Source organism: Cavia porcellus, unplaced genomic scaffold, assembly GCF_034190915.1.
Source record: "Cavia porcellus strain 051 isolate PalLab524CR breed Dunkin Hartley unplaced genomic scaffold, mCavPor4.1 scaffold_18, whole genome shotgun sequence".
In the NCBI taxonomy this organism is placed as follows: Eukaryota; Metazoa; Chordata; class Mammalia; order Rodentia; family Caviidae; genus Cavia; species Cavia porcellus.
The window spans coordinates 47,082,297-47,153,562 of NW_026947501.1; the positions used below are offsets into that span (position 1 = coordinate 47,082,297).

Below are 71,266 nucleotides of genomic sequence, written 5' to 3' on the forward strand. Positions count from 1 at the left end.
CTTAGGAAGGGGAGGCTGCAGAGAGAGAGAAGGCCGAGCCTGGGGCTGCATAGGCCTCTGCTCAGGGGCCCGAGGCCACTGGGTGAAAAGAGGGCAGAACCACAGTGCTGCTTGGCTGAAGGCGCGCTGAGGGCAGGGGGAGCTGGGCCTGCCTGGCTGCCTTAGGAGACCTGGAGCAGCTCCTGGTGTGACCCAGTGGCGGTGTGTCCCAGAGCTCTGTGATCAGGAGCCTGGGGTAGGAAAACAAATTCAGGTGGGTTATGCTCATTGAGCTGGAGAGGGTGCTGCATGCCTGTGATCCCAGCCATCTCGAGGCTGAGGCAGGAGGACTATTGTGAGTTCAAGGCCAACCCAATCTATACAGCAAACCTGGTCTCAAAAAGAAATGCTGTGTCCATGTACTCACTTGTCACAATAGTGTGACCATTGGGGACTGTAACACATACTCACAATAGAAAAAATAAAGAGCCTTCAAGGTATTTTTAGAAAGGGGAGTAGAAAAGCAGGCTGGCACATTGTTCAGTTGGTGTGCACACATGCTTAGCTACAGGAGGCTCTGAGGCTCAGGCCCATGACAGAAACCCAAAACCCTGGTACCTTCCCCAGAGCCTCAGAATGGAAACCCAAAAGGGAACAGGAGGTGACTGGGGACTGGTGTGGCTTCATGGCTGGACACACCTGTGCTGTCTGGCAAGCGGCACACCTGGGCACCCCTGGGCACACCTGGGCATTGTGCATGGACAAGGAAGAGACAGCACCATGCCGAGCTCACCCCTCATAGTGGGCACTGTTTGTACCCAGGATGCTGAGGCCTCCATGTGTCTCAAGAAGGTGGCACTGAGGAACAGTTTTCTTTCATTTGCCTTTTAAAGCAGCGTCTTGCTTGTAGCGCTGAGCAGTGCCTTTCCAGCTGGGACGCACAGGGGAGGAAAGACTTAGTGAATGACAGAGACTCCAACAGCCGGGCTTCTCTGAGGCTGGGGAGCAGACATCACTGGACAAGGGAGCTGGACGCAGGAAGAAGGCAGGATGCTGTAGAGGGTGGGCGCTGGCCTGGCCACAGTGGATGTGGACCCTGCACAAGGGAAGCCAGGCATCTGGCTGGGGTTTTCTGTGGTTTTGCACCAGGTGAGCTGTGTTTTAAAGTGAGACTCTTCTTTTTTTTGGTAATGGGAATCAAACTCAGAATCTTGCACTTGCCAGGCAGGCACTTGTGCCACTGAGCTATATCCTTGGCTTTTTCTTTTTCTTTTAAAATTACATTTATTGGAAACTTTGGACCACACATAATGATCATATTCATTGCAGGGAATTTATACCCGTACATGATATATGTTAATTCCTCTTTCCCCCAACCCCATCTCCTCCCTTTCACCCCTCTACCCCTCCCTATTTACAAAGCTTTGCTTCCATGTTATTCTTTTTCTTTAAATCGGTTTTTCTGCCCTTTTGCATTTTTTCCTTCCCCCTCCCTAGTTCTTCTTTCCTTTTGAACAATTTCTTCCCATTTCACAGTATCTGTTATAGATTTTGGTCCTTTATGTGCTTGTTCCATTTCTCACACCAGAGAGACAATGTGACATTTACACACGTGAGTCTGATTTATTTTACTTAAGGGTATGGTCTCAAGGTCCCTCCATCAAGCCAGAAAGGTCTCCAGGTTATCTTTCTTTATGTCTGAATAATGCTCCATTGAATAAAAGAAAATCTCCTCCTCATCCTCCTCCTCCTTCTGCTTCTTTATCCATTCCTGAGTTGATGCGCATCTGGGTTGTTTCCATGATTTAGCCGTTACAAACTGTGCCACCATAAGCATCGGTGCATGTGCATCTCTGTGGTATGACATTGTAATTCTTCTGGGAGGATACCCAGGAGGGGAATAGCTGGGTCGGGTGTAACCTCCAATCTAGTTTTTGAGGAACCTCCATGCTGATCTCTGCAGTGGTTGCTCCAGCCTACACTCCCACCAGCAGTGGAGAAGGGCTCTTTTCTTTCCCACAGCCCCTCAGCATTTTTTACTGGTTGATTTCTTGATAGTAGCCATTCTTTCTGGAATGAGAGGATATCTTGGTGTTGTTTTAACTTGCATCTCTCGAATGACCAATGATGCTGAATATTTTTTTGGGTCTTTATGTGTTGTTTCTACTTTTTTCTCAGAGGGGTACGTGTTCATCTCAGCAACTTATTTTTGCATTGGGTCTTTGAATTTGAGGGGTTCTGATTTTGTCCCGTTCTTCATGTGTTCTGGACAGAAGTCCTTCATCTGAGGGACAGTTGTAGTGAGAGGCAGCGCTGGGACCCACCTCCCAGCTGAGCGCCCCTTCCCACCATTTCCTGTGCCAGCTCCATGCTGGGCCTGGACCATGGTCTCTGCAGCCTTGTCCGCAGTCCTGGTCTCGAGTTCCATTCCCTGGAGGCTCCTGGACCTCTGACCCTGGAGGATAGGCGGTGCTGGAAGCTCAATCCTGGTGGTGGCAAAGGGAACTCCGAATACTGGCAGTGATGGGCTCTGTGCTCAGAAAATTATCCTGTTGGGTTTTATTTGTTCTTAAACTTTGGGTTGGACTTCTGTCCCGTGGGAAATTATTGTACGGAAAACTGCTTTTGCTGGCAGAGGAGCAGATCTGCGTTCAGCCATGAGCCTGAAGCTGCAGGAATGGCTGTGTGACACCATGTGGACGCCAAGAGCTGGTCACAGCAGATGCATCACATTGCCTCAGCCTCAGCCTCACCTGTGCTTAGCTGAGCAGGGTCACCCGGAGATCCGCCTGTGCAGAGGAGGAGCTGGGCTGATGGAGGGAAGGACCCTGCCTTGGGTTGGCCAGCTCACTGGGCTGGGCTGGGCAGTCCCAGAGCCCACACTGGGGACAACTGGGTCCTTCCGGTGACCTTGGAGCACCTGGCTGTAGTCTGCGGTGGACAGGATGGAGCTCAGGACTGGCCGGGACCTCACAGTGTCCCAGTATGGGATCCTAGTAGCGCCAAGGCCTGGCTGGGTGATGGCAGTGACCCACATCTCAGTGCCCTGGGGCTCAGAAGGCTAAGATCCACCTGTGTTGGGGCTACTTCTGTCATCCTGGGCCTTGGTGTGGTCACCTGGACTTCCCCTCATCTCCCGAGGGTCAGTAGGTGGCCTGCACTTGGTGCCCTAGTGTAGACTTCAGCCACCTAGGCATCTGTCTGTATGTCCCAGCAGGATCCCAAGGTAACGTTGAGGACAAACCGATTTCTTCACAGCCCCGTTGCCAGGGTACAGAGTACAGGGCCCCCCGGATGAGCCAGAGTTGGGGCACAGCCCAGATGCCCCAGTCTTTAGAAGAGCAGTAGCTGCACCAAGGTGCGATCCTCAGAGAGCCCCGGGACTTGGTGTGAGCTGCAGGACAGCGTGGGCTTCGGGCTTGGCAGACTTTGCTCTGCTCCTCCTGCCCCAAGACACTGCACGTTCAAAGGTCTCCAGAGTGGGGTGATGTGGTCCACCCCCTCATGTGTTGGTGAGGATTGAAAGAGTAATGAAAATTCCTCTGGCACACAGGGACACTCGGAAAGACTCATTTCTCGGCCTCTGCACCCTTAGTTGTTGGGCGAATTCCTCCCAAATAGGGACACCCCAATGCGGAACCCTGAGGGTCTCTGTGGGTAGAGGGATGTCCAGGGTGTTGTGAAATCCTTTGTTTGCTTTGCTAAGTTGACTTTGCACTTTCAAAGGGAGAAAGTGCACCTTGAAAGAGCCTTTTCAACATCTGCACTGGACATCGATCTCAAAGAATCCTTATTAATGTTCTTTCTTACCAGTGGAGCACATCAAACATTTATTAGTCAGCAGTTGTTGGAGAAGCCAGCCCAGGAGTCAGCAGGCCTGGGGACATTTCCCACGCGTGCCATGGGATGACCTAGCCAGGAGAGACCCTGTAATTCTGTGACATGGTTTGAGGGTTCCAGCATGAGCTGCTGCTGGCATGATTTCTCCTGGCTCTGGGTTTGTTCTGGAACCTGTCAGGACTCCCACGTAGCTGGTCCTCACAGGCGACTCTCTTTGAAGTCCACAGGATCCCTTTGAATGGAAAACACACACAACGGGGGTGTGGATGCAAATCAGGAGCAGGCCTATGCCTGAGGGAAGCAAGGTGCTGCTCACCCCAAATATTAGCTCTTCAGCCCAGAAACTATGGTTTGATCATGAAATAAAAGAGCCCTCTTTTCCCCTCCAAAAAAGCCACAGCCCACCACCAAAGCACCACCACACATACACTTCGGAGATGATAAACCTGCTAATTACTGGCGAGTTTTAATTAAGCCACAAGATATAGACATACAGGGCTCTGTTTGTGCTTTAAACATATCAACAGAATAAACATCCTCAACTCCAGGACAGCTTGCTAAATGCAAAAAAAAAAAAAATTCTCTTTTGAAATATCACTCATCGAGTGCGATAATTTAGAAAAATATCTCTATTAGAGATAGTTAGAGATTTTTTTTTCCCCGTTTGGTTAAAAATGCAATCGCCAGTAGAGTGCAAAGCCGCAGTCTGTAGACAGGTTAAGTAAATTAAATCACTCACTGTCTTTTTTTTTTCCAATGGCTTTAAAAGTTAAAGGTAATTTGCAAAGAAAATGCTCAGTTTGAATTGGTTTGTAATATCTGTTAATGATCTTTTAAAAAATCCACTTATTCACAGTTCTGTCCCTGAGGGAATTCCAGTGTGCTATCCGAAAAAATTTCTAAAGTCTGAAATGTCATTAGCTAGTGATTTCTTTGAAGTAAAAAGCCCCGAAAAAAATAAATTATAGAAGGTATACAAGAGCACAGGACAATCACTTTGATGAGTAATATCTGTATTTTTCTTAATGTTTCATACCTAAAAACGCAGCAATTGAAATCCAAGCGGCTAAATTACAGAGCCGCCTTTTGAGTTCTGGAGTGCGGGCACCTCCTGTTTGTTTCCCACATGTATGGAGTTCTTCCCTATATTTATAGATTGTTGATGTAGAAACAGTGCTGTGAGGAACGATTTTGATTGTATTCATTGTATTTACCTTTTGGAAACACAAGGTGTTGCTTAAATACAGGCTGTGGCTGCCGCCCCAGAGGGTGCACTGTGGCCCTGCGCAGAGACGCATGTCCCTAGAGCCAGGTGTGGGGCCGCAGGTGCCAGGTGAGGCAGCGTGGAGGGGACCACGGTGCTGGGTGATGGCGGCCATGAAACCTACACCAAAGGGAAAGCTTTCTTCCTGACCCCAGCGGGCTGTTAGCCTTCGCTTGGAAGCGGGCAGTCTTTGTAACTCAGTCCTGGCCAGGGTCTGCAAGGCCTCTGCTTGCCATGGTAGTGCTCTCTCCGTCTCCCTCTGTGTCTGGGTCTCTGTCCATCTCACTTTGTCTCTGTTTCTGTCTCTGTCCATCTCACTGTCTCTGTCTGTCTCTGTCTTTCTCTGCCTCTCTCTCTGGAGGGAGGAACTGGAGTTTAGTAACCACTGGCTATAGGTTAATTATATGTTTCATAAGAAAGCATTTTTTGTAGTTAACCTAGATTTGTTACCATTGAATTCCATTTTGTGTAATAAGGCTGGAAATGCTCAAGCCTCCAGCAGCCCCTTTATTATCCTGTTCTGTACATAGGGCTGTTGGTGCTCTGTCTGTCTGTCTGTCTACCCATTTCTGTCCTCAAGCACTGCTTACATGGGTGTGCAATGTCGTTTTGTCTTTCTCATGGGACGGGGTCCTTGTCTGCCTAGCCGGCCAGCCTAAACCCGTTTGGTCTTCCCATTTTGTGCCCTAGATCTCACATGGCGGTACAAGGCATGCAGGTCAGAGCAAGCTCGGTCATCCAAGCACGCTTGATTGGATGTAATACAGACATTTGGCTGGGGCTTCGGGGATGGCTTAGAGTGCCCCCAGGGGCTCCCCGGCTAGCAGGGTAGGCTGCAAATTGGGAGCTGGTGGACCCTCTACAGGGGGTCTGATCAGGAGGGGGCAGTGTTCTCAGAAGGCAAGGGGGCACTGCTGGTTCCTTGGAGATGAACCCTTAGGAAGGTGGAGGCCAGCCCCTCCCCAGAGCTGTGGAACTGCACGTGCTCTGCACTGCTTCCCAGCTTGGGACACCTCATGGTGGCTGTGGAAAAGGAACTGACACACAGCTGGTGAGACTTTCTACCTCAGTCCTTTAGTTAGGTAGCCAGACAGAATGGGAAGCATTACCTGGAGCTCCGCTGGGACTGCACAGGTGACTGGAAGCTTTGGGTTAGAGCCAGGCATCTCAGCTTCCCCAGCTCGGGGACAGCTGCACACTCCCACTGCACCCCGACGGACTTCCTGCTTCCAGACTTGGGCTACCGTGGACTGGTTTTGCTGTTTGCACAAAGCTTCATGCAATGGAATCATCAGTGTGTATTCTTCACAGGGAAGAATATTACTTGTTGTGGTAGAGAGAGTGCTTGGCACTGGTAGGTGTGCTTCTGTGTTCGGCTTCATCCTCAGCATTAGGTGGACAAACCACAGCTATCTTGTTGGGTGTCACTATAGCACATTCCCCAGTTCCCAGCATTGTGTCTGTCATCTACCATGGGGTATCTGTTGCACCCTTGTTGAACACTTTGAACTTTGCCTATTTCAGAGTGTGGCTGTGAGCTGCACACTTTCTCGTTCATATTTTGAGTGTGTGTGTGTGTGCACACATGCATTCTGTTTAGTCTCTCTATGAACTAAAGGGGAAATTACTAACTGTGATGGATGAACCAGTGATCAACTTGGAACACCAGCTGACCTGAGTCAGTGTGGCTCTGGGCGTGGAAGACCTACAGAAGACTGTCACTGAAATGACATAAAAGGATCACAGCAGGGGACAGTTGCGTGCTGTTGATTTTCTTGGAGGAACTTGCTGTGGTTGGTTTCCCTGATACAAACTCTGCTGTTCTCATAGTCAGAGGAGCTCAGGACCTCAGTGTCGCTGAGGATGGCTGTGGTTCTCCTAGCTCTGGTCCTTACCTTGCCTGTCGCTTCCTGAGTCCAGTGCAGATCCCGTAGCCTGCTGCACAGATCCTTCCTCCCGCTGGTGCAGACTTTCTAGCTTCCTCATTGGCCTTTGGGCCTTCCCAGTGTAGATCCTTGATACAGACTTGCAGGAGACACTGTCTTGGGCTCTGGACTTCCAGCTGGGCTCATGGAGGACATTGACTTATGCTTTGGTTCTCCAGCTGGATGGACGAGGGTAAGAGATTGCAGTAGGATCCAAGACCTCAGCTGGACTGTCCAGGTCTCTAACATGCATATAGATCTCTTCCCTTCTTCTGCATTTGACTGTTGGGTGAATAAAATAAAATAATTGCATAAACTATATGTTTTGTATTAAATCTATTCCCTTGCAAACCCTGACGACAAGGCTAACTCAGGGGCAAAACCATACTCAACTTGAATAGACAATATCAAGCAGTTTCCAAAGGAACTGCTTCAGAGTTGTGGCTGTTCTACAGTCTTGTTAGTGATTGAGGTTCTTACTCTGGCCCTTCTGGTGATACACAGCTCACAGTCTAGATGGTTTTATTTTCATTTCTTGGATTGTTGATAAATTAAGCATCTTTTTCAGGTATATTGGCCATTTGGATGTTTTTGTTTATGAATGTTTTCCTTCAAGTCTCTTGCTCTTTTTATATTGATTTCAATCTTTGTGACCGATTTTTAAGGGTTATTTATATATTTGATATGAACCTTTTTATTATATAGGTTGCAGATATTGAGCCTCTCTTCTGAGTTTGACTTTTCATTATTTTGTGGTATCCGTGGATTAGAGAATTTGAATTTTAGGATAGTATATTTTTTTAATATTTTCTTCTGTCGGTGATGTTTCTCATGCCCTTTTAAGAGAGCTTTACTTAACCTGGGGCTGTGAAAGTACCCTTTTATAGTCTAAAACCCTGCTTCACATTTTGTCATAGATTTATGGTTCACAAGGCATCAGTCTCTTTCCCTCCCTCTCTCTTCCCATATCTCTCACTTTCTTTCTTTCCTCCTTCTTTTCTTTTACTTTAGTGCTGGGAATTGAAGCCAAAGGTATCTCTCATCCTACCGCTGAGCTGTGGCCCATTGCATAGATTTTTGTGTATGGCGTGAGGTTGGGATCAAGGTTATTTTCTTCCATTGTTCTGTCCACTGAGCTGGTACCATTCATGGAAAATACTTCCTTTCTCCAATGCTCTGCAGTGAAACTTCTGTCATAAATTAAGTACCTACTAATTGATGGAGAGGTCGCAATGGCATTTCCCTTTTATTCTGTTAGTGTGAGGAGTTTTTTTTCTTCTTTTTGTCCTGGAACCCAACACTTTACATATACAAAGCAAGTGTTCCATTACTGTCACTCCAGCCTTCAAAGTGCTCGTGGATATTAAAAGGATCATTTATTTGGACTAAGTCCAACTCAGTTGTATGAAGTACTATATATTTTATCTACTGCTGTACGCACTTTATTCGTATTCTAAAAAAGTAATTTATAGCAATGTCTATGGATCAGATTGTGACTGTTGTTTCCTTGTTCTGTAAAGGCACTCGTCAGTTGTATTTTCAAATTCAGCTTGCTTATGAGATAAGAAGTACTCTCTCTTTGTCTTTCTCCTTCTCTGTCTCTCTCCATTTATTTTCCAGTGTCAAGAGAGAAGCACTTTTGAAAGAGAAGTATCCTTTTAACACACACACACACACACACACACACACACACACACACACACTGCCCAGTGATGGGGATTATTGAACACAGGGCCTCGTGCTTGCTAAGCAAGTGCCCTACCACTGAGCTACACTGCCAGGACTTTTAAGAACATTTTATTTTGAGACAGGGTCTTGCTAAGTTGCCTCAGCTGGTTTTGAGTTAGGATCCGTTGCTTCAGGCTCCTGTGTAGCTGAGATTATAGGTTATGCTACTGGATTTGGCTGCCTTCTTTATACAGTGGTACCTTGGTTCACAAACTTAATTCTTTCCATGATTCCCGTTGTAAACCGAAGAGGGCAGAGGGTTGAATCAGAGTCAGTGGTGAGGTTCAATGTTAACCTCATGGGGAAATTCGATTCAGGTCTCATCCAGATAGGTTTGCAATCGGTATCATGGAAAGCATTAAGTTCCTGAACTGATGTACCACAGTATTCCCTTAACAGTTAAAACCTAAACCAATCTCCTTCAATACAGTAATTAAATGCGCACATAGTGTGTCTGATTAAGTGCTAACCAGCTTCCTTCTCTCTCCGGCCTCTGTGTGATTTATGCAGATTTCCCATGGGAGCTGGCTCTGTGGGTTTTGGGGAGGAGAGGGAGTAGTGTAGGGTGACCACCGGGGACTCCGTTCTGCGTGTGCCATAGTACACTGTGGTGTCTGAGGCTGAACCCTGTTACCACTCTTGTCTATGGACCTGGGGTCCGAACCTGTCCTGGGTTGGAGACACAGCCTGCAGATTCAGGGCCCTTGGAGACAGGAGACAGGACCCGGTCCCGCCCAGACTCTTTGAGGCCAATTCCGACCTCTCTAGTGGGTCTCCTTCAGCTCCCCGCCCCTCGTCCTTGTGTCCCATTATCCTAGTTCAGGGCCCAGCTCTGCCAATGATTTCCTGGAGTGCAGCATCAGTGGGATACTGGCTCCATCCCTTCCTCTTCCTCATCGTTCTTGTGCTGCTTTAAGTGGCCAAGCTGATGGTTCACCCCTGGCTGAAAATCACATGGTGGTTTTGCATCACTCTGTAAGATGATCCTGCATCCCTTCTCCTAGGGGTGCTTGGACTAGATGATTTACAAACAGCAGAAGTTTACTGTGCACAGTTTTGGAGGTGACACAGACTGGGCATCTGATGTAGACTTTATCGACAGTGCCCGCCTCCTGCGTCCTTGATGGTAGAAGAGGAGGAGAGCTGCCCAGCCACCTCAGGAGGACTCTTGTTCCCTTCCTGCGACTCAGTTCTGCCCCAGAGCCCTGCCCCTCACTGCCACCACCCTGGCCTGAGGGTGTCCCCTGTGCCTTTACAGAGGCTACCAGTGCTGGCACAGTAGTGCCTGGCTCTCGCCTCCTGTCCAGCTCACACTCTTGACTGCTGTGGTCTGCAGCTCTGCTGGCCCTGATCCTTCTGCAAGCTCTGTCCATGCATACCCAGGGTCCTGTGTGTCCCAGCCTTTGCTCCCTGGCTTTTCTCCCTAGAGTAGTGTAGCCACATCTCCTTCCTGGGCATCTTCTTCCGTTCTCCTACAGTCAGCCTGGCATAGACTCCTTTAGCCCAGCCCACTGGGGTTTCAGGGGTTCCCTTTCTGCCTGGCTCTGCCTTCATGGTTAGACAGTCAGAGAGCTCATGGAAGGCAGAATCTTGGACACCACAAACTTGCAGGTAGCAGGTGCTCAATAAACACATCCGCACCAGAGCAGCCAGAACAACAGGGACTCGCTGACTCTTGTGGGCTTCATTTCTTCCCCTTTGGACGTCTGAGATGGGAGAAAGTAGTCATGATGTCTGGACCCGAAGTGGGTAGACAGCTGAAGGCTCTGGCTAACCTGGTGATGCAGTCTTGGCTCGGACAGCCGAGTCAATCCTCTGACATGGAATGGCTTTTTAGGCACTGGGTTAGCAACAGGGATCTTCTGCAAAGGTAGCTTTCTCCAGAGAAAAACTTAAGCAATTTAAGAGTTTAAATGAAAGAATTCCTGCTTAAAAGGAAAATCAACCAAGATGCTTTCCCTTTCTCTTATTAATAAAAGAGTTTACACAGAGCTTCTTCAAGAGTTTGCACGGGGGATTCGCGAGGATCATTAAGTCTCTATGAGACGTCCTCTTTCTTTGTCAAATTGGCTGTACCCTACAAAGGGGTCCCAGGAGACAGACGATTGGGGCGCTCCTCTGTGAAGGGGTCTTGCTGTACAGTGGGCCATTCATTTTCTTTGGCCCATTTATGGCAAGTACATTCTAAATTTGGTCTTAATTATTTTTCCTTTCAAAAAAATATTTTGTGGGCTCTTTTTGAACCCTGACTACTTCCTTCTTGCCCCTTACAACAGAAGCCAGGAGTGTTATTTTTGTTCTCTTCTAATTAAAATAATTGCGTGGTTCCTTTTAACTAGATTCCTGCAGCTATTAGCCTAATATGTGGGAGGGTGCCATGGCACGCTCGGGAAGCAACATGAGAAGTGATCAAGTAGCTTCACGGGAAAAAGGTAGCAGCAGCATTCTGTCCTTTCTGCTTCCATGCTCTCGGGGCTTTGTGTAAACCTGGCCCTGGGACCTTTGCTCCATGCTCCTGGTGGAGGCATCGAGCTGGCTCCATGCAGGCTGAAGAGGAAGCTCCATGTGCTGAATGAGACCCAGACTCGGCCCTAGCCACCATGTCTCCATCTCTCCCCCTTTGCCTTTCAGAATCACTGCCATTCCAGGATGGACACCCTCAGCCTCTTGGCCAGAGACAGCAGAGGAGGAGGAACAAGGCGCCTGGATATGTGCCTTCACCGAGCATCCTGGAGGTGCTGCTTCTGACCGGAAAAGATAACATTTTTTACTGAGTGACATTTTTGATGCAGTCTAAGGATTGGCAAACAAACTGATTTGTTGCCCATTTTTATAAATAAAGTTTTATTGGCACACAGACATGCTCATTCGTGAGTGTATTGTTTCTGCTTGGGTATTGCAGTATCAAGCAGCCGTGATGGGGTCCATGTGGTCTACAAAGCTTAGAATATTTACTGTCTGGTCTTTTGCAGATGAAGTTTAGATGCCCATGGCTTTCGTCCAGTTCCCTGGACATCCACTCAGTGCCTACTCTAGGTTGAGAAATGTTTGTGCAGGGCATTTTTTGCATGTGTTTGGTACTTGGGTTGGAACCCAGAGCCTTGCACATGCTAAGCACATGGTCAGAGCCCCTGAACCCCAGGCTCCGGGGACTGTGTAGTGATGCTCATTTGAAAACATGCTCAGGGCCTAATTCAGTGGGTGTTATGGGGAGGTGTGTGGAAGGCAGGAAGCCAGAGAATTTGCAGTAAGAAGCTGTGCGGAGGGGGCAGGAGGTGTGTGGTCATCCTGGTGGCCGTCATGGGCTGGTGGTGAGCTTTCTGTCTCCGGTGAAGTCCCTGGGTGGATCATCCTATGAGGAGGGGACACTTGCTCAGGCACATGCTCTCAGAGGCTGTCAGTCCGTAGAAGCAGGGTGTTGTTGCTTCAGGCCAGTGGTGAGGCAGCAGAGGGTCACTGTGTGGTATAGCAGAGCTGTTCCTGTCACAGGAAGGAGAGAGGCAGGATTTCCCATCCCCTCAGGGGCACCTCCCCAGGAGCCTCTCCTCTTCCCAGTCTTTGAGACTTGGCCTTTGGGGGACACTGAGGTTGTGAACCTCCAGTGTCCCCCAAGAGCAGCCATCATTTGTGCTGGAGATGGAACATTCACATGTCCTGGCTGCTTTCCCTCTGCTGGAGCAGGGGCTATGCCCATGGCAGGGATTCCTGGCTCGGGGTGCTGTGGTAGTGACAGCAGTGCTCCACAGTAAGTGCCATGGACTTCCGCTGTGCTGCCCACTGTGGGCAGGAAGCTCTAGTGAGAGGATGTGAGCCCCTGTGTTTCTAAGTCACAAGCTACTGTTTGTGGAATAGACATGCTCTGTAAAAATGTTAGCGTAAACATCATCACCCCTATTTGGCATGGGGGAAATGAGACTGAGGCGGCACGGTCAGGGAGCAGGCTGGCAGAATCAGAGTTACAGCTCCAGGCTTTAGATGACTGCTCTTTGCGATGTATCCTTCTTGTGTACCTCCCCTGCTTGCCCCCTCTTTCTCTCCTCCTGCTTCTTCCTATTCCGGTTCTTGTTCTTTTCATCTTTCTCCTCCTCCTTTTTCTTCTATCAGTACCGAGGACTGAGTCCTTCTTTCTCTCTTCAATCTTTCCATGGACTCAAATGTCCAGGCTTGGGCTCAGGTGAGACATATTAGCAGAGTGCTTGCCTGGCATGTATTGCAGAAAAGATAGAAAGTTCAGTTGTTCAGTCTATGCATTCATTCATAGGTCAACATTATTTGATAATTAGCTGTGAACAGAATAAGCTAATTTTTGTAGGAGGGTAATGCTTGCATAGGGCAGAGTTGGAAAAGTCTTCAGATAACTTTGTTCTCAGAATCCTGCTGCTGGAATACTCAGAAAGCACAGAGGTCCTCCTGATTTCCCCTGTGCTGCAGGTGGCACTGGTGTTTATCTGAGATAGGGAGTAAAAAGGAGCTGGGGAAATTCAGAGGTGGACCAGTGCTCCCTGCTGGGTTGGGGTCAGGGCTGTCCCCTGAGGCAGTGTGGCAGTAGCTAGTCCTCAGCGTGGTGCCATTAGGAGGTGGAAGACTCTAAGAGGTGGGACCTCATGGATCTCCCAGTCCCTGGGGGCAAACATTTGATGGGGAAATTAGGACTCAGCTTTGTCCTCTCCCTCATCCCAGCCAGGAAATTAAAAGGCTTCTGTGCCACGTGCCCCACCATGACATGCTGCCTCTGCACAGGCACGGAAAAACAGCAGGACAAACCAGTCATGAGCTGAAGCTCTGAAACTGCATTAAACCGGGACTTTCTTCTGTTTAAATTAATTTTCTCAGGTAGTTTGTTAGAGTCACAAACAGCTGACGATACACTGCCCTGCTGCAAATGTTTCCAGATACTCTGTTGTATGTTGTGTGAGAGTGTGTTCACACACACGTGTGTGTGTACACGTCATGAGAGGGAGTAAAAGGAGTGATGCTGACATAGGTTGCACGAGCAGTTGAAGAAGAAAGACAACTGAGCTTGGGAGGTTTGAAAGTTAAGATTTTGTGAAAGTCTAAGGGGCCCATATTAGGGAATGATGCACTATGAATTACGCAGCTAAAGGGCATCTGTCAAACAAGCCGTGCCAGGGTAGACTCGTGAATCACGCCGTTAGCCTCAGACTTCAGCCAGATCATCCTCACCCAGTGATGTCTCGTAATTTTTGAGTTAATGATATCAAGTGTGCTTGGAGGAAGCAGCTTGCAGCAGAGCGTTGACTCTGGCTTGTCCTGGTAAGACGTGTGATTCTTGAAAGTTTCTGTTTTTGATATTTTCCCCTTGAACACCCAAAAGAAGTGATTGACAAGTACAGCAAATGGTTAAAAGGAAAAAAATTATTATGGTAAAGAACACTTCCAAGAATACTCCTTATGGATGAAGTGAGCAGACTTTTGAGAGGGAGTTAATAGCTGTGTTTCTTTCACTTAAACAGTCACCATTTCTTTGACTATAACTCATTCCTCAAATGTTTACAGCAATTCCTGTCAAATAAAAATACACATGTCCGCCTCAACCTTGTTCACCGGATTTGGCACTGTGGGATTATTGGCTCTTCCTCAAAATCAAAATGACCATGAAAGGTAATTTTTAAATTTTATTTTGTATTTAATTTTGAAAGTAAACATCTTTGAACCAATGTAGGACACTGAAGCAGTCAGGACAGTACAACTAAAGACCTTCAGGACAGAGGACTTCAAGAGAGTGGCCGGGATGATGAGATTGTGTTCAAAGCGAAGGGGCGATTGTGGGCAATGTATGATTTTCTGCAATAATTAAAAAATAATTGTGCATGAACTGCATTTTAATCATGCCTCTTATTGCCTTCATATTTAATACAGTCAGCCATTTGTTATTTTCAGATTTATCTCTAAACCCCACAGTCACATGGTTTTCTGAGGACAAAGGGGCTGGTGAAGTTGTCTGATGATGGGCCCAGGCTTTCAGACTCTTCTCCTGTGCCAGTGCCACCTACAGTGGCTCTTAGCAGTGTGGGAGGAAACTCTGTCCTGTTCCCACCTTTCCCGCCCCCGCCCCCGGGGGTCAGATCTAGAGAGGCACTGTCCTGTTCGCCTTTCTCCCATGCAGCTCTGCTTCTTTCCCGGGAGCCCTAGGCCAAAGGGACCTGCTTTAGGCAATGCAAGTTGGTCAGCACTCAGCAAGGGTATTCACAGCAGGCCCTAGAGCTGCTCGCTAGGATGCAGCTCACCTGAAAGGACTTTGTACTCCTTAATTAACTAATTTAACTGTCTCACAACAGAGTGAAATTTCCCCCCCTTTGGTGTGCAATGCCTTTCTTCTTCCTATTTCTATTCACTTAGCAGGTATTCTAATGGAAACCTATCACCGTGTTGGAAATGTCTTTTAGAGGGGAAAGTAAATCTTCAATACATGCCCATTTCTCGGTGTGTAAACTTGCTGTTTGAGACTAAGCATTATTCAACAAAAAGCTAAATCTCTTTGAAAGCAGTAGGAATTGCCGGTCTCTTGCAGCTACTGGTGCTACTATGACTACTACTAAGCACAGAGCCCCTAATGGTTGGCACATGCTGTGTTGGGTTCCCTGAGAGTGGAGCTGGAGTTTCCTCCGTGGGGAGTTCAGCCACAGAGCGGGAGGAGTGTGGGACAGGGCGCTGAGGGCAGTGGCTAAAAGGGCAGGCACAGATACAAGGGCGCACATGGGTGCTCCCTGCTTCTAAAGCACTCACCCCTCCCCAGGCACCAGCCATTGGATCCAGCCTTCAGTGGGTGGATCTTTGGAAGACATTAAAGATTTGATCCACAGCTCCAACTGCTAGGCTGCTGGCAGCCAGGGTGGGCTAAGTACTGGGCTCAAAGACAGATCCACATCCAGCCACCAGTCTTGGGTGATTTGTTACAGCAGCTGTAGGAAACCAGTACGGAGACCAGAGCCCAGACCTGAGTGCTCAGGATGGGCTGGGAGGAAGGAGGGGGAGGGGGGAAAGGGGAATCATCTGCCAACCCCAGGCCCTGGTGGGCAGGCGGTTTCCCTCAATTACCTGTCCTTCCTCTGAGCTGGGAAAGATGCAAACCTGGGGATAGCATGGGGAGCCAGGCCATTCTCACGGGAGGGACCGTGCTCTGTGAGCTGAACTGTGGGTGCTGGGATGCAGGAAGTGGCTCCCTGCAGCGTGTCCACATTGGCACTTTCCAGTGGCCTCTTCGGTCTTTGCCATGACCCATGGGTTTCCTTGCCACGCCTGCTCGCCAGGTGTGGTTGTGCCGGAGCTTGTGCCCCTTCAGGCTGAGTCTGTCTCCACACGGAGCTGCAGGTCCTCCTCTCAGAGCTCACCCTGTCTTCTTGGATCTCCGCTTGTTCTCGTCTTCCTCCACATTCCGCAAGGCTCATTGTCACATGTGAAAGCCCAAGGCACCTGAAGAGTGTCTCTTTATATTTTTGGTTTTTTTAATCAGGCAAAAACCCCTCCATTTCTTCACCTTGGCCTGGTGGAGGAGTTTCTGTGGCTGTGGACCCTGGTGCCCTCTGGACCAGCTGCTTTCTCTCTGGCCTCGAAAGGCAGCGTGCAGAGACCACTGGGACTTGCTGTCTGTGCCAGCATGTGAGACCTTTGAACCACTAACGTGGGCAGAGGTTGATTTATTCTGATCTACGTTTTTGGCGAGCATGTCATTTGAGTTGTACTACACTCACTGCTTGTTAAAATGGTCTCTTTTACATCAGTAACTGCATGGAAGCAAATGGTATTAAAGTCACCCAAAGCCTAAGAGAATGAATCTGTTTACTAACAGCATCAGTGTCACAGCCCCACAGGGTTTGGGCTCAGGTGGGTCTCTTTTGGTTGTACCAGGCAGCAACCACAGAGGTGAGGGCTGTGGACGTCCACAAATCATTTTCCCATTGCTAGGACAAAATATCCAGCCCTGGCAATTTAAAGGAGGATAAGTCTAACTTGGCTCCTGGTTTTAGGGGGTTCAGTCTGTGGTTCCACGGAAGAAAGAAACTGCGCAGCAGAAGGGCCTGGTAGAGAACAGCAACTCAACCAGAGCAGCCAGGAGGCACAGGAAAAAGGGTGAAGCCAGGACAGGAGGGGGCACACCCCAGTAGCCAACTGGGATGAGGCCTGACTTCCTAATAGTACCTTCAGCCAGGACCCCCTTTCTGGATGAATCCACTGATGAATATGCACCCCGTGTCCCAGTCACTTCCCACACACGTGAGCCTTCCGGGGAATTTGGAGCTAAACTGTGACAGAGCCTGAGTGGCAGCTTCTGGGACCCCGAGGAGCTGGGCAGCTATGGCTCTGCCATGGTAAACAGGCTTCGTGGAGTCATCCATGTGTCCTTCCTGGGCTCTGTGGTACATACACATGCACGTGGGCCTCACAAGACACTCTGTGCATTTCTTGTCTTGGATTGAGCTGGGCAGGATGGAGACCCAGAGTCCTTGGTGTCAGTCACTCAGTCAGGCAGCCTGCACAGGGCTTTGAATTGGAGGCTTGGGCCTTGAGTCCTGCAGGGGCTCTGGCATGAGCAGGTAATGCTCGGGCCTGGGGACTGTCCTCTTTCAGGATATGGGCCCTGCCTGGAGCACTGGGATCCATTATCTAGAGCCATGGTGGTTTCTTTGGGAATGCTGGGGATGTCAGGCCCATGCACACTGCAGAGCTGCACCCCAGGAAGGTGTCTTATGAGAGACCCAGGCTTTTACCAGCCAGGGTTCCTTTTGTTTTTACCTCCTTGGTGCCAATAGCCTGATGCCTTCTGTAGCTGCGGTCTTCTGGTGGTGGCAGCTCTTTTAGGATGACCCCTGATCCCATGATGTCCTCTTCAGCCCTCTGTCACTGTCCTCTGTCTGCTAAGCCCCAAGCTCACCTTCTAGAACCTCCCCATCCCCAGGCCAGAGGCTCCTGCCCTGACCCTCAGATTCTCTGGTTCCGGTGCCTTCCAGCTCTGGGTCAGAGTGCTGCTGCAGGGCTGAGCTAGAGTCAAGGTGTGGCTCTCTTGGAAGGCAGAAGAAGCTGGCTCCTCTTCCAGCCCGTGCCAGGCGCTCTTGTTACCCCTATGATAAATTTCCACTTGGCCGCTGCTGGGTCTCTGTTATTTTCTTCCAGACGCCAGGCTCAGGCAATGCCTGGCTCTGTTTGGCATCAACCTGGTCCTTGTGGGAGCAGGAGGGCCACATGCAGGCCAGGCAGCAAGCCTGTCTGTGGGAGGTAGCAGGTCACCATGGGGTGAAGAAGGGAAGAAGGAGAAGAGGAGAAGGGGCCAGCTGGTGCCTGGAGACCAGGTGAAGGGTCAGAACATCCATCCCCCTCAGCTCAACCAGGACTCACAGAAGGGGGGCTTGGATGGATGGAGTTTCTACTGTATTTCCCCCAAAACAAGCTCTCCTGTAATTTTTTCAAGATGCTCATAATGGAAGCTCTACGCCCAAAACAAGCCCCATTTAAGATGGATAGCCAGCAGAACACAGTGCATCTGTTGCAACACATGACAAACACATCAAATTATGAAATAATATTAATGTGTAATGAAACATAAATAAATAATGTTACTGACATTAATGCTTTAAATAAGTGGTAACATAAACAGTAATTAAGTATTTGTAATCACCCAAGCTGCTGCTTTTGGTTGAGAAACAGACACCTGTGTAGAAAGATGAGCTGGAGGCCTTTGCTGAGTGACCACTGGGAGGACAGACATAACGCCTGAGTGACGTCAGAACTTGCTGAGGAGGGCCATGGTCGTGTCTGACGTGATCCTTCATAACTCAGTGCATAGTGTGTGTTGTAATGATGTGCCACGAGCAGGCTATGTGGACAAGAAGTGACCAAGAAGAGCTCTGCTGCTGGACACGAGAGACTGGGGCTGATGGTTCAGAAGGAAATGGAGTTGCAAGAAATTCTGGCTAGAACTTGGGGTATGCAGAGTTACGATGCTGTTCCACAAGAAGATGATGTGATTGCACGTGAAGAAATGTAGACTTTTGCACATGAATAAGTGAACAAATGTGGGATAATGTTGTCTATGAATAAATGTACATTGTTGTGCATGAAAAACTAAGATAAGAGAGTCCCTGAAGATAAGCCCTATTGCATCTTTTGGAGCAAAAATTAATACAAGACCCAGTCTTAATTTCGGGAGAACATGGTGCTACCCTTGGAGGAGGAGACTTCAAGATAGAAATTCGACAATTGACAGAGATGCTTTGAGGCCTGATTTGGACCGATACCCATGCCCGCACCCCGCTGGGATGTACAGAGATGCCCCAAAGAAGGCTACCATGCCCGGTGAGTGTGGGGTAGACATGTGTGGATCCGCATGCAGAGTGACACTATCGGGCGGGAGGACATGGGCACTTTGGCTCACAGTTCCAGGGTCTCAGGCTGACCTCTGTCACTGACCTGTGAGCTCATGGGCCATCTGTCCTGAGCAGATCCTGCCCTGAGACAGCTTTAAGAAGGTGTTCAGGAGAACGGGGCATGCGCAGTTTGGTTTTAGAGTGTGGAGACATCCTAGCTCCACTGAGTCATCTGCTCTGCTCTTGCAGCCCTATCTCTGACTTCCTGTCCTTTTGACACTCTACAGGGCCACCAGCTGCTCTGGTGTCAGCCTGGCATTGAATGCTACCCCTCTAATCTCTCACAGGGTAACAAGAGGGCCTCCTGCTCTGCACAGGGCAGCCAAGGCCACGTCCAGCTCTGCCGCTTCACCCGGGTGAGCTGGACCTTGAGCAGCCTTGCTGTTTGTGCTTGGTTCCAGAAGAGATTGCTTGCACCGCCTGTTCCCCCCTTGTGCACCCTGCAGCAGCTGTTTCTCACTGTGGCCTCTTCTCGTTTCCCACTGGACTCCCAAAAATGGGAGGCTGCTTTGCAGGGCTGGACCCGCCAGGAGCCTCCTGCATGGGTTCCTGGTTCACCCCTGGATGGCAAGGCAGGCGTGCTGCCCATTCCACTTCAGCCCCGTCCGGGAGGGCACATTGGGTGACACCTGGCTGCATGCTGCTGCTCGGCAAGGATGTCTGGTGAGGAACCCTTCCCCATGCCCGGTGTCAGGGGTGACAGAGATGAACACTGTATGTCTATCCAGTTAGACTCCCTGTTGTTCCAAATCTGGTTTCACAGAGGCTTCTTCTGTCTCTGGACATTCAGTGGCTTAACACATTAAACTCTGCGTCTGCGTTAGTGACTTCCTCTGTCAGGTGTATTGGCCTGTGTGTACATGTGTGTGTTAAGCTCTGTCCCTTGTAGGATTGATCTGTGCTCCATAATCATGAAACTGTTGCTGTCTTTTAAAAGGTGAGGTTGGATACACACCTCACTGACAATAAGAAAGCAAACTAGCCTGGCTGAGTTGCTTAAAATACCAGATACACAAATGACATTAAAGCCAGAAAGTGCAAGGACACACTTTTACCCCGAGTTCTTCCCCCGAATGACAGACTAGCTGTGGTGGACACCTGGGCAGCTGTACTTCTGGCCGGCCCTGTCCAGTGCTAGCTTTTCAACAGGACTGCAAAGGTCTCCTTCTTTCTGGCTGCCACTGTCAGAGCCTTCGCGATCTTTGTCCCACCCCCCAACTTTGCCAAAAGGATAACACTTCCCCCAGAATCAGTGGCCAAGTTACCTGGGACCTGGCTTGTTTTTATTTCTTCCATGATTGCTTGCTTCTGAGAAGTGAGGCTTGGCTCAAAGGAAGATTGTAACTGAGGGCGACTGTACTGGTCCTCAAGGGAAAGTGGACGGGGGTCTCCTTCCAAGGACTGCAGATAGTGTTTGCACTTAGTGTTGTACCCTGGGGCTTCTGGGGTGTCAGCAGGTGAGAAGAGTTCTTCCCCTAGGACTAAGGGCCAGGAGGGAAGAGACGAAAGGCTGGGGAGGAGCCAATGGCTGGGAAGTACCCAGCTTCTTATTTTAATAATAGGACAAATCACCAACTTCTTGGTGAATGAGGTAGATTCAGCTTCTACTTCCATGTGACTTCATACTAGTGCTACATTTTATGTTAAGGGCAGTGTGTAAGCATGCTGTGTAATATGCCATGTAAGCAGTGTGTAACACACCACACGAACACTGTTTCCCTGGATTCTCACATCGGTGTGTTGGGGCAAACAGGAAAGATGCTTATCTCAACTTTATAGAGGAAGAAATGGGTCACATGGCTTGGCTTAGAGATTGTCCAAGGGAGCCAGCCTCAGGTGAGGCAGGGGTGAGGGTCTTCAGGCTTTGCGAGGAAGAGAGAGGGGTAGAGAGGGCCAGGAATTTGTCTCAAAGGAGCTCTGGACCCAGGTGAGTCTGGGGCCCTGCAACAGCCACCTTGCCCAGTGCCACCATTCACAGCTGGCTCCTGCCCTCCTCGGTGTCTGCAGCTCCCAAAATACCCAGACAAAGAACCCCGAAAGGCATCTGGTCAAGCTTTCCAAGAGAGGAAACTTATCCTCTGAGTCCTGGAGCCCTGAATTCAGGGATTTGATTATGCTTATCATGATCCCAGCTTCCACCGCTCCAAATGTGATTAGTTTTGTAATTAGTTAATGTTATTACCTGTCATCAAATCCAGACAACGCAGTCTCTAAAACCTTCTGTGGCAGAAAATCCCATAACCTGACGTCTTTCTGCCGCTGCACGGTTCCCTGAATAATCCTGGCAACTGTCCCCTCATTCTTAGACCAGTTCTGAAAGTGGGGAGAGAAAGATGCATTTCTTGTATTTTTTAAACGGCATCTTAAAATACTTTAATCTCTAAACTTTTCTTCATGCCAAGCAAAGCATAAATAGAATCTTTTCGGCAAGTTTCTGTATTTTCCTTTTTACATAGCTTGGCTGTATTGCCGTGGGCAGAATGGTCAGATCAGGAACCAGTTTACCGTAGGGGCAGGCTCTGTCCAGGAATGACTTTGCCGCACAAACACTGTTTGTCTCTCTTTTCCCAGTTGCTGTCCCAAGCTGGGTGGGCAGCTTTCTTCTTGGTCCCCATTCAATCCTTCCACGGATATTCTTCCAGAGGGCTTGTGATATCTGGGGTGTGAGGGATGAATCTGGCTGAATTCTGCCTTCTAGAAGGTAGGTGGTCAGACATGAGCATTTCAGTGACACACACAGCATGGACCCCGTGCACTGTCCTTGGCCCCTGAGGCTCCCCCTCTACCCTCTCTATCCTGTGGTGTGGATGACCGTGGGGGTGTGGGTTGTTAAGGATGGCAGTGATGGGTTCGTGGTCTTCAGGTTCCAGCTGTGTCACAAAGGAGACTGGAGATGAGGACCATCCCTCCCTGGCAGCCTGAGGGTGACACGTTTGCTTTCTTTTTGGGAAAGAATCAGTCCAGATTCTCAGTGGAGCTAATCAGCTCTTCTGGTGGACGGACTTGACTCTCTCAGTGGTGGAACTGACTCTCCCCAATGGTAGGAAGTGGCTTTCCCTGAGGGAATCAGCTCTCTCAGAGGTAGGACTGCCCTTTCCCAGTGGTAGGAATAGGTTCTAACAGGGAGAATCAATCAGCTCTCTGAGTGGAGGGAATGAGTTCTCCTGGTTGTGGGACGGGCCCTTCCCTGTGGTGGGAACTGGGTCTCACATTGGACAGCCTAGATGCCCAGCACCACCTCAAGCTTAGGGTGATCCTGCTCAAGCTTAGGGTGGCTTAACTGCATGCTTCTGGGACCACAGATCTGTTCCTACCGTGCTGCTTGCCTGACTCCTGGGACTAACGGTATCTGTGACTGCGGCTGGCTTCATTACCTCAAAGAAGGGGACTCTTCAGTTCTACGCAAAGACTGTTTCTGTTGATTGGTGGCTTTTGTTTTCCAAGAAGCTCTGATGATTCCTGGGTGTTTTTCCTGCCCCATTCACACCAGCCTGACCCGAACACCGGAGCCAAACCAAGTGTTTTCCTTGTCTGTGTTGACGCTTTTGCTTCCTTCGGGCTGGGAGTCTGGGCTCAGAGCTCTGCCGCTCCGGACATCTCCTATTCCAAAGACCGAGGTGGTCTGGTGCGCGCCCCCTCTTAGCAGGCGCTGCACACACTTATCGGCTTCCTTCCGGACGCCCCAGATGGATGCCATCCGGTCAAGGAGCTTTGTTCCTCTGCTCAAATTTTCCAGGTTACCCCAGGACTTCCCCCCTGGAGAATTCTGTCTGTGTTAAGGCCACACTAGGGTTTCCTGTGCAGAGAGCCCTTGAAATGTGAAATTCCCCACTTCTCTTGATGATAAAAGTAATGCAGGAGGAAAAAAAAAATTGCAGCCTGGTTACCTGCTGGTACCTATTAGTCAGAGTGCTTCAGCGCAGCGCAGGGCGATTTCGGGTGGATTTGGCTCAGACCCTGGGGGGAATCTGTGGGCCGGCCTCAGCCATGGGTACAGTAGAGGCCATGCACGGCTATGGCATTTTCCATGGTAATATATGAAATAAAGATAAAATTATTTGTTTAACAACACACTAAGAATCACACTCCAGAATTATCCAATATAAATTGAAAACTCCCAATTTACAGCAGGCTATTTAAAAAAAGAAAACACCAGACTGGCTAAAAAGTACCTCAGGAAACCAGGCTGGAAGCAGCAGGGCTAAAACATGAATGAGCTATTTAGCTTTGCTTGGAAAATGGCGTGATTCTCAGAGGAACGAAAGGCCGAGCATTCCCCGGATTTTTGTTGGACACATTTGCCAGTCCCCAAAGTGCTGGAACCCCAAACACAGGGCCTGGACCACGTTCAGCTTCAGAAATTCAGGTGTGGGCTCTGCAGAGTAAACACCACCCAGGAGCAGCGGTGCGAGTTACCAGAAGCCCTGCTGTAACATAATTGTGGGCCGCAGTTTCAGCTGCTTCTGCGGAGCGAGAGGGAGTTACTCATTCCGTCCACAGAGGCAGAATATTTTACTATTTAAAGAAGCAACTCTGAGTCAGCCAGCACTTGGGACTAAGCTTTGGGGCTGATTTGCTTTGGGGGGTCTAGCAGGCCTATCTTTAACTGCTCATGCCTCCATTTCCACCACTTGGCAGAGGGTTCCTGGCCAGAATGTTCCTGCCGCCTTAGGTGTTAGGTGACCCCAGGACCCACCGGCCTGGTCTGTGCCCCTTTGGCAAAGTTTAAATTCTAACAAAAAAGATGAATCCAGGCGATGGCACAAAATACGACATAAAAATGTGAACAATCATGGGACGGAAACAGAGAAAGAGAAGGATCCCCACACTGTGGCCAAGCAGGTTGACAATCCAGTTAGGTGACAGAGAAATGTACTATGACCGGGAGGACCTGGATGCGGTGGATAAGAGAGATGGCTCACCAGGCTGGGAAATGGCGAGGGAAAAAACACAGACTGAAAACATAAAACCAAGTGAAACACTGTCTATCATACAGATTTTCTTTAGAAACTGAGCACTTCCCTGCATCCCTGCATTTGCAGTTGCTATCCTGTTGCCATCAGAGGATGCAGGTGTGCTAGCTCCCATTTTAGAAGTAAATGTGACGAGCCTTCTGGATGTCAAGTCCATTGCTCAGGGTCGCCCATGAGGATATCATCAGGCTGGGGAAGTTTGGGGGCCCTGGAGGATTCTGCCTGTGCTGCTCACTGCAATGAACACAGCCAGGACCGGGTCAATTGCATTTTATTTCTTATTATTTTTCAGACTGAGCCTAGCAACTTGGCTGTGCTACACCAGGGCTCCACCACTGAGCTAGGACCCAGCCCTCCGCTTTTTACTTTTATTTTGAGACAAAGTCTCTCTGAGTTTTCCAGGTTGGCCTCAAACTTGTGATCCTCAAGCCTCAGCCTCTGTGTTAGCTGGGACTACAGGACTGCCCCACCATGCCCTGCAGGTCAAGTGCTTTTTGCATGTTCTTGCATGGTGAGCGCAGAACAGAATGGGAGAATCAAGGTACTAGCACAGCAATGCATCCGGCTATGTTCTCAGCATCAAAGGTGAGGAGGAAGAGAGGGGGCTGCTCCATGCTGACACGCTTGTGTTGTGTTGCTCACCTTGGTACCTACTAGCAGTGCAGGGTCGGGGAAGACCGCGTTTGCATAGGCTGTTACCCGAGGAGCCCAGGGCCCGTGGCATGTTCTCTCTCCTTCCTTCCTGGCCACGAGGCCATGCAGCTCTTGGGGCTGCTTTGCAACCTCCCTTGTGGCCCCGTGAAGCATGGGCACTGCGTGAGACCTCCGTCTCCTGTCTCCAGTGGGTGTGGCTCCTCCCACATGTGCTCTTCCTCCCTCCCATGGGCTGCCACCCAGTTGGGATGGTGACCCAGTCTACGACACTGAGGAGTGTGGCCCTGCAGGGTGGAGGAATGGCTCGGGGTGGGGGGGGAGAGTTGGGATCTCTTATCATGCAAAGCAGAGCATCCTGCAGCCTGGACTGTCCAGCTCCATGAGGCCGTGTGAGAGGAAATTTAGTTTCATCTTCTCAGTGTCCCAATCTTGAGGCCTGGTTCATCTCAGAGATTAGGTTTGACTTTGAGTCTTGCAGAACATTTCCAGGAAAATGGAAAGCAGAACACTGACTTCAAGTCCATATTTTGCTTTCTTTCCTTCCCCAAATGCAGAGTTCGGGACTCTCTACCAGGTGACACGACAGTTAAACTGGATTGTCGACCTGATTGCCTTGCAAGCCACCTAGAGGACTTAGAAGGACACTCTGGCTGTGTCTGGTCGGGTCACGGGAGCACGATCTTAGGCGCTGTACCTTAGGAGATCGCTGACCTGTCCTGTCTGGTGCTGCCCCTGCTCTGCTTTCTGGCCACCATAAACTAAGTATCTGCTCCATTGGGTCCCATCCACCATGTTTCTGCTTTTGACTCAGCTAACCCATGGACTGGCTCCTCTGATGTGGCTAGTTAGACCTTTTCTCCTTTCAGCTGTGAGTGCCTAGCACTGTGTTTTGGTGATAGGAAAGCTGACCGCGACACTGGTGGTCATCAGTCATGCTGCTACCTTTCAGGAGCCTACCTTCTTGTAAAGGAAGCAGACAAAACAAGAAAGCAGGCATTATGTAAGATGCGATGGACCTGGACAGGTGTTGGGAAGCACAGAAGTGTGGGGATGGGTAGGCAGGAGTGACTGGGGGGAGGGAAGCCTGTTTGGATAGCAGGGTGATGGGGTCCTGGGGTCCTGACTGAACAGAAGGAGCTGAGGGAGCAGTGCAGGTGTGGCGTTCCAAGCCCAGAGGCGCCCATGCAGAGGCCTTGTGTCAAGGACACCTTCTCAGTGGCGAGGAACCGAAGACAGGAATGGAGAGGGTGGAGGGGACCACAGGAAGGAGGGTGACAGCCAGGAGAGGTGGATGGAGGAGGGGGAAAAGGGCCACACCAGCAGCAGATGGAGCTATGGTAGCTTTCACTGTGGGGCGGGAGGGGAGACAGGAACCGGCAGGTTTCCAAGGTGGCCACAGGCTCCGAGTGGCACTGGCAGTGATGTGGGAAAGGGTGGTTAGAAGACCACAGCCGCACTTCTCTGTGATGAATATTTGGGCCTCATTGAAGAAGCAGGTACCAGCCGGTGGCTGAAAGCCACCAGGAGGAAGGCAATGTCCCCTGCACACTGTGGCCCAGTCCCAGGAAGACAGGGTTGGTGCTGAGCTAGGTGCTGCTGTGGGTGGTCAGCCATGTGGCTCTGGGCTCTGGGAGCTGCTGGTGAGGTTTACTGGAAGCTGAGCAGCGCAGCAGGGCCGTTGCCATGGAGATCAGAAAGCTTCTGAGGGCCTCAGCCCTTGGAGTTTCTAGGCCTGGTTTAGAGAAAAAATGGAAGTGAAGATATGTTAATTATATGCTAAATATTAAAATATAATTCAGATATGTATTTATGGATAACAGATTTAAATTAAATATAATTAAATTACTTATTTTAATTTATAAACGAAACTTTCCTAGATCATTAAAGCTACACATTTTTTTTTTTCAAGCAAGACATGTCCACATTTAAGGAACATATTTTCCTTCAAATACCCTTTCCCTCTCTTTTCCTTTCCTTTTCCCTCCCCATTCCCTTTCCCTCTCCTGTTTTTTTGGGGGGGAGTACCGGGAATTGAACTCAGGACCTCACACTTTTCACCCTAGGGATCGAACCCAGATGTCACACATGTTTGGCCAGGGCCTTCTACTGAGTTATCCCCAAAACCTCAGGAGGGACTTCTAGTGGAGAGTTAGGCTCACAATAAATTCTGACTCCGACTGCTCTGGACCAGGAGGGAAATCACTCTGCTTCCAGAGCTGCAGAGTTGCACCAGTCAGTATCGGGGTTTTCTTTCTAAAGTTGTTGCTCTGTTCTCAGGAACAGGAAACGTTGGATTTCTTACCCTTTTTTTTGGTTTTGTTTTGCTCCCCCCCACCCAAGTGACATCAGGATCTGAACCCATCCAAGTTGAGTATATTTCATTTTTGCTGGGTCTGGCTGTTTCATATCTAAGAAATCTAACAAGAAAAAGGTCTGTCTTGCAGTTTTTGCACATCAGGAAGCGGTTAGCAGCCCCAGTCTCACCTTACAGACCTGGAGGAGGAAGAGGAGGAGGAGGAAGAGGAGGAAGAGGGCTGGGGGGAGGGAGGAAAAGGAGAGGGAGGAGGGTGGAGGGGTGGCGGGGAGGTGGATGGAGGAGGGGGAAGAGGGCCAGCGGAGAAGGGCAGGTGGAAGGGAGGAGAGAGGAGGGGGAGGGGAGGCGGCTGGGCTGCACACTTTGCCCTCCTGCCCTGTCTCCTGCTCTCCTGTCCCCCAGGCTCCAGGGGCTCCTTCCCAGCCTCTTCCCAGCTCCCCACACAGGAGCACGGGAGCATGCTGAGCTTCCCAGCCCAGTTTCCCTTGTTCCTGCTTTCCTCCGCCTGCTGGATCCTGCAAAGGGCCCAGCGAATCAGACGCACTGGCGGGGGTCCAAACCCTGCCGGCCGAGCCTCTGCCCGCGCAGGGAGGTTAATGGGATTAGCGGCCAGCGCTGGGGCCGCTCGGAGGAGCAAGGGCTCTGTCCACGGTGCGGGGCCACCGCCAGGCTGTGGGGGGCCGCACTCTCCTCCTGCAGGGCCGCCCTGTCCCTACCGAGGGCTTCGGAGGTGTCCAGGGTGGGCGGGGGGGGGGGAGCCCCGAATGAATGACTGTCCTCTTCCTGTTCCCTCTGCCCTTCTCACCACCTACGTGCCAGACACTTGTCCCCTTTGCGGACAGCCAGCGGGGATGGGGGTGTTTTTATTCCAGAGAGAAGCCGGAGGGGCGCGGTGGTTAAGGACGGAGACCCAGGAGGACGAAGGGCAGATGGGGGCGCAGAGGGTCCAGGGCGGTGGTGGAGGAGAGGGACAGGAGCGCTGTTCACCAGCATCTCGAAATATGTCACAGAAGCCAGGGCAAAGGGAGGGGAGATTTTGGTAAATCCGTCAGAGCATCAGAATTTACGACAGTTTAAAAGGCAATTTCTTTCTAAGGGGCAAATTCTGAATTTCCCACATGAAAGTACAGGGATTGAATGGTAAATCCTTCGCTGTGGACGAGACCCCTGAAAAGAGGCCTGAGAAAGGGTTACTGTTCCCGCCGCATTCATGTGTCCTCAAAGCCCGGGGATGTGACACGGGCGGGCGGGGACACAGGGCCGGGCGCCCGGGATTCAAAGCCGCCCAGATGACTTTTCAGAAGTGATCTATTGTGGCTCTTTGTTACCGCAGCCGCCCTCGTTTTGTTCTGCCCGGCTGTGTCACTGTTCTGCCTGCCATTAATCCACCGTCTGCTGCCCTATTCAGGGGAGCCTCACCCCCTGCCCCGCTCAAAGAGCCAGGGACCCTGGCGCCCTGTTGCTGTGGGAGAGGGAGGGCAAGTCCGGCTGCTCACCTGGGTGTCCAGGCTGCTGGGGACAGGCCAGCGGTGGAGTGGAGGCTTTGTTCCCTGCTGGATGCCCAGGGCGGGTGACTCTGTCCAGCCTGCCCTCCTCCTCCTCCTTCTGGGTCCTGCTGTCTCGCACAGGCAGGGACAGTCAGGGGACTGACTCCACAGTCTGGGAGTCCCTAGGATTAGGGAGAAAATGCAGAAAAAGTGCTATTGAAAAACTCCTCATTAGCCTGGTGACTTGAGATGAGTCCCCATCTCTGTGTCCCTGGGAAGTTCCATCCTGTTCAGTTAGACCCCTAGTCAGGAACCGGGCGCCTTTCCTGCTCCCTGGCTTCCTCATCAGCCTCTTCCTATTTATTTATGTGTGTTAGAGTTGATTTCATTGGTGCACTGGGGACTGCGTAATGATCCCGTTCTTCGCAGGGAATGTGTACCTGTGCCTAATGTGTCTTAGCTCCTTTTTCCCATCCCCTCCTCCCCTTCAACCCTTCTTTCCCTCCCCATTTATAAAACTCTGTGTCTGTTGTTTTTCTTCCATTCATTTTATCCACCTTCCATTCATTTTTATCCACCTTCCTTCCCTTCCCTTCTCCCTTCTCATTTGAACATTTTCCTTCTGCTCTCCATTCCTTCCTTATCTACCTTTTGGGTTTCAAGAGAAATAATCCAATATTTAATCATGTGTGTCTGATTTTTTCACTTAAAATTATGTTCTCAAAGTGCAAGCATTTACCTACAAATATCTCATTTATCCTTCTTTATGGCAGAGTAGTAGTCCATTGTACATAAAAACCACATTTTCTTTACAGTCATCCACCCCACCACTCTCTTTTAACGGCCCTGAAAACAAGCAGCCACAGTGAAGCCCTGGGTCTCCATCCAGGGCTCTTGAACCCCACTGGGCTTCAGACTCTACGAGAATTTGTTGAGCGTCTCGCAGGCTGTCACTGTGGAGCTGGGTGTGGTGAGTGGAGTGGAAGGGCACCCATGAAGGTGCAGCTTCTGAGGATGCTCTACTAAGCAGTCTCTAGGTGAATTCTAGCACCTGCTAGAATATTCCCCCTTTCCGGTTGCAGATGGGGTAGAGCCCCCAGTTTTCTGGTGGAAGTGTGGCTGAGAAGGATGCTCGGGCTTGTCCCTAATCTGAGGCTGTTCTGGGAGCCCATCTGCATGTGAAGTTGACACATACAGTTTAAAGACACATCTCAATTACAAGATGTGGTTTAGACAGCTGCCCTTGTGGGGACGGAGGCTGCCACTAAACTCGGAGCAATTACTTAAAATTAGAGTTGTCAAATTTGTTTAGGGTGACCAGGCAAGTGCACACGTCGACCTAGTGTCACCCCTCCCGGAGAGATGCTGTGATGATCTTATGTATCTGTCAAATATTGAAACCCTAATGCTGCCTTCACGCCATGATCACCATTCCAGTCAGATGTCATTTTTAGAAGCCTGTGGGGGATTTGCATCCCTTAATTATTCTTCAATACCCAGACCGAGCATTCTTTAATTGGTGTAAATTGAACAGTGTGCCAATGTGAACAAGGCGCACACCCCTGATCAATGATTCCATGCGTGTCTATCGGAAAGTCATTGCATTACATCAAGTAAGGAGCCTAATTCCTCTCCCTGTATTGGAAAGACCAGCTCATGGGGCTGAGAAATACTTCCACTTAAGTCATCCTGATTGGGAAGCACCCTTCAGTTGATTCCAAAGTCTCAGCTTTGGAAGAAAGGGTTAAAAAATCCATCATAAAAATGTACCATTTCTGTTCCAGTGGGAGAAATGGCATCCAGGAGCCTTTATGAGAATTCAACTAGAAACAGAGTGCTTCTCTCCTCTGGCGATCGGCTCTGTCTCTCTCTCTCTGCCTTTTTCTCTCTAAATTGGAAACAATATAAAATTTTGTTAACTTGTCAAACCGTTTTTTCCAGGGTTTTCTTTTCCTTTATTTTTCGTTCCACATAGTGTGTGATCCATCTAGTCACACATCCAAACTGCGGCGGTGTAACAAGAAACAGGTGTTCTCTGCACTTTTAATACAATTGAAAGGAAAAAGAAAAATCAAGGCGTTACATTTAAGAAGCCCTGGAAAAATCCTCCTCCTAAGTATGCTGTTCCCGCCTCTCACTCTTATTTCTTCTTCTTTTTTTAAATTTTATTTAAAGAGAAAAGGGGGAAAAACCCAGAAAAAGGGGACAAGTTATACAGAATTTCAAAAAAAATAAACAGTAAGAAATCACTAGTTAATAGATTACATATTGTCATCTTAGAAATAGTTATTCAAGTTACAAAATTAAAGCATACAAAGTGGACATTCAAACAGTGAGACTGCAAACAGTTCTGTTCAATGATCCAACAAAAACTCAGTAATGTGGTTATCTATCTTATACGCTTAAATATACAGGCAGTTATGTCCTTTAGAGCACTTTTTTTTCCTCTCTTTTTTACAATAACGATTACACATTTTGGGTTTTATTACTCCCACAGTTCTTATTACTTGTTTTTTTAAAGAGAATAAAACCAAATGTGACAAAACAAAACAGAGTCAGTCAGATCAAAAGGATGGACATAGTACATGATGTAAAAACAGAATACAAGGTGATCAACAATGATGACCATAATGCCTCTTGCTATCTTAAAAAGAATCACATTTACTTCTTCCTATCAGCTTTCTCGGATTGATTATTTATTATGAGGTGGAAGAAAAGAATGCTCTGGGCTGTCACTCATCCCTGGCCCAGATCGCCAGTCTCTCCCCTTCTTAGTCTCAGAAAATGCATCCCCAGCCCTTGCTGTGATGAGTTTTAGTCTGGCTGTTTCTGATGAATCCTGTGGGTCCGTAGAGGCCTCTTTCATGTCGCATTGTGTGGGTGTCTCAGAGTAGTGCGTGGCAGGAGGCTTTCAATGAGGAGAGAGGTGGCCTAGGGCGGTGGCTGCCAGGACGGTCATGCTCAGGGGCTCAGAATTAAAGGGGTGCTTTTGGAGGGTAGGGGCCTTGGGCAGCCCGGCCCCAAGGTCATGCACTGTGTCCCACACACATCTGGCAGCTCGAGGTGCTGCTCACCGCTCAGAGAGCGGTGAGTCCAGGGCCTAGGGGGTGTGGGTGAGCCTTCCCATCTCCCTGGGTCTCTCATGGAGCCCAGCTGGAGGGAGCCAGGCAGAAGGACCCCTAGGGTGATCTTCCCGGGGTGCCCCAGAACAGATGCCTCTTCAGAGGGAAACTGGAAGTCTATTTTGCTTTCTAAGTCTGGCTCAACTTCCGGAGCTGCACAGCCAGCCAGTGCTACCCCATCTTTGAGACTCCCTCGTGATGTGGGGTGCTATGGCGCCGCCTTTCCCCCTTCTTTCTGGTCCCTGTCTCTGCCAGCTTTGGCTTGGCCTACCTGCAGCCTGGTTGACCTGCACTTGAGTGTGCTTGGGTTGAGCACTTCCAGTGCGGGAGTTCCAGCTTTGGTGCTGATTCCTGGTCTTCCCTCAAAGATGACAGTGCCTCTCTGGGTTTCCGTCTCACCCTCTCAGCCATGAAGTAGTTAAAGGAGGTGACACCAAGATTTCTGAGAGGGCCCCACCAGCCAGAGTGTCATTTTCTCTTGATATTGACTCTGTCTGCCTTTGGTGCCCTTGCTCTGATTCTAGCTCACGGGAACAAGAACCTAGGTCCACACTCGGGGCTCGCCCGAGCCCCTGAAAACTCAGGGTTATGTGCTACGAGGACTCCAGTGCCCAGGCTTAGGAGGTGTACAGGGCTTGGCCACAGAGCTGCTAACTGGAGGCTGAGCCAGTCCCCAGAGTGAGTCTGTTTAGTTCCCAATGGACCTGGGTCAGCCTGGTTCAGAGCCCAGGTCAGTGGTGTTGGCACAGATAAATAACATGGGGATTCCAGACAGGATGAGCCACCACCATGCATCCTGGGGTCAGAACTTCTTATCCTGTCCTTACTCTCAAGTGGCTGGGAAGCTCCCAGCACCAGAAGTGGCTCTTATGTCCCCAGCGCTGGGTCCTCCTGGGGGCAGGAGATGAATTAGAGACTGGAGGCCTCTGGTGAGAAGACCCTCCGGCTCCCGAGCCTCTGCTCTCTGTGCTCTGTGTGTGGGTGACAAGGTGTGTGGCGGCTGCAGATGCTGGACCTCTGTGGAGGACCTCTGGGCATCCTCAGGATGCAGGGGTGGCTGCGAGTGGGTGACGGTCCTGAATGGGGCTGTGCAGCGTGTTTGGCAGCCCTGCAGCAGCTGCAGCTTACATGAGCAGTGTGACGTGAGGTTTGGCTGGGTGCAGGAATCCAGAGTTCTGCACCTCTGCTAGGCTGGGCCCCTCTCAGTGCCATGTGGAGGAGTCCCCCTCTCCCCTCTCTCCTCCTTGTTTATCTCTCTGTCCCTCTCTCACACTGACAGAAACCTTTTGCTTGTTGCACATAACCGCTGTGGATATGGGCTCCCAGCTTTCACTGAGGATGACCTGGGCCCCGGTAAAGCTGGCTGCCTTCTCCGCAGCTGTTTTTTGGAGCTGCAGGCACACCCTGCAGACGCTGCCCTTTCTGAGTCCATAGTGCCAGGCAGCAGCACCACATCACCTCCTGGGCTGCATCTCTTCAGGGAGATAGTGTTCCAGGTAGGCTGTCCTGCATCAAGCCTTTTCTGCACTGGGCTGCACTTGGGGAAGGGACAGGGCTTCATCCTTTTAGATGTCCTCCAGGTGGTCCTAGTATGGTCAGGGCTGAGAGCCACTGGAGTCATTTCCAACAGACTTATGTCATCCCTATGGTGGATTATGGGGCACCATCGCCTTGTTCTAAGCCAGTGACTGTCTCCCTGCCATGCCCTCACCTTAGCATGGAGCAGCTTTTAAGATCTTTGATCCAGTCACACCTGTCCCGATGGCTATCATCTGAGTAAGTGTCTCTCAAGGCCTGTGTATTGCAGATTTGTTCCCCAGCTCATGGCAATATTAGGAAGTGGTGGAACCTTTAAGAGGCAGGACCCAGGGTACAGAAGTAAGGTCATTGGTGGTGGGTCTCGTGTAAGGAAGTGAGGTCATAGATGGAGGAAGTGAGGTCATGGGGGCAGGTCCAGTAGGAGGAAATGATGTCACTGGGGTGGGTCTAGTGGGAGGAAGTGAAATTTTACCGGTGGACCTCGTAGGAGGAAGTGAGGTCATTAGGAGGAGGATGTGTCCTTGAAGCAGATGTTGGGATCCCAGCTAACTTCTGCCTCTCTTCACCTCTCACTGCAGACATCTGTCACACTGCACTCCAAGCCAAAAAGTAACAGGCCAACTGACCCTAAATTGAAACTCCTAAACAGCAAGTCAGCAGAAAGCCTTTTTTAGTAGTTGATTATCTTTGTACTTTGGTGTGGTGGTGAGAAGCTAACACACCCAGGAAGCCAGGGTGCTTGGCCAGGAGCCCAGCATGGAATTCTTCCAAACATCGCATGCACTTTTAGCATGCAGCAAAGCCAGAAGCCCATGACAATGGTTTGGGCATGATGAGATTCACTCCTCCAGGGTTCTTCCTTGGAAATTGGTCCTCTGTATGGCCATGTTGGGAGGTGGTGATGTTCGAGAGGTGTGGCCCTGAGGCGTTCATTAGGTCACCGAAGAGGAAACCCTTGGAAGGGTCTAACAGGTTTTGGGGGAACTTGATTAGTTGTCAGGAAAGCCTTACTATAAACATGTAAGTCAGCCCCCCTGACCTCTAACTTCCTGTCTTATTGCAACTGCAAGCAGAATTGCTGAAACAACAGCCAGGATTTGGAGGCAGGTTTATTTTATGTCAACAGATACTGATTGAGATCGTTCCCAGACTATCAGGCCCTGATCTCTGGTGGCTTAGTGCTTGTATGGGATAAGCAAGCAGGACGCACAGAGGCATAATGGTTTGTCCGTTGGGAATTGGTTTATATAGTGTGCATCATGGTGACCAGCCACTTCTAAGAAGCAAAAGTAACAGGAACTATAACCAGAACTGTTATCTGGGCAACGAACAAACTGAAGTACACTGACTGGGGGTTATTCTCTGCTATATTATCGTGAAATCTTCCCTGTGATACTGTCTATCGCACTGTGACACAGCTGGGCCCTCACCAGAGCCTCCAGAGCTGTGAGCTAAGTAAACCTCTTTTCTTTATATGATTTCCAGCTTCAGGCATTTGTTTTGCACCAGAAAGTGGAATAAGACACAGACCATAGACTCAGAGCCTGATTCTATCAGAGCCTGAGTTCCCCAGATGGACTTTGGCCCCTTTCTCTTTCATGCTGCTGAGACAGACACATCATTTCTCACCCTCATTTCCATAATAGTCCCCAGAGCTGTTGGTGCACCATTCCCGGCCTTCACAGAGCCTTTTCAGGGTGCACCTATGAGTCCTCTCGGACCTCTGGAGGGGTCTGCTTGGACCCCTGTTCTCTTCCTGTTCTGCTCCTCTGGACCAGCGAGGGTCATTCCTGTGCAGGATAGGACCACGGAGAACTTCCAAATGCTGGCTCTTCCACCCGGGGAGGCACCAGATGAGGAAGAATGTCAATCTGAGATGGGATCTAATGCCACCTGATGGGAGCCCGGGAGACCCGGAGCTGTTTCTCCTGTGCTCTTACTAGGCAGCTGCCCCAAGACGCACATGGAGGTGTCCCAGCTCCAGTCCGTCGCTTGCACCCACGAGGCTGTGTGAATGAGGGACCCTGTGTGTGGCATGCATCTAGCATCAGGGGAATCTCACACCCTCTAATGCTCCACTTCTCCTCCCCAGCCCTTGTAAACCACCTTTCCACATTTTGTTTCTCTGAGTTTGAGTTTTCTGTGTCCCTCACAGTGGCATCTGTCTTTCTGTGACTGGCTTATTTCACATAGCAGAGTGGCCCCGAGTTGTACCGATGTTGTTAGAGATGTCAGTTTTCTTCCTCCTAAAGATTGCATAATGGCCCGCTATAGGTATACATCAGTGCTTCTTTATTCATGTTTCGATTGATGTCGGGCTGCTTCTGTCTCTTCTCAGCCCTGCAAAGAACATGCGGTTGCACCTGTCACTCTGAGACCCTCTCTCTGCTTGTGTTGCACACTTTCCCAGAAACGAGGTTGCTTGATGCACTGTAGTTCCAGCTTCCAGTGTCTAAGGATCCTCCATACTGTTTCCCTTAGCGGCTGCACTGTGTCAAGGCCTCTGTGGACAAAGCGTAAGGTTCTATTCGCTAACCTTTATTTCTGTTTTTTCCCATTATGTGGCTATCTGAGTGGGTGCGAGGGGAAAATGCGCATTGTGGTTTCAATTTGCATTTCTCTGATGACCAGTGATGTTGAAGATGTTAGACCTTTTCCTATTTTGTTAGAACTTTCCAGATTATTTTTATTGTTGTCACTATTGACTTGTAATTCTGTATATATTCTGGATAGTTATACTTTACCAGATATGTGATTCACGAGTAATTTATCCTGCTCATTTTCCACCATTTTTCCCTGTCGATGGGTTCCTTTGGTGTGCAGTTATTTGGAAGTTTGACATAGTCTTGTGTATATATTTTTGCTTTTGTTTCCTGTGCCTTTGGTATCATATCTGAGAAATCACTGTCCAGTCCAAAGTCATGAAACTTCCCTGTTTTCCTTCAGAGTTTTGGAATGCTGGATCTCATCCCTGATGAGGTAGTTACGATACGAAGTTGAGTCTAACTTCATTCTATTACAGGTACACATCCCGCTGCCCAGCACTGTTTGTTGAAGACTTTCTCCACTGTGTGCCCTTAGCACCCTGGCCAAGCAGGGTAGCACTCATTTCCTTTGTAATTGGGGACCACTGATCTCCCAGGATGTGTTTGTCCTTTGAACTCGGCAGCGTGGTTGGTAGCTCTGAACTCTGCTGTAAGACTTGTGGATCAGTTTTTACTCAGCTTCAGACCCAAGGCTGAATTACCACTTACTCAGGCCCTTTGTCTTCAGGCCTTCCCTCTAACCTGTGCCAGTGATGGAGAACCTTTCAGAGCTTTCAGTAATACAAACTGCTCGCGGCAGCGTGTGACACATAGGTTTGCCACCACTGGCCTGTGTACTTTCATCTTTGCTTGGGACCTGTCCACCTTTACTTGTCTAACTTACAGTCTGAACCACCTTTTCTTTGAAAAACCAAAATGAAATCTTCCGAAACCTTCACTGCATTGTAATTTGAATCTCTCACATTTTTAATTTTTGGGCACAACTAAGAGGGCTGATTCGTACTGTTCTATGATTTTGTAACTCAAAAGTCACCTTGTGCATTGACAGGGAAGCTCCAGTCCACCTGGTAAGTCTCTGGGTGATCTTTTCATGCTCCATCGCACTGCTGTATCTATGAGCTCCTCAGCCAACCACAGATCATTTGGGAAAAATGTGTTTGTACTGAACATGCAGACTTTTCCTCATGGTATTTGTGCTGTTAGGTATTTTAATTCATCGAGAGATGCTTTAAGGTGCGTGGGATAATGGGAGTTGGGTGTGTGCAGATAACACTCCATCGTGTACTGGATTTGAGCATCTGTTTATCTAGGCAACTACAGGTGGTCAAGGAGCAGGAGTGGTCGGCATGTAGGATGCACAGAGACTCGTTCCTCTCTGCACATGGAGAGCTGTTGTCAGGCAAGGTGTGCTCAGCCTCTCCTGTCAGGTGAGGCCATGCGGCCAGACTGGGAAGAGGTGCAGCTGCCTTTGCAAGCCAGCTCCCAGGATGGCACACGTGTCTCCTCCCAGCCTTCTGCTACTGTCACCCATCACATCCCAACCACTCCACCCTTTGGGTGTCCTTACCAGCCCAGAAGTATCACACTTGGAGTTGGCCAGAGATGCATCATGTCCAGGCCACCCAGGACCACAGAGTCATGAGTGGCATCTGAACAGGAGGAGACTGAGGCTGGGGTCGAAATGGCTAGTTGTTCATGGGTAGACACGGGCTCTGGAACCATGGCGTGGGGCAGAGTGGCTCCGTCATCCTAAGCACTGGCCCAGGACCATTGGGGAAATGAGTTCAGTGTCTTCCGTGCAGCTGCTAAGGCCCCAGGATTTCCTCCATGCTCAGCCTTGCTTACCTTAACTCTCACATATTCGTGTTTGCTACCTTCTGATTGCAGTGTGAGGGTTTGGATCAAGGGCTCGGGCACTGTCACTGGTCTGCATCCTCGGCCCTGCACCCCAGCCTCTGTGTGTGACCCTGTCTGTGGCTACTCTGATCTTGAGGTGCTGCTCACCCCTTTTTGGGCTAGGCTGCATTTCCCCCTAAAATGAGAAGGGCAAAAATGGGAAGAAAATGTAAGTATTTCATCAAAGTCTTGACCTCAGTGTTTGGAACTTTATCTTCTAAAATTATCTTTTATGCTATTTCACTTAATCTGTAAATCAGGGTTGGCAAAGTATGGTACAAAGGCCGAATTCAGCCCCCTTGTCTGTTATTTTTCTCAGTTAAGGTGAATTTCACATTCCATAATGTTAACCATTTTGCAGTGCACAATCCAATGACATTTATACTCAAAATGATGTGCAATTGTGATGGTTCTCTATTTTCAAAAATTCTTTTCATTATTCCAGAAATGCGCCTAGTGCCTATTAGATAATATTTCCCTTTCCCCTTCCCCCCTGGCCCTGGTTTTTCAGGAAGGTTTGCCTGGGCAAAGCCATCCCTGTTTCTTCACGTTCTGTCTGTGGCCGAGTTTAACTGCAGAGTTGCTGTGAGAAAGAACCTGGAACCTGGGAAACCCAACTCCTGGCAACTCAGCCCTGTACAGAGAAGTGCTGACCCTTGGTGTGAATAATGTTTAGAGGGAAATTTTGTTGTGATGCTGAGCTTGGAAATCTAACGTTTCAACGGAGCTTACTGTTTTTCTGTTGTGGTATAATTTTAAGGTTCAGCTGAACAAAGAAGGATAAAGAAATGCCGCACAAGTTTTGGAAAGGCAGAGTTGTCAGAGGTGCCTGTCCCTCAGGATTGGGGAATATGTCACCGACACTGCCAACGTGAGGAGGGGGGACTTATGTGGGAGTACACAGATCACAGACACGGGAGAGGGAGAAGGGACGTGGGACAGGTGGTGCTGTGGCCAGGCCGGGAGAAGTGGGTCTTTCAGCAGCACGCTGGACAGCTGGGAGTGGCACCAGCCACACAGAAGGTGGGTCACCTGTTCTGCCTCTACTCTGAAGTGAATTCCAGAGGAATAAAATACTTCAGTGTATAAAAAAGAAGCCACACGTACCAAGAGACAATACTGACAACCATCGTACTAACCTTGTAGGAGAAAAATTCTTTGAAGCTTGACAGAAAAAACCAAAGCAAAAAATTGATCAGTGTGACCAAAATTCAATGCAATGACCTAAAAAAGACAACTTAAAACTTGTCTATGGCAAAAGCACTCTGAGTAAAGCATATAGGGTGAAACCAGGTTAACCAGTAAAAAGTATTGTTTGGTGATAGATGAAGAGTTAATGTCCCCAACAGTAAAAGAATTCATTTGTGTTTTGCAAATGAACAAGAAACTGAGGACTGCATAGAAATAAGGGAGAGCTCAGCACACAACTGGGAAGGAGGCAAAGAGAGAAACTCACCAGCAAGTGCGAGACCGCCAGACCTCGGGTGTTTGTCCCTGTGCATAATCAGTGTAAATTTTATTGCTGTTAATGCAAAAGTGTTGTCTTTTCTCATTGTTTGTTTGAGTGACCAGGTGAACAAAGGGAGACCCCTCAGTGACTGTGAGGCTGTGGAGAGAGCAGCTTCCACAGCCTGGCTGTATTTGGTCTGTTCGGAGGAACTCTGATTTTGGGTTGCATTTTGAATAGTGTGGGCTTTTTGACCCTACATCTGTGAACCTTGAGCCTTCATGTTTAGAAACTAAAGTAAAGGTGTCTCTTGCAGCCGTGAAAAGCTTGAAACTATCTTGAAGTTCATCCACAGATCTGATTAAAGAAGGTGTTGTACACTCAGCCACCTGATCTTTGATAAATGGACCAAACATATTCACTGGAAGAAAGTCTCTTGAATAAATGGTGCTGGAAAAATTGGCTCTCCATATGCTGAAAACTAAAACTAGACCCATGCCTATCACCATGCACTGAACTAAAGTCTAAATGGATCAAAGATCTAAATATTAAAACAGAAACACTAAATCTGTTGGAAGACAAGTTAGGTAGAAATCTTGAAGACATAGAGGTAGTTAAAGAATTTATGAACAAAAATCAAACCACTTGGGAAATACTTTCCAGAATCAATAACTGGGATCACATCTTAAGAGAGTTTTTGCATGTTGAAAGAAATCTTCAGTTAGCTAAAAGAAAACCCACAAATTGGGAAAAAAATCTTAGTGAATTGTCCCTCAGACAAAGGACTTCTGTCTAGAACATATGAAGAATTAAAAAACATCATACCCTTGAAATTCAAACACCCAATTCTAAAATGGGCATCTGAGATGAATACACAGTTCTCAGATGAAGAAATACAAAAGGCAAATAAATACATGAAAAAATGTTCAGCATCACTGGTCATTAAAGAAATGCAAATTAAAGCCACACTGAGATTCCATCTCACTCCAGAAAGAATATCCAGGATAAAGAAAACTACCAACAACAAATGCTGGAGAGGCTGTGGGGAAATAGGGAATCTTCTGTACTGTTGGTAGGAATGTAGACTGGTGCAACACTATGGAGGTCAGTCTGGAGGTTCCTCAAAAAGCTGGGATTGGAATTCCCATTTGACCCAGCTATTCCACTCCTGGGCATATTCCCAGAAGAAGTGAAAACATCATACCACAGTTATATATGTGCATCCATGTTTATAGCAGCACAACTTGTAATAGCCAGATTTTGGAACAATCTAAATGTACATCAAATGAGGAATGGATAAAAGAGATGTGGTATTTTTATACAATGGAGTACTACTCAGCTATAAAGAATGATCACATTGAGATATGTATAAGTAAATGGATGCAACTTGGGACCGTACTCATAAGTGAAACAAATCAAATTCACATGTGTAAATACCATACAGTATCACTAATGTAAGAAATGGTAAGAGTACATAAGATACAAGATCCTCAATAGATACAGTAAAAGGGTAATAATGTGCCCAAAGGGGGAAAAATAACCTCTCAGGGAACAGGAAGAAAAAAGAAAAGGAAGGGAAAAGAAAAACATATATATATATATATATATATATATTTGTATAAACACTCTTAGGATAGCTAAGATGATTGTGCAACAAATTCTGTAAGTACTTGGAACAAAACAGCTAACATCCATAGGATTGAAACAATTTTGCATGTTAGTGTCTGGTGATCTGAGAAGCTCTTGAAGAACATTATGTAAAGTAACAACTCTAGTTATGCTCCTACCATCTTGCTTTGAAGGCCTATATAGTCATTGTTTTGGGTTCTTTGCTATTGTTATTTGTCTTTTTTGTTTTGTCTTTTGCTAGTAAATTGTTTTGTCTTGGTTTGTTTTCCCTCTAATACAGAAAGGTATACATGTAGAAGCTTATACATGCATAGAACTTCCCCTACACAGTTTATGAGAATCGATTATATTATGTATGATAAAATAAACAGCTACTTTGAAGAAAAAGAGACATGTTATCCATTGCTGATTCCATATCATCATGCTGTGAAATCCAGTAATGCTATTATTTCTTGTTCAGAGTGGTTTTAATCTGTTTTGTATTGTTTAATTTCAACACACTTGAAGGTATGGACAGCTAATTTGAACGAGAACAAGAGACATATGGCAGCCATTGTTGATTTTCCTACTGTCTGGTTTTGAAGGCCTGTAATGCCTTCATCACTCTGTTCTGATCAGTTTAATACTATTTTATTTTGTATGAATTCTTGTGTGAGAAGATATAGACAACTATGTGGAAGAAGACAAAAGACATTACAGGAGCCATGGTAGATCTATTATCTTGCTTTGAAATCTGTGTCACTTACATTGTTTTCTTTGATCTGCTTTGCTTTGTTTTGTTATGCTAAGTTTTACTCTTTTTAAAATAAAAAATAAAGAAGGTGTTGTACATCCCTATAATGGGTCCCTAGGAAGCCATTGCAAAGGAGGCAGAATTTCCGACATTCATCTCTACTGTAAATGTCCTCCTTGTTCTTTACCAACCTTGGGATTATGCTTGGCTTCCTGTTTGAGAAACGCTTTTCCCCGATCCATTAAGGTGCAACGCTAGTGAAAATGATGGCCGTTGGAGAGTTTCACTTATTTATTTTACTAGCTAATGATCTTACAGGTATTACACTTAACAGTACAGCACTAAAGACCTGATACAAACCCACATTTCAGAGCTGTGGACTCAGGCTCGTATGTGTGTGTGAGTGTGTGTGTGTGTGTGTGTGTGTGTGTGTAAAAGTGCACTGGCATGGTTGTGTGTGTACCTGCACACACATGTCTGTGTGAGTGCACATGCATGCCTACGTGTGTATGTACATGCATGCCTACGTGTGTATGTACATGCATGCCTATGTGTGTATGTGCCTGTGTGTGTGGTCTCGGAGTGCCGGCAGCCGGCTGAGTGTGTGGCCAGCTGGGACACTGGCTCTTGCTCTCTTTTAAGCTGACTCTGGGGACTAATAGAGCGAAGAAGGATGTAATCTGTCTCCCTGAGGATGAGGCCTTTTCTGCCCCCAGGATCCCCTGCTTTCTGAACGCAGCAGCATGGAAGGTGGATGCCAAAGGAAAACCTGCTGTTTGGCAACGAATCCCGCAGAGTGATCCAACCCTCTGAGAGCCCCTGCACTCCTTTCCCTCTGCTCCTGTGCCTCCTCCACTCTTCCACCTCTGGCTTTGGTTACAGCTGCTGACTCTGCCCCTGCCTGCCTGCCCCCACTCCACTTTATCTCCACTCCCCTTTATCCTGGGGCTCTGTCAAGAAGGCAGTGAGTGTCCATTGATCTCGTAGACACAAAAGCTATTAAAGCATAGGTTACTTAGAGTGATGGTTCCCCACCTTTTTCTGACCCCCCCATTACTAAAATATTTTGAACACGACATGAATGTCTCTATAGGTTGTACATACTTACTATTGTGTGAGTTGATTGGATACCTTGTACAATATACAAAAGGTGAAAACTAAAAAGGATGTGATTTTTTAAAGAAGATAAAAATTCTAATTTTTGCTTTGTGTATCTAGCAAAGATCTTTTGGTGGCTGGTAGACCAGAGATGGGAGGGGCTTTGTTTGGGTCAATTTAGGGGGCTCTGTGTCACTATAAACTCTGTCTTCCCCAAAGCTCAGGACTCCTTCCCTTCACTTGGTCCAGGACCTGTTGTCTACTGTGCACCATTGGTGCAGCTGTGAATGACCGGAAGGCTTTTCTGCTGTAGGTTCTCCCCTGGCCTCTGCTCACACACACTTCCTGCTGCTCTCTGAACTTCGTTTGGGTTCACTCTGTTTCCTGGTGAGAACCCACACCTGGCTCCCACACACAGGCTCAGCCCCTGCGTCGCCCCCATGGGCTGAGGAGTCTATAGCCTTCGCCATTTAGACTTGGGCTTCTTTTCAAACACTGGCTTCTCATCACCAAGCTCTGGTTGCCAACACTTGGTCTGAGGTCTCGAGGAGTCCACCAATTCTTTTTTTTTTTAAGGGAATAAAACAGAACAGTGAGAACAATATTGGATTTCAAATACAAGAGAAGGAAATCCCCACAGTTAGTATGTTGCATATCGATATCCTCTAAATAGATGCTCACACTACTGGCTTTAGACCTGCAAAGTCAATCAAACAATGTAAGCATTAAGTTATTGTTGTTGTTTTTTACTTCAGTTGCTATCATCTCAGCCTGTGTTCCTCTGAATCAGCCAGTTGCTTGGAAGAAGGGCTCTTCTTGTCTCTTGCATCTCTCCAGGTTGTACTTACTGTACAGACAACCACATGGCTGACCCACGTAGGAGGGCTCAGCTTGGCTTCTTGGTTCTCCTCCTGGCCCATGACTACCAGCTTTTAGAGGGCACAGAAATGCCAAAGATGCTCATACCAGAAGTGTGGGAGGGAACAGTTTGTCCCTGACACGTGACTTCAAGACGTCAGTTCTGTGGAGATGGAGACTTGGGCAACCAGCCCAAGTCCAGCAGCAAGAGCAATGGGCCAGCCTAAGGACAGTTTTGTTGGAACAGTGAATAGCTTAGATTAGTACCTTTCAGCATCTCTCCCATCTTTGCTTCAGCTGGAGTAGGAAGAAACACTGTAATGAATGCCTGGGTGATTTTTCCTCTAAACTGGAAGATGTGATGTAGGAACCTCTATTTCTAGGGCTCAACCTTTGAGTAAAACCTCATTGATTTAGGAACCACTGGGTGAGAAACATATTCATGTTATTTCCAGCAGCTCCTTCCTCCAGGGACCTGCAGGCTGGTGACTCCGAGGTGAGAAGACCTGTCCTCCCCTGACTTGATTGCCCTCACTGGGCACAAGGACTGATTGTACTTGCTGGACACACGTTTCCCTAACACTGTTCCCCATGGTCTCAATATCTCTTAGTTTCCTGGCTCTCTCACCCACCACAAATGACCTGTACTTGCTCTGGGGTTCTCCATCCCTTGTTAAAAAGAAAATTAAAGAGTTAGCTTTTTTCGTTGTGCTAAAACAAACACAGCATAAAATTTTAACCACCTTGACTGTTTTTAATGTGTAGCTCACTGGTGTTAATTATATCCACATTGGTGTGAAAGAGCTCTCTTGAACTTTTTTATCTTGAAAATCTGAAATTCTCTTCCCATTAAATAATACATCCCCTCTCTCCCTCCCTCTGCCCTATTAGCCACTCCTACCTTGTGGAAACCTCCAGTCAGAGGACCGCTTGTTCCACTTAGCTGGATGACTTCAAGGTTCATATGATCCGGCCCACAGATCAAGGCCGTGGTCCTCGCCTGGAGAGGGGACAGGGATGGGGGGCTGGGCAAGAGAAAAGAGAGATGGAGACAAGGCAGGATTCCATTCAAGGCTCCTTTATTCTTAAAATGGCTACAACTTATATGGGGTGGAAGTGGGCCAATGGGGCAGGAAGAGGGCACGGAGTGTTATCTGAAAGGTCATCGTCACATCGGGATATATGACATAAGCAGGAGAGGATTGTGGGTAATGTAGGCATACATGAGGATCATGGGAAATGTAGGCGGATGCGGCAGAGGCTCACAGGAGGGCGAGATAAGGGGCAGCAATGAGATATGCTGCTCCCTACATTCATATGTATAGAGCACAACAAGATGCCCTTCCCTTGGAAGGCTGGATAGCAGTTCACTGTGTGCATACACCACATATTCTGTGTGCACCCACCTTTTGTTGAATATTTGGGGTGTTTCCACTTTGTGGCTTTTATGAATAATGGTAGAATAGATGTGGAGATGGAAATCTCACTTTTGAATATTTTGAATATACCAAGAATTTGGATTGCTAGATCCTATGGGAACTCTCACATTTTTTGAGGCGCTTCTGTACTGTGGTTGCATTTGATCAGAATCTTTCCTAGAGTACACAAAGGTTCCTCACCAACACAAGTTATTTTTTGCTCTATTGTTATTATTAGTTTTGATAGTAGTCTTCTTAACAGGTGTGAAATGATATCTTGCTGTAGTTTTGACTTACGTTTTTCTGATTAGTAGTGACACTGAGCATATTTTCATATTAATCATCCATTTGTATGTCACCTTTAGAAAAATGTGTATCTGACTCAATCTTTAATGAAGCTATGTGATATTATTTGTTGAGTTGTAGAAGTTCTTTATGTATTTTGGATACTGACTTGTTAAATATATGATTTGCAAGTATTTTTCCCATCCTGTAGATTGCCTGTTTGCTTTGTTGATTATATGTTTGGATGAACAGAAATTTATTTAAGTTTGATTTTTTTCTAACTTTGCTTTTGTTGTCTATGCTTTTGGTGTAATATCCAAGAAATCCTCCTCAAGTCGAGTGTTGTGGAGCTTCCCATTATGTTCTTCTTCTTGGAGTTTTGTACTTGAAGAATTCATCTGGAATTAATTTTTGTACATGGTGGAAGGTAAGAGTCCATCTCCATCCTTTTGCCTGCAGATACCCAACTCCTGGCGCTGTCACCGATGGACCTTTTCTTTTCCCATCAAGTGGTCCTAGCATCCCTGTGACAGGTTGTTTAATGCGGAGTTGAGAGAGCACTTGTGGAGGATAATTGCATTCATCAGCTTATGTTTTCATGCCAGTGCTACCTTGTTTGATTTCTCTAGCATTGTAATTCATCCTGAAATTGGCACACATCAGTTCCCCAACTTCGTTCTTCCTTTTCAAAAGTGTTTCAGCTGTTAGGGGTTCCCTGAGATTCCATGAGTTTTAGGATATTTATTTTGTATTTCTGGGATTTAGGTAAGAATTGTGTTGAATGGAGGATTGTTTTGAGAAGCATTGCCATCTTAACCTGAAGCCTTCCAATCCGTGGACGTGGGATATTTATTTATTTATTAGCTATCTATCAATGCTTTGCAGTTTTCACTGTGCAAATAGTTTTGTTTAGGTTTATTCCCAAGTATTTTATTATGTTTGATGCTATCGTAAACAGCTTCTGAGCTTCCTGTCTGATGTGCTCATTATCAGTATGAAAATGCAGCTGACTGGTGGCCTCCAGCTTAGCTCTAAGTTTCTTTGTATTTTCTGTAATCCTAGGTTTCTCTACGTATATGATGACATCTTCTGCAAACAGATAATTTCAATTCCTCCTTTTCAGTTGAGATTATTTAAATCAATTTTTATTCTTTTCCTTCTTATTTTGCAAGGTTGGGAATTGAACCCAGGGCCCCCTGCGTGCTGGGAAAGCCCTCTGTGATGTAGCCACATTCCCGGCCAGGAACTAATTTTTCCTTCTTAATTGCTCTGCCTGTGTTGTCCAGACCTGGGCTCATAGGTGTGGCAAGAATGGTTGCCCTAGTTTTGTTTCTGGTAGTGGAGGAAAATGTTGTGGGTTTCTACTGCTGAGTATAAGATTAGCTGTGAGCTTTTCATAAACAGCCTTCATTATGTTGAGGTAGTTTTTTCCCCATTTTTAGCTGTACTGATTCCTTTATCACGAATGGTATTGAATTTTCTTAAATTCTCTCTTTATCAACTGAGAGAATCATAGTTTTTCTCCTTTCTTCTACTCATGTAGCGTATTTCTGCCATTTCTTGTTAGTTACCAGGTCACGCTGAATCTCTCCAATGTCTCCCAAACATCCCCAGCGTCATCCCCATGATGGTGCCTTCATTACCCAGTTATCTGGTGGGGAAGGACTTTGATCAATGTATTTTACGCTGTGCTATATTGTTATTTAGCGCATATTATTAGACTGTCAGCGTGCATTATTCCAAGTCTTGTTTAAGACAACACAAATCCATTTTTTTGCTGTCACTAAGTCCTTTTGAGTTCTCTTTTGTCTTTTCTACATTCTCTCAAATCCCTATGTAACCTCCTGCGTGTCTCCAGAAAATTCACGTAGAAACACCTTTCTCGTCTGTGGAATTGCTCAATAGGGTGACTCACAAAGAGAGAAAATTGAAACAGTGGTACCCGGATCTCAGCATTCCCAGAGGGCCAGTTCCAACTTTCCATTTGGGGGTTTTCTGGCTTTATGTAAGTTCAAATGCAGGCTATACGGTTATCTTTGGTTTCTGGTGCAAACCAAACCAAACCAAACCAAACCTAACACAGAATGGAACAAGATGACAAATGGAAATAGGAGACGTTTGGACAGGTAGAAGATTCATTTTTAAAGTCAAACCATGCTTCCAAACTTTAAGTTCTTTCTGCCAATGTTTTATTTATAGATGTAGTCAGTTGCATTAAGAAGAAATGCTCAGAGAATTAGATCCTACGTGGAAGGAAACCAGCACAGAACAAGTTTGGCAGAATGGAAAGTCTGAGGAATGTCTTGTCCTTGCCTGTGTTTGGGACTTGGTTTGCTGCGGGACAGGCACTGAGTGGTGCCTGTGGGGCTAGGGCAAGTGAGACCCCAGGGAGCTGCCCACCTCACCACAGCTGCTTTCCAGACCCCTCCTCGAAGGTTTAGGCCAAATCACAGTCAGGCGAGGGAAAGTGACTTGCTCAGAAGGGAAAATTTGTGAGTTTTCTGTGGAAGGGCCATGAAAGCTAGTTTAAAAAATTCAAAAACTTAAGTTTGGACATTTCCTGTCTAGGTAAATGAGTAACTGAATCTTTGTTTACCTTTTTCTTTTGAAGAGACTTTTTCTTAATCAAAAGTCTTTTTGCCTTCATTAATGCCAAAGTACATAAATAAGCATCTGTCTAACACTATTATTTTATGGGTAAAATAGTTCAGTCTTTATACCGGTACTATAAAATTCTGGTTTTAATAATTCAAAGTTAGGGAATCTAGGCAGAATGTACTTTATATTTTGTTCCTGTATGAATGCTATTTTTAGTAAAAATTGATCATCAGCAGACACAGAGGTGACCACTACATCTCGGTGGAAAGGCCCTGGACAGTATGCAATGAATGATTTGGCCTCACCTTCTTCTGGGTCAGGCAATGAAATGCATAGGTGACCCCACGGTTCCTGGCTTTTCTGAGATCGCCACAAAGAGTGGCCCTAACCCACGGAGGTCCTGTGCATGGCAGGACCTGTGCCGACCTTCCAGCCCAGCCAACTGCTCTGACCTTGGCAGGGCAGCTGTGATCACAGTGGCCTTCACCATGTGTCTCCATAGCTGGGAACCAGGTGCCCCTGCTGCCCTCCCACTTCTGGCTTTGTGTCCACCCTCCCTCTCCCCGCCGTGAGTGTTCTTGGGAAGTCTCTGTGGGCGTCTCGCTGGGCTGCTCAGACTCTTGGGCCTTTGGAGTGGGCCAAGCTCTGTTACCTGCGGTCTTGGGTCACAAGTGGCCCATAGTCCTTCATGACAGCAGGGGGTCCTGGGGCACAGTCGCCATGATCAGCAGGAGATGGAAGAGGGGGAAGGGGAGGCTGGCAGCATGGAAGCAAGCACGTGTGTGTGACCCGAAGGGGGAGCACAGGGGCCAAGCCAGAGCCTCCACCAGATCATACACACACACACACACACACACACACACACACACACACACACACATATGCAGGGGTCCCGTGCGGTTGTCCTCATCCTGGGATTCCCTGTCCCAGTCTCTACCCGCTACAGGCTGGCCTGGGATGGCTGCTTCTGCACTGCGCAGACCTCTGTTTTCCTGGTCTCAGCCCCTAAACAACGCCACGGTAATTTACTGCCCTGCTGGAAACCTAGGAAGGACTTCCGGAATGTGGGAGGATGTGCTGGGCTGAAGACGATGTCCACACGAGAAAGATCCACGGTCAGCTCAGAAGTGGCTCTCACCAACGAGGTCCCTCCACCTGGGCAGACACCAGCGGGGCAGCTCTGCCCCTGGGCTCCTGCTCCTATCAGGCAGCAGTACCAAGAGCTTTGTGATGGTCTCTTATTAGTTCTCAGTGAATGAATATTTTCTTACATGAGCAAAAAACAGAGGGAAATAATTTTGATGTAGTTTAAAAATAGACTTTTATAGGAAGAATGTTTAGTCTTCTTTTCGTTTTCACAGTGCCTTCTTAGTGCTAAGCATGTGCTCTGTTCACTGAGCTATGCCCCCGGCCCCTGGGTTTAAACATATTTTCTCTGTATCTTGAGTTTCTACTAAAAGCAAATGGAGAACTCCGTGGTTGTTCAAATAAATCAGACAAATGTTCATTATCCTCTTAACTGTTGAGATAATGGGACAGAAACATAGCCAACTTGTGTGGCAGGGGGACCAAGGAGAGTCACACAGTCACAGAAAGCACTGGTAAGAAGCCAGGAGTTTAGCTGTTTGACCAAAGAGGAAAAGTGTTCTTAGAAGCAGTCCTGGTCAGCGACCTGGCATTTGGCTTCACTCAGAGATCAGTGTGAGTCACAGATGAAGAGAAGGTCCTTGCCATGCTGTGATGGCATGGCACCTCTCCTGTGACCATCCTCCTCCTGGCACGTCCCTCCTAGAGATAGTGTCCCTCATCTGGGCTCCCACCACATCTCCAGTCTGTCTGTCCATCCTCCAGCGGCCCCAGATAACTCCCTAGCTCCTGCTGGTGCTGAGTCTCTCTCAGATGTCGAGGACTGAAACATGGTGCCCATGCTCTTGGGCTCACACCTGAGATGGGGTGTGGCACCTGTCACTCTTGTGTGTTGATAATAAGCAGCTCCAGGATGGAAGCAAGCGGACTTCGTGGACAGGGGTTGGTGACCGTGACACAAGCCGTCGGTCTACTGCAGGTGCCAGCAGTAGAGTGGGGAGTAGGGCAGCTAATGAGAGAGGTCTTCAAGGAACCCTGGCTCTGCTGTCCAGCCCTCCAGTCCAGAGGAAGCAAAAAAAAATAAAGCCAGCTCCCCTTGTCTGTGCAGCTGGAAAGTTCTGGGAAGTTTCCCCCTTTCACAGACCATCCATGGTATTTTCAGAGCATCAGTAGTCAACAGCGGGTCTGTAGACAGGACAGGGCTGCCAGCCACCTCTTCTGTCACCCAGCCATTACGTCAGATGCATCACACGCAAGACATATCAAAAGCCATGGTTTGCAATTACAGGTTTTTATTTCTATTAAACTCTGTGCCATGTGATCTTGAACAAACATTTGTAGTCAATATTTGATAAAAAGTCTGATTCAATCAAGTAAATAGGGCATTAGGAAAAATAATTTCAATCCGTGGCTCAAATAAATCCATTAAGACTCTCACACAAGTAGAATGGAGGGCGAAGGATATTTAAAAGAAAACAAAACCAAACAGGGAGACCCATCGCACATTTGGATTTTAAAATTAATTGCTGCCCTAATTATTTGTCAATAGAAGCACAGATTAAACAAATAGAACTTGTGAATGCTCTTAGATCCCTGCCGGAGTCGCCCCTTATGGGGTGCAGTATGGTGGTTTGTTCCCCACTTTTCCACCACGAGGAGGAGAGCCAGGAGATCTAAGCCAAGCGGGAATGAGCCAGGCACAGACTTGGAGGGGCAGGCGCAGTGGGTTGTGAGTTTCCACCTGCAAAGCCTGAGAAGGCAACAGTAGTGAAGAAGAGGGTGTCAGGCACTGCCTGGGGGCCTTCTGGAGTGGCACCTCCACTCCCTCTAAGTGCGACCCTGCAGCCCAGCATGGAGCCTCGAGTGGGGCCTGCATTTAGCCTGGTGCTGTCTGTCTGTAAACAGGATCCACCAGCTTGAGGTCTGCTCCCTCCATTCTCCCTCTTGGTTTGGGGTGCTGTTAAATAACGCCCTAGACTGGGCAGTGGCTTCCACAGTTTATGCCTCACAGTTCCCCAGGCTGGAAAGTATGAGACTCCACTGCAGCTGACTGAGGTTCCCGCTGAGGTCCCTTTCCTTGTCCAGGGTCCTCACATATTGATGACAGGGAGCCTGGGTTGCGGTTCTGAGTCTGTCAATTCCATCATCAGTGCAAAGTCTCTATAGCCTGATCCCACTCTGGTCACCCCTAGGGCCCTGCCTCCAGTCACCTTTGGACTGGGAACTGGGGTTTCATAGGTGAGGTCTGAGGGGACACAGCACCCCGTGAGCAGCACTTCCACCCCACAGGCACGGAGCCCTAGCAGGTGCAGCCAGCTGCGTGATTTCCTTGCACGTAGTGGGCCTGCATGACTGGACATTGAGCCCAGAGTGCTTCTGGGCCACCCCTGACTGTGTCCTGTCTCCACGACTTGGATGAGCTGTCCTTAGGGCTGTCGTCCAGGCTGCAGGAGCCAGGCTCAGTGGGGCAGGCAGCTCTCCTCTGTGTGGGCATCAGGGTGTGTGGCCGGGACACCTGGGCTCCAAGCTTCAGCCGCATGGGGTTGGGATCCTGTTGCCCGCCTCTCTCTCCAGCCAGTTCACCTGAGGGCAGAGAGCTCTGTGCAAGACCTTTCTGTGGAGGAGGCAGAGGAGGCAGAGCTCTGGAGAGCCAAGTCTGACTGACGTGCAATGCTGCGGTGCCAGCACTCCAGGTGGGCACATGGTCAAACCCGTGCACCTTTGGCACCTTTGGGCAGAGGAAACCCCGGTCAGGCTAGGCCATGGGGGTAAGAAAGCAAGCTCTTCCCATCAGGCTCCTGTGCACGTGCTGGGGAGCTCCTGTGTACTGTTTGCTGAACAGTGAATCAATCTAGCACGTCAATATTTAGAGAAAGTCCTTTATTTTCTGGTTTAGGCTTTTGCACACATGTTATTTAATGTTTCCATTTTACACTCTGGGGACTGAAGCAGAAGGGTTGCAAGTTTGAGTCCAGCTTGGGGACTTCAGCGATTCAGTGAGACTCTTCCAAAATTAAAGAATGCAAAGATGAAGAAGAGGAAGAGGAAGGAAGGAGACTGAAGGTATAGCTCAGTGCTAAGGCCCTGGCTTCCTCCCCCAGTTCTACAAAAATAAATGCAGGAGTGAATGAATGGAGAATCTGGTTTGCCTTTTTGTTTTCTCTCAAGTCTGCTAATTACTATGAGGACATCAGGTTGGGCAGGACAACTTTTCTCAGCAAGACAGATGTGTGACTTGAAGATAAACTTGACTTTGGCCCAGCCCCACGGAGTGGCCCAAGGTGGTCCAGCGGAGCCTCCTGCTGAGGGAGGAAAGGGCCCCGGGTGCAGCCTGCGGGTCTTATTTGGTTTCCGGGCTGCACTCCGAGCCACCTGGCGGAGACCAGCCGGGCGGGCACTCCGCCTCCGCAGATGTGCGCTCGCCTCTCCTGCTCGGATGACAGCACCACCTCTCCCGTCACCAACCGGCAACTCAAGCAAAGGATGTTTTTCTGATCATTTTGCACTCATTAAATGCAGCTGTCACAACAGTGGATGCTGGGATGCGTGCAAAACTTTTCTCCCACATCAAAATAAAGCTGAAACGCCTTAAAAAAGAAAGGAGCTGAAACCTTTGAAGCTGAGTCTCCAGGAGTACTGGAGCTAACGCCTTTCGTCATTGACAATGGAATGGGCTTCATGGCAACACAAATTAAATCTGGGTGCAGGAAAAGGAGGAGCATTAGTGAGGACTGAGGACCAGGATCGTGCAGAGCAAGGGCTGCCAGCCAGTGAGGGCCAACCACACTGGTGCCGGGTCCGAATGAGGCCCAGCTGCTGGGTGACCTGAGCCTGCTCCTGCTGCACGCAGAGGCAGGAACTCTGAGGCTCCCTGCAAATCCCTCGGAGAGCTGACATCAGCCAGTGGGTCCTGCGGCCCCACCCAGTGCACTAGAGGGGGTTCTCTGGAGGGAGAAGGGTCCTCCTGGGATCCCGATGTCATCGGTGTCCACTCCTCCAACCCCGGGTCCTGAGTGGGGACCCAGGGGGGACTGTGTGTCTTCACATGCCTGCAGAGGGCACCCAGCTGTGCTGTAACTACCCCATGTCCGCCTCCTCCCTGGGCCAGCTCTGAGGTCGCCCTGCTCTGCCTGTTCCTGGGTCAGGTGGCAATGTCTGCTGTACACCCTGCATTCCCTCTGACTACCTTGATGCAGGGGTTACAGCCTCACCCCAGCCTGCCCGGAACCTTCTGCTCATGCCTCCTGCTACCAACACCTTCCGTGTGGCCTCAGAGTGCTGCTGGGGCCTTGCCCAAGAGGGAGGACAGAAGGGTTCACCAAGACCAAAGAAGGGAGGGAGACAGTGACAACAGTACCCAGTGACCTCCAGCGTGGGAGGGGACACTCATCCTCATGCTGCCTGCACACACAAGGTGACATGGACACGAGATTCCAGGCTCCTCCCACCTTCCCTCTCCCTCCATGGGGCCCTGGACAGTTCCCTGGTGCACCTGGGATGATGGACCTTTCAGTAGGGAGAGTTCCGTTTCCTGATCACCGGCTCCTCCAGGAAGAGTCACGGACAGCTGGCTAGGCGTTTCCACCAGCTGTGGACACTGGACACTGCCCGCCTTGCAGGACTTGGATGGAGGGCTGCAGGGAACTGGGGAGATACGGCTGGGACCTGGAGAAGGCAGGCTGGCACCAGATTGGGCCCCTGGCAGTGAGCCTGGAGCTGCTCCTCTTTCTACCACGAGGGGAGACACCATTTCCCATGACCCAAGAAATCACCACAACTCAAGAACCACCCAGGCAAGCAATGGGGCTGAAGCTCAGGTCTCCCAGTCCTACATTTCTGGAGCCTGGAAGGAATGGAGAGGCTGCATCTTTGAGAATCACAAGACAGAATGGTGACTGTAAAGGCCTTAGGGACGAAAGCCTGCATCCCCTGGTGTCCAGTTAGTGTGCAAATCCATGGGGGCTGACAGAGCCCTGAGGCCAGAGGGGCCAGAAAAGCCAGTAGTGGACAGCAGGATGCTGAGCTCCCAGTGGATCAGGGATTTCATGAACACACGGAACTGGGTGCCTGGCCATGACAGCCTGGGCCCTCTCCAGGCCAGGAATTCGCCCCTGGTTACTTGGTCTACAAAGGATGCCTGGGCTACACATGTGCTATGGGCTGGGAAACTCTCATCCAAAGTTCTTGGGGACAGAACTGTTTGGGTTTCAGACTTTTTGGATTCTGGGGTGTCTTCAGATGCACAGTGAGATATCTGGGTAGTGCGAGCCACACTAAACAATTTGTGTGTATTTCACACACCCCTTGTGCACATGGCTTCAGAAGGGAGTTCCATGCAGTATTTTTGGTGCACTTTTGTGTGACCAGGATCCATCAGGTGTTGGGTTTCCCTGTATGGCATTGTTTTGGTGCTCAAAACCTTTGGATTCCTGAGGCAGGAGGATCACAAGTTCTAGACCACCTGGTCAATTTAGTGGATTCATTTGGACCTTGCCTCAAAATATAAACAAGATTTTTAAAAAAACTTTGGGAATGTAGCTCAGTGCAAAGCCCCTGGGACCAATGCCCAGTACCATAAACCAACCAACCAACCAACCAACCGACAAACTAACAAGCAACACCACCACCAAAAACCAAAAAATCATTTTTGACTCTGTAGCATTTTTGATTTGATACTTGTAGATTAAGGATTCTCAATCTATAATTTGGGTTTGTCAGACTGACTGCTCATTGATTGCAGGCCAGCTACCTGCAAACTCCCTCGACCTATGCATGCCCTCTAACCTCCAACCCACCTGTGGTTAATGACTCCCTTTTACTCTCCTTCTGTGTGACCAACTCCTTAGCTTCCCCCAGTGAACAAGGCCATGCAGTATTTGTCTTTCTTGGGTCTGGCTTATTCCACTTGTGTCATGCTCCACAGGTTGATCCACACTGTCACAAGTGATAGGATGTAATCTTTTTAAATGGCCAAATAATATTCTACCACATATTAGACTGCATTTTCTTCATCCATTCATCCACTGATGGCCAACTTGGTGGAAGCCTCATCTGAGTCTTTGTGAGTGTGAAGAGTGTGCAGGCCCTCTGGATGGATGATTTCAGTTCTTTCCTTCGTATTTCTAGTGGTGGTGGAGCTGAGTGTTGGCGCTTGTGTTTGCTGTCTTGTAAGGACTTGCCACACTGTCTCCATTATGATTGACCTGATTTACTTTTGCACCAGCAGTGTCCAAGAGTTCCCTTGCTCCGTCTTCACCAACCTTTGTTATTTCTTTGCATCACGAATCCTGGCCCTGTGGCTCCCTAACAATAATTGCAATTTATCATTCATCGTTATGGGTTTGCTCCTTTTGGAAGGCAGGGCAATGTCTAGGTCCTTGCTAGGAATAAAATACAGTCCACAGTGACACCCAGCAGACATACACGAGGCACAAACCAGACTGAGGGAAAGCCCTCTTCTTTTTCTCAGAACTTGACACCAGTTGGAAAAGCCAGAGATGAGAGAGCAAGTTTGGAGCTGGATCAGCTGTGATTCACAGCCAGGGCTTGGTGGCCTGGGTGCAGTGTAGGCTGCTTCCCTGCCTCCAAGGAGCGGGACCAGCTCAGGACAGAGCGCTGCTGGTGGCAGAGACGGCCGCATCTGCACCCTGGGCAGGTGGCATGCCTGTGACTGGCAGCTGTGTTGCTGGGGTGCAGCTTGGTGCAGGCTGCCTGCCTGCTGTGTCCCCTGGGGACTGAGACCAAGGCTCCTTCATCTCAATAATTCTCCAACGCCTGTGACTGTGGGTCCTCCCTAAGTGGCAGCCCACAGGTGTCTGTCCACCAAGCAACCAATAGCCAGGATAGGCAGCCACCTTGAGGGGCAAAGGTCACCCTCAGCTCAGGAGGCTTCCGAATTTATCTTTTCATTACTGAGCGCTTTGGGAAATGCACCACCCCTAATTCCTGCCTTGGCTGCTGGAAACTTTAATTAAATGTTGTGTTGATTCACCATCCCTGTGCCTGCCCAGGCCTCTGGAGGTGGACTTAGGGTTAGAAACCAAACAGTGGAGGCTGCCTGGCCCCCATCTGACTGTGGGCACGTGGCTCCGTGTGCTGTGGGCCCTGGGCCGGGATCCACAGCTGTTTGCGGTGGGATGGTGGCTCCGGTCCCCACGTTCGGCTCTGCTCCCTCTCTGCCTCTGCCTGGCTGTCTGCAGCTTTCGTCTTCATTTCACAGCAAGCTAAACCCTGGCAGTGACGCTGGCTGCAGTCACAAACCTGAAGGTGTGGGTTGGGCCGGCCAGGGATGGGGCAGCTAGGCTGCAGGAGTGTACTGGAAGCCCAGGCAGGAAGACCCAGGCTTGTCTTCCCTTCGTCCAGTTTTTCCCAAGAAAATGTGTCCATTGCTAGACAGGCATTGTGCACACATACAGAGGGCAGTGGGGTGGCTGGGTGCACACTTCACGCCCAGGTCGTGGTGACTGGCAGTTGTCACCTTCTGTGTTGTCCTTCTCAGAGCCAGAGCCCCTCACCTGCTTCTTTAGAAGACTCACAGTGCACATCTGTGCTGTGGACTGGGAACTCCTCCTTCCAGACCTGCAGCCCATGGAGAGCAGGAACGAGGGCTGTCTGTGCTCACGAGGAGATGCATGGTGACGCAAGCTTCATCCATTTGAGCCTGACCGGAAGTGGCAGTGGCAGCTGTGGGGTGGCTGCCACCAGGTTCCCAGCTCCAACTGGGCGTAACCAGGCTCACACCCAAGCAGAGATAACTGTGGTCCTTTGGTGCTGAGTCCCTTCCTGGTGCCACTGCTGTGTTCATCATGGTGGCCATGTCCAGGAAGCTGGCAGGGTGGGCCCAATGCTCTGCAGCACTGTTGACTTCTGAAAACCGGTAAAAATTTAAACCTAGGCTGCTAAACATATTTTTCACACTGAATTTCTTCAGGAATACATTAACATTTTCTTAAAGGTAAAGGCAGGAGAAAGGAAAGAATTGAGAAAGGAGTATCAGAATGGATTTGGCCCTTAGGGTCGTCTCTGTCACTCCTGATTCCAAGCCAGGGCATCGGCCCATGAAGCAGGGTTGGGGGAGCACCTGATGCGTGTGTCCCAGAGGCTGAGGAAGGAGGTCGCTGGAGACCCCACAGCGTGCGCTGTGAAGCTCCCCGGAGGACCCAGGTGCAGTGGGCTTTGTGATGTGGGTCTCGATCACCTGTGGTGGAAGCAGTAGCTGTCCAGGCTGACACATGGCTGAGTTGCTGCCCAGCCCAGGAACCTCCATGTCCCCTGCAAGTGTGGCCCTGGCTCCCATTCCTCCATTCTCCATGCCTCGAGAGCAGAGTGTGCCCGCCTGTGTCAAGGCTGTGGGCCTGTGGCAGTCGCTAGGTTCCTTCTGTGACAGTGACTTTTCCTAAGTCAGAGAAACTGGTTGGAGCCGACCTATCTGCTTATTTGTCAGGCATGGTGACATCTCCGTGGGGGTGTCGACCACCAAGGATGAGACTTCAGCATCTCCAGCGATGTCACTGCAAAGAAGATGTCACTGCAAAGAAGCTGAGCTGTGCAGGAGGACAGAGGACGTCCATCATCCCCTCCCTCCTCGGTGGGCCCCTTTTGGATGTGGTAAGCCTCCCTGGGGACCCGCTCCATGCTCAGCATTGGGGACAGGCACCCGTCCCTACCTTCAAGACTGGATGAGAGCACAGGTGACCCTGAGCTGCAGAGGGGTGCACGAACTATGACGGGGATACTGGGCACCTCTGCCTGGAGACCTGGTGATGGTGCCTCCCAGCCTCAGCCTTCTCAGCAGCACAGAGGTGTTGAGTGGTCCCCAGGCCGTGCCATGAGATCTCCTGGGTCTTGAGTGGCGTTGCTTGGCCTTGGAGGGTGGCATTGCTGGGTCAGGCAGGCTGAAGGTGACAATGGGGGGACACATGAGGTACTCCTTGATGAAGACCATGGTCCTCAGTGGCTAACAGACTGGCAGACAGCGCAGTAGAGGGTAGAGGGGGTGGGGATAGGTCAGATGACCTGGGCATCCTTCACAGTGGGGTGAGGGGACAGGGTGGGGGTCTGGCAGGGGTGTGGGGCGGGGGAGGAGGAGGGGCTGCAGGCGTGTTTGGAGGGTAGAGAAGGCAGGGCGAGAAGAAGAGGAGAGACAGAGAGAGACAGAGACAGAGAGACAGCTAGATGGTAGGTAAGAGACAGAGAGCCGGAGGTGGGTGGAGAAAGAGGAGATGGGCGATGAGAAGAGGTGGGTGCTGGATGGCTACGCTGGGTGTGGGATTTCCGAAGAAGGGCAGAAGAGAGGAGGAGACTGGGATAACGCAGGTGTGGGAGCCACGCACCAGTCCCCGGGAGGAACCTGATCTTTGGGTACTGCGAATGTGTACATAAAAGTAAAAATGAAAAAAATTAAAAAGAAAACAAAAAGCGAAGCTTGGCTTGGCGTGGATCTGTCAGGAAACTTCGCTTCCTCCCCTCCGATGGCGCCCAGACTGACAAAGGTGGCGGCCACCACGGAGGAGGCAGCACTGGGTCAGGCTGGGATCGGTGGGCCAAGAACCTGCTGGGCACTGGCACCCGGGGTTTTTGTTTCCCAGCTGCGGGAAGCCTGTTCACCGCGGGGATTAAATGAGCAGGCTCACCCACTCCTCTCCCTAAGTTCTTGCTGACAACTGCCTTACCAAGGAAATGTGCCCAAATGGAAATAGAAAGAGAGAGAGAGAGAGAGGAGGGGGCGGGGAAACCACCTAAGAGCAGCAAACACTGTGCCCGCCCTCCCGGGGCCTGTGGTCGCTGCCACCCAGCCTTGCTGTCTCGCACCCATGCGGTGACTGGTCCCCCTGCCATGTCCCTGCTCAGAGCAAGGCCTGACCAGGAAACACCGATGCCATGCTGGGTCATCTGTGAAGGACGGCGGCGTCCCGAGGGCCCGCTCCTACGCACTGCAGCCGAGGGCCACAGCGACAGGTGCCACTGCTGGGCTGGGCAGAGGAGTTGCTGCGAGTCTGGGAGCACTGGAGGCCACCGTGCATGTGGCTCGTGTTCCCATCCGGCCCGGAGGGAGGAGGCACTGCACCTGCTGACATACGCGTGTCCTCGGGGCTGAGCGGGGCGAGGCCTTCCTGCCCTGTGTGTGGAGGAAGATGCCATACCTTCTTGGCCTGACCCAGCCCTGGAAATACTCTGCAGGTTCTATTCACAGCTCACAAAAGTATACAGACTGTAAGCATGTTATGTTTCCTGTTTGATTTTTGAGTAATGTATGTTCATTATACACATGAATAGGGTTTGGCATGCTATTTCAACATGGAAACATTTTAATTTTCTTTGAGTTGGAATTGTATTTTACAAAAAAAATGATATTGGACTTTGACTTCTTAGTGACAAGAGAGAGAGAGAAAGGTCACTTCAGAGGCCACAGCTCTGCGGTCCCCTGCATCAGGGAGGCAGCAGGTGGTGGCTCAGACACCTTGCGTGCATGGGTCCTTCCTAGAAGCAGAGTCTGGGTGTCATCTGTGCACGTCCTCTGTGACCCATGTCATTGCTGGATGATGTGAGACTCCTGGGAGGGGAGGAGAGGGTGGACTAACAGGCCATGGCCATCAGCAGTTTCCATCGGTGCTGGGTTCTCCCCTCACCTTCCAGGAATCTCTCCTCCAGCTTGTGGGTTTGGGCACTGTGACCAATACAGTGAGAAAATCAGCAGAGCTATGGAGAGGCTGGAGATGGGGTGTGGCCTTCCAGAGGGAGGGAATCACTGATGGTTTTATTCCAGGGCAGAAGGAGCGGGAAGCTGAAGAGGCCAGAGATGGAAAGGAGGGGAGGCAGGGAGGTAGAGGAGAGTCAAGGGGAGAGGGCAGCGGAGCGCCGGAGGGGGCAGAGTAAGAGAGGACAAGCTGGGACCTTGGTGGCTGAGCCCGGTGCTGTGGCACTTGGCAGCTTGGCCTAGGCACCAGGGCAGCCCAGGGAGCAAAACGAGGACACCCGACAGGCCCCTCCAGCCACCCCCACCAGATGGACCACTGGTGTCCTTTTCCGTCTCTACCTGTGCCTGGATCGCCTGGCGCTGCCCCTCTGACCACCCACCCTGGCACTGTGGGCTTCTGCCCTGGGAACATGGCTGCCTCTGTGCCCAGCCTCCTGCCTCGCAGCCTGCACAGGCATGCTGCTCCTGAGCTGGGGACAGCAGAGGCCACTGTGACTGTCCTATGCATGTGGGAGCTGGGCAGGTGTGACTCAGCCCTCAGCATGCACAGAGCGGTGGAAGCATATGCTGAGTGCTAAAATTCAGAATATTGCAGTAAGACACGGTGCCATGAAGCCCCTTCAGAACACCTGTGTACCGACGGCCGAGTGCTGTCCAGCGGAAAGCAGCTGTGTCCTCGCCCGCCTTGCTCACTGGGCTGGCATCCGACTCTTCCCCAAAGTCAAAGGGACTACGATGGGTCAGTGTTTTGAATCCATTCAGGTCACCCAGGCAGCCAAGAGTGCAGCTGATGACTCTCACAAAACAAGACCCCAGAGCTGCTGCAGGAAGTGGCGGGAAAGGTGGGCTGAGTGTGAAGCAAGGGGCGGTTTTGAGGAAGATTAGTAACAATGTATCTTTAACAAACTTTTAAAAATTAAGCACTCCCTATGTTCGCTGATCACAGTGCTGAACACAGCTCAGGGTGGCCTTTGGGAGTGTGCCCAGGTGGTGAGCCAGCTTGCTCCCAGTCAGGCAGGGGAGGCTGGTAGGTAAGGAGAGAGGAGCCAGCACCCATTTAGCACCTGTCCTCTGCCGGGCTGCCCTGGGCCACAGTGCCCTCCACCCAGACCCTGTGCCTGCACTGCCAAGCTGGCATGCTTTTTCTAGAACAGGGGATTTTGATCAATGTTTAGTCAAGAGAGGAGGTGCTGTATCTTCCGCAGATTTTATTTACTTGGGTTTGAAACCCCAGCGTTTGCTGGCTTGATAAGGTAAAGAAATCTCTGGCCTGCCCCTTCCCACCGTCAGTCTCCTTTTTTGTTCCTGGCTTGCAGCTGTTCTCTGCCTTTGAGTAGCTGGCAGGAAGGCGCTCTGGAGACTTTGGGAAGAAAGGGGAGGAGGAGAGACAAAAGGTGCCCTTTTTATCCAAGGAGCAGGGGAGCACAGGGAGAGAGAGAGAGCTGTTCTCCGTGTCGCCCACAGCCTGTCTGTCAGGTACCAGGGCTTCAGAGGGCTCTGCGCCCCTCCCCCACAGCCAGCCCGCACTTCATCATCTCTTCTGCATCTCTTTGGGGACGGGGACATGAAAGTGAACCACAGGTCAAAGTCAGGAATGAGAGGTGCGGTCCTTTGTTGGAAGCTTCACCTGCCCGGTGCAGGCAGGGACGTGGGCGCTCGCCATTGCCGGCACATCTTCCTCCAGGGTGACACCAGACACCAGCATTTACATTTCAAACTGCCATCGCCTGCTCTTGATTAATTATTTAGTGGCCTGGCCACTCAGGAACGTTTGGGAGCTCCTGTTTCATGGAAAAGGTCCGATCCTTTCTTATTCAGACCTCCCTTCCCGGAAGGCAAAGGGAGGTTTTCTGAAGGAGTCACCAAGCTGCTCCCCCAGCAGCCCTGGCACCCGGATGGACGTCCTGCTCCTCCCGCAGGCAGCAGAGCCATGGACCAGATGCCCCTGGCTGGCGCCTCTCCTGCCTGGCTCCGACCTCAGCCAACTCCAGGTTTTAAATAAGTAAGTAAAAGCATTTCAAAGCACAGCTTCAAAGTTGCTTGTCTCTCAGTTACTGATGGGAGCTAGGTGAGGAGTGGAGGAGGAGGGGTGATCCCACCAGGGCTCTGCCTGCTGTGGGAGGTGTTGGGTGGGTGGCACCATCCTCTTCATAATGGTGTGGAGACATTGGGCCTGGTGCTTCGCGGCACAGCTGCCATGGGAACAGGTATCCTATGACTGGGTCCAGACCGTGGTGCCCTGAGGGTTTCATGGCTTCTCTCAAACAGTGCACAGCAAGCAGCGTCTCAGGTGGGTGCTCAGGAAGTCGGGAGCTTGTCCCACGCGCGCACTTTGCCCTGTGTCAGATTCCCACGGCTCTGACCCATGGAGGTGGGAAATTCCACCCCGTGTGGGAGCTTTGGGCTTAGATCCTTGCAACCTCTGTCATTCTATTCTACTCTGCTGCTTCCTGGTGGTATAATCATGGAAGAGAGCTCTTTTCCTGGCCCCCTATAAAAATGGCATCAATATGTCTTACCCTGGGGAGACACCGTGAACCAAACCTAGAGGGTGAGCGCAGGGCAGGGCAGTATCTGGCTGTGGTCCGCAAGCAATTCTGCTTTTTAACATCAGGTAGGTAGGTAGTGTCTGAGCAAAAATAAATTCTGGTCAGTTCTCAAAAAAAAAAAAAAAAAATAGAAGGAAAGTTCTGATTTTTCTGTTTTGTAAGCAAAGTAGAGGAGGGAGGGAGGGAAGGGGCCAGCACAAGCGACACCCATCCTGGTGTGACTTGTAACTCATCTCTGTTTTGCGGCCCTTGGAAGCCAAGGGTCCATCTGTCCCCAGGCTGGATCTAGGCCCTGAGAAGCAGATGCTGCTGGGTTTTCTGACACGGCTGGTTCTGCCAATGTCAGGCCGCTTTGTGAGATCTTCTGTGATCGATGTGTGCAGCCAGGATCGACCTGCCGCGGTCACTGTGGCGCTGGTAGCATCTAACCTTCCTGGGTGGTAGGTTACATCACAGCCCAGGAGAAGGTGCTGCTTGGGGGTGCCACAGGTCTGTGCCCATGTGACAGAGCAAGGGCTCTACAGCCCCTCCTGCAGCCTTCAGTTGGGCACTGACAGCACTGCTGAGGTGACCCCAGGGCTCAGCCATCTGTAAAAATCAGAACCTCCAACATGGGCTTCCTTGTCCAACTTCCTTGTCCCCAGGCTGATGAAATCCAGAGAGTGCCCCTCCCATTCCACGACTGGTATCTGAAGTAGGCTGAGGGGCTCAGTACTGCTTGGTGCCGAAAGGCACAGACTTCCGGGGCTGCTGTAAAAGAGTCAGAGAAATGTTGTATGTTTTCTTGTCCGTGGTGGAAAAGCCACCAGATCCCAGGGGCAGACCCTCAGGGACTTTTCTGGCTCTCAGAGCATCAGGAAGGTGAGAGGCTCTGGGTCTTCTGGTCCTTCCCGCATGGCCTCAGCTGCAGAGTAAGCCCAGCAGACCTTCTTCCCTGGGCTGTGCTGGTAACACCCTGTGCACATCTGGGAGCTGAGGCTACTTCTTGAGAGTGCTATGGGGGGCAGAGTCCATCCTGCCAGCCCCTTTCCTCAGGCTTCACACCCCCAAGCTCTGTCTTGGCCCATGCATGACTTCCCACACAAGTCCCTCCCAGGCCAGCCCTTTCTGAGTTCAGAAGTTTTGTCATGGGGCAGGCGTCCCCAGGGGGACCCCAGGAGGGGCCCCCTTCACCCTCCTCTCCTCTGGCAGAACCTCTACTTCACTCACCAGGACTCCTCCATGTTTGTAATTTTCCCCTCACCGGGGATGGAAGCCGACTTCTATGCCGATAGCCCTCCCGGAAGATGAGTTTCCTTCTCTTGTCCCTTTGACACTGTGCTGTGACATCAGCATGGTAGATATCCACCAGCATCTTTGGCCAGAGAGCAGCCTTGTGATGCTCTTGGGTGCAGCCATGAGAAACCCGGGATCCTCCTGTGGCCTTGGGGTTCCCAGGAAGTCACTGCCCCTGGAGCAACAGGACTGGTCATGTGTCAGAAGGACAGTAACTGGTAGTTATGACATGAGTGGATGCCGTCGGCGGTATCCTGCTTGCTGTGTCCCAGCCCCTGCCTTCCCGAGGTGCTGTGTAAGTAGCTCAAGGTCATCCGGCTCATTCTGCCCAGAGGCCCGTGCGTGAAGCAAGGCCATTTGCAGGCCAAGGCTCTGACAGTGCCCACAGGGCCGTGTTGAGTGACAGCGTCACCATGTGACAACCCAGGTGTGAGATCAAGGGAAGTGAGACCCCTGGTCATGCTGAGACGCAGACACTCAGGCCCAGCTCCTGCTACCTTTACCAGCATGTGTTGCTATGACACCATGTCCCGGGCCCTATGAACACAGACATATGGAATTTATGCGTATTTTACTAAATTCTGCCTTCTCAATGTTTGTGAATGGCTAGTGGGTTCCCAAGGCTTGAAGGCCTGACAATGTCATAGAATACAGTGCAGAAAATGATGACTTTTCATATTCTACCCTTATTTCTGTGGTTTCCTCTCGAGGGAGGGGACAGGGAAGAGAGGGGACGGAGACATAGGGGGCTAAACTGGTCAGGTGCATACAGGCCTGGGATGAGTGTAATCATTAAGTGCTGCAAACGTGGACGCTTCAAAATGAATATGAAAACAAAGAAGCTAGGGGCTCACATGTCTGTACTGGGTAGAAACACCAGCACAGTCAGCCAGTGGCATTTGTGCAAGGTTCCTGGAGTCCTCCCAGCCTCTGCTTCCTGATCCTGGGCTGTTCTAGAACTGCTTGGCCTGACATGCCCTGCTGGGCAGTCGAAGGACAAGGCCATGCAGAATCACCTGCTGCTGTCACCTTTCAGGGCTGTGTCCCCTTGGGTCAGGACTGCGTCCAGCAGTGAACACAGAGGCTCCAAGCCAAGCAGCCCTTGGGTCAACCTGAGCTGTATTTGTTTCAGTCTGAAATCTGTGGCAATGCCAGCAAAGGGGACTGGTGGCTGGAGACAGAAGAAAGGACACTGCTGGCCCAGGAGGACTGGGACAGCAGAATCTACCACCTCTTCCAGGTAGCTCACAGGGTGTCTTAGACTGTGACTTGCACACAGGAAGTAAGTCTTAGCGGCCCAGGGTGAGCCCAAGTTAAGAGAGGAGGTGTCTGTTGGTATAGACTGTTGTCTAAGACTTCTTCCGGTGGTGGAGGAAGAGTGCGTGGGTCCCTGTTTGTGCCACTTTTTCCAGCCCAACTCATGGACAGAGAGGGCGAGGTCTGAGATGCCGAACCTGCGTGCACCTGAGTGGCTTCACCCAACATCCCCGAGGCAGTCCTGGCCAAGATGCCCACCCCAGCCCCAGAGCAGTGCCGTAGCATCTGGGAGCCCTCGATGTGTGCAAGCCACTGTGGAAGGGCTAGGGAAAAACCCGGCCTCCCCATAGGGCCGGGGTTGCTTCTGGGGAATCCATCCATTGGAAGGAAGCACAAAGCTGGTACAGGTGGAACAGGTGGACTGGACTTCACTGAGGGAAAGCTGCTGAATGTGTGGCACACACCTGTAGTCCAAGCCCTTTGAGAGGCTGAGGCAGAAAGACTGTGATTTGTGTAGACAGAAGTAATTTTCCACATTCTACCCTTATTTCTGTTGTTTCCTTTCAAGGGAGGGGACAGGGAAAAGAGGGGATGGAGACGTAGGGGACCAACTGTGGGCAATCTGATGATTTAGAGAGCTCCCGTCTTGAAAAGCAAACAAGCAAGCAAGCCAGTGCACAGAGAGAGAGAGAGGGGGAGAGAGAGAGAGAGAGAGAGAGAGAGAGAGAGAGAGAGAGAGAGAGAGAGAGAAGCTGAAGGCTGAAGATGTGGCCTGGTGCCAGGGTCTGAGTTCAATTCTCAGGACTGCTGAAAGCCCAACAATAAACAAAAACTTCCTTCCAATACTACCCACCAAAGACCCAGAGGACCTGTCTCACCTACTGTCCCCTTCCCAATGCAGGCCTCAGGGTTTCATCTTTGAATACACGCAGGGAGGACAGGTGTGGTTTGCCATCTCCTCCCTGAGGAAATCGCAGGGGCATCTCAGGGCCCTTCCAGTAGCTCTGGAGGGCGGGTGGCCCTGTTCTGCTGAGGAGGGAGGAACACAGGAGCACTGCAGCTTTCCCTGAGCTTCTTTGGGTGCCCCCAGCTGCATTCCCAGCCTCCTCCCCACACGCCAGGTGAGCCGAGCACTCGTCCTGGGCACAGATCTGTCCCAGGAGTTGGCTCTTCCTCTGGAGCACCTTGTGTGGCCACAGCTCTGTGACAGCCCTGTGATCAATGTTCCCACTGCCTGACTGGAAATGACAGTTGTTCTAGTATTGACTGTGTGATCTCAGAGTCCCAGGGCCAGCTTTCACTGGCTGGTGGGGAGGAGTCGGGCAGAAACTGTGCAGGCAAAAGGACACCGTAGACAGGGGACCGCCAGTCTCCTCTGCCGGTCTCCTTCACCCAGCTGCACACTGCGGGCTGGTTAGGGACTTGCTGAGCTGCAAGTACCATGATTCCTAGAAGATGGCAGAGGTGGTGTCACATGACATGGCCTGTGCCACCCCTTGGTGGGCTCAGCTTCCGGGGCTCCATGTTCCCCAGGAGAATGCGCCATCTTGGTGTCACTGGGAAGAACAGACTCAGGACCGCGTGCCCAGCACTGGCCCCTGCTGGGCCCTCTGCCTCTTCACACAGAACCATTAACTCTGCCAATCAAGAGTGGCTTGGGAATTCAGGGAGAATCCTGGTTTCATACCTGAGATGGGATATTTTTTCCCATGAATAATTTAGTCACTATTGTTTTTATTTATTTCTGGTTGGGTGGGAATCTATTAAAATGGTAACATTTGGGTCAGTGAATTTAAAGGGTAAGCAATCGCTGTGGCTTCCTTTTTTTCTTTTTATTCTCCAGAAGCATAGCATTAGAGTTATATCATAAGTTTGGGGGAAAAGTCAGCCAATCCTAACCCACGTGGAACTGGAAAACAAACCATTCCGAAGTTCCCACTTCGCGGAGAGATGATGGGGAGGCAGCCTGGGAGGTGAATAGTGGGAGGTAACACTTCCACGCACCAGACCCTCCACGGGGCTTCTCTGTCTGCTGACCCCTGACTCACTAAGTTTAGAGTAAATAGGGACAATTCAGATTCAGAATTTTTGAGTTTTCTGTTGTATTTTAGAGCAGGTGGTTACAGCTTTCTCAGCGAAGAATTTGGAAGAGCTATACCTCTAGATTCTGCAGATCCTTCCTGATCATAAACATATCCACATTTTAACCATGGTTACTTTCTGATTGGTCCAGTTCTTTCAACAGAACATAAATTTTATCAAAAGGTCAAGCCCTCCAATTCATCTTGTTGAGATACTTTCCAAATGTTAAAATTCTGGATGCCTCCGTTGTTACCTTCTACCCCAAAGTGAAAATTCTGGCGTTTTCTTAGACGCCTCACCAAGCATGCCTCCAAGGCTTCCCCGACATGTGTGAAAACCAAGTTCCATGAGGACCCGAGAGCACAGCCGGGAGGCCCTGCAGAGTCGGTTTCAGAAGAGGGGATCTTGGGTTGGGCACAGGACACTGCTAACCTTCTGGGCTGGAAGGTATCCTGAGGTACCTACTGCTATTTATGAAACTGCATATGTGCTCCCGAGCGCCGTTCAGATCCAGCTCTTTCAGCGAGAGATGGAAACCATATGTGTGTTGAAGGCCCTTCTGCTTCGCCTTGGAGAGGCTTAGATTTTGTTTTGATTTCCAGCTCAGCATCACTTTTGGTGTGAAAGCCTCCCGGGCACATCCTTGACCCTCTGTGTTGTGCGGAACTGGTTTCCTTAGCCCTTAGCACTCTCCGCAACTTGAAGGTGCTGCGGCCGTTCATCCTCAAAACCGCATTCTCAGGAAAGCAGAGCCCTGGAGAAAAGGTGTGAAGAACTCGGGCTCCTATTTTGGTACCCAGGTGGCTGAGAGCTTCACTTATTCCCCGTTTGAATTCGTGCGGTCTTCTCTTCCCTCGAATCACTGCTCCTGTTCTGTGATGTGGAGCTATGGCTGCACCCCAGGGTTCAAAGAGCTGCCTGTCCACCAAGTCCGGTTCCCATGCCCTCCGAGGAAGCACCTGGCTGTGGCCTGTCATGTGGCCTTGCAGCATTTCAGGAGCATTTGTAGGTGTGGGCTTCAGTTCCCATGTGGGGATGTGAGCAGCCGGCCCAGTCTTAGCACATAGCCTTGTTCTTAGTTCTAGTGCATGGAACAGTACAGGACTGGCTTCCAGCAAGCAGATGTTTGTGGTACCCAAGGAACTGTGGGGAAATGGTGGGAGCAACTGAGACCCTCATTTTGGCTCACTTTCTGCCACTAAAACAAAACACCTGAGACTGAGGGACCAGTAAAGAAGAGAAGTTTATTTGGCTTATAGTTCTGGGAGCTGGGAAGTCCAAGAGCATGGTGCTGATCGCAGTCAGGGCCTCTTGTGTACCAGAACATGGCAGAGGGCATCAAGTGGAAAGACAAAAGCCAATGCCATCACAAGGTGCCTGGCCTCAGGACCTGCAGCAGCTGGCATTCCATGGTCCTCTGTCTGTGCTTTGGCAGGGCCTGGTTTCAATTCACTCAGCTACACAGCAGCACCGTGACCCAACCCACCTGCCTGTGAATTTGTAGATGACACAAAATGATGTATGCTCAGTGAGTGTTCCTCAGGTGATGAGTGTGTTCCAAGGTTGGTGGCAGCTTGTAGAGTTCCCATGACTGATGGGGTTCCTTGGGCACTCCATGGAAGGGCAGGAGGATTGGGATCTGGGGTGTACCAGAGAGCAGACTGGCATTACTGACTTCAGGTTGGCTCCCACTAACTTACCCAGGTGCCCAGGAATAACCAAGATATACTAAAGCCTTTTAAGAGCTCAAAAACCTTAAGACATTTTAACATAAAGAACAACTTACTTCATGCATTTCTGCACTTTCACATTATTTTTGAAGCTTTATTTGAATTATTGCATCATTTTGATTGATGTGTATTACAAAGCGGTGTTTGAATGCATAGATTCATGTTCAGCAAGATCACATCAGTAATCTTCCTGTGACATTGAATGGTGCTGAATACAGAATAAAAGCAGTATTTGGAAGTTTTGTAGACAGATGCTATGCACTTTTCTATATGGTATTAAACTACTTGGATTAATAAGGTGGGGTAACAGAGGGCTTTTTACAAAGCCTGGCGGTCATTAGAAAAATAAATGTAAGCTATGATGATCAAGACCACAATGGTTCCAATGGGATTTCTATTTAGTCTTCCATATGTTTCTGCCTTTGCAGCTGGGTTTACACCATGAAGTGCACCTAAAGACACTTGCATTTCTGACTGTCCTATGTGGCAGAGTATTTAAGGGATTCCCTTGCACTGACCTTGGTTGGTAATGATATATTTATGTGACGAGGTCTTGCTTACCTTGTCCCAGCTCAAGCCTACTTCCAAACCTGCTTCGAGAGTGGCAGTCTCTAAGTTGTCTGTGTAGTCTGTTTTCACTGCTCTGATGAAATAGCTGAGAGGCTACTGGGTGCACAATGTGGAGTTCAGAAGTCCATGCAGCACAGTGCTGGCTGGCACTTGTCCATGGCCAATGGCAAGAGCTCTGAGGAACCACAGCTTGAAAAAGGCTTCCAGAAATTTAGTGGTGAGGCTCAGGCTTATACAACAACTCACGGAAGGAGAAGCATACCCAGTGACCTCAGGGCCCAGCTATAGAGGCCCCATCAGTTCCTACACTGCCACCTCTGGGACCAGGGCCCAAGCACACGAGGAGGGGGACAAGCACATCTAGACCATGTCCCCCTCTGAGAAGGACATGTCGGCTTGCACTGATGGCCCTTTGTGATTGCAGGAATCCAGGTGATTGGGGAGGTTTGGCCATTGTCGCCTTGAGTGATTTCAGGACATAACTGATTTGGCAGTCAGATGGTTGAGGGAGAGGAGTTCAGGACTGATTCATTAAGGTGATGAGTAGGGATTGAAAGGCAGCTCACACAGGACAGTGCGCCTGGACCCAGGGCTCAGGGCTCGGCGTGCATAGATATTTCCACTGCTGGAGGCTCTTGTTTCTGTAAAGTCATATGTGAAACAGTTGTGTTTATATAGAGAAGTGGATTGTTAAAGCAGTTATTCATAGTACCCAATTTCCCACTCTTCACTGAGAACCCGAGTAATTTATATCAATATTCAGAGTATTGAATAAACACATGAAGCCAAATAATCTGAGAACATAAATGAATACATAAGGATTTTTAAAGCTAGGACAGCACACAGGATTCTAAGCGACTTACTCATATTAATGAGCGAGGCGGGCTTGGTGGGTTGGTCACTCCAAGCACAAGGTGGTATTTGTTCTGGGCTCTGAATCTACAAATTTCATTCGGAGTCTGACTGGGCCTCTGGTGCTTCATTTGGGTTTGAGGAGCAGGAAGAGAGTGTAAGGAGGATGGATCGGTACCTAGCCGTCATAATTCCAGGCAAGACAAAGCAAGTGTCATTCTTGCCACTTTGTGAGGCAGTTCCGGAAGCCCTGTTTTGTGTCATGATGAGGTGTGATCAAAATTGTGGTGAATGCTGCTGCTGCATACCATGTGAAGACAGGCTCATAAAGTCGTAGTGTATCTTCTCCCACCCATCTTAACTCACTGGGTCTGACTCCCTGTGATGTTTTACCCAGAGCTGAAATAACCACGAGAGGGCATTTTGAGTCAGTTCAGGACAATCAGGACAGCACCACTAAACACACCTACATTTCTGCTCTTTCCACACGGCAGAGTATTAAAGCGATTCCCTTTCGTCTTGGTTGCTTTTCCCTTATTTCTGGAACAAAATACCCACTGTTCATAATTAAGGAAAGAAAGGTTTATTTAGCTCATAGTTTGTGGAAGTTTCAGTCTTTAATCGACTGGCTCCAAGGCAGGCTGGCCTGGCAGAAGAGTATTAGTTCAAGATGGTACAAAAACAACAAAAGACAAGAAAAAAGGGAGAAAGCCTCTTTTCCTCCCTTCTATTGTAAGCAGGCTACCTGCTCTTGGGTGGGTGTAGCACTCACACATCTCTGTGCCCTGCTCTTGCACAGGCTGAGGTTGTTACAAAGTGAGGCCCCTGGCCCCCTGCTGAGTCACTTCATTAAGCTTCTAACTTCTCAAGTGGACACAATTTTATTACACCTTGCTTTCTCTTGGTTTGTAAGATGTATTTATCTGACAAGGCCATACCTACCCTGCTTTATAAATGAGAGCTTTGTAAGAGTTTGGACCGGGCCCTCAGTGGACTGTGCTTCTGGTCACGTAGCCTATCCAGAAGGTCAGCTCATATTTGCTGCATGAATGGCTGAATCCTCAGGGTCCAATCGCTCATCTCCTCCCTGATATATCTTCCTCTTCTCTCACCTCTTGTCACCTTGCAGAATGGAATGAACGTTTCTAACAGAGAAGCCCTGTCCCTGCACTGCAGCCTGCAGTGAAGGGTGATGCCGGATGTCTCCCCGAGGAGAAAGTGCCATCTGACCCCTCCCACGCCCACAGCCTCATTTCTTCTATTTTTTGCCCTCTTGCTATATCCCAGCCCCAAGTTCTTCCTGTCCCCACAGGCAACCAGCCTTGCAAACTACATTGTGTCCCCTGGGTCTCAGCTTGGACGTCATTTTCCAGAAGTCTGTGATGCCTCAGTAGGCTGTGGGACCCTGTGTGATGCTCCTACCATTGTGGATCACAGCTTTGGAATCAGGATGG

The 71,266-nt window shown here is 49.5% G+C and overlaps 1 long non-coding RNA gene across 1 annotated transcript; it reads right to left on the bottom strand.

Moving 5' to 3' along the window:
• Positions 1-24,346: 24,346 nt before the first annotated feature.
• On the bottom strand, positions 24,347-28,725 carry LOC134471511 (uncharacterized). Its single transcript, XR_010040961.1, has 2 exons — positions 28,556-28,725; positions 24,347-26,477 (listed from the first exon to the last, which is right to left on the bottom strand). It is a non-coding gene; the product is annotated as an uncharacterized LOC134471511 (long non-coding RNA).
• Between the last annotated feature and the right edge of the window lie 42,541 nt (positions 28,726-71,266).